The 72,089-nt window shown below is 42.4% G+C and overlaps 3 protein-coding genes across 6 annotated transcripts in view; 1 reads left to right on the forward strand and 2 right to left on the reverse strand.

Annotated features, from left to right (window-relative positions):
- Positions 1–5,706, reverse strand: part of atp6v0cb (ATPase H+ transporting V0 subunit cb) — an 8,787-nt gene extending 3,081 nt beyond the window's left edge. Inside the window, exon 1 of the mRNA XM_033611162.2 lies at positions 5,424–5,706. Within this exon, the coding sequence (XP_033467053.1) occupies positions 5,424–5,496 (73 nt within the window). The 5' untranslated portion in view covers positions 5,497–5,706. The remainder of the gene's footprint in view (positions 1–5,423) is intronic.
- Positions 5,707–10,072: 4,366 nt separating this feature from the next.
- On the reverse strand, positions 10,073–21,800 carry tbc1d24 (TBC1 domain family, member 24). Of its 2 annotated transcripts, none has more exons than XM_033611895.2 (7): positions 21,716–21,800; positions 17,983–19,093; positions 16,291–16,449; positions 15,693–15,756; positions 13,511–13,606; positions 11,390–11,636; positions 10,073–11,268 (listed from the first exon to the last, which is right to left on the reverse strand). In XM_033611895.2, exons 2-7 carry the CDS (start codon positions 18,966–18,968, stop codon positions 11,114–11,116), a joined length of 1,707 nt encoding a protein of 568 aa, XP_033467786.1. In that variant the 5' UTR covers positions 18,969–19,093; positions 21,716–21,800; the 3' UTR covers positions 10,073–11,113. The 2 variants fall into 2 exon arrangements, with proteins under 2 accessions (XP_033467786.1, XP_078019370.1); XM_078163244.1 differs by having other exon boundaries at positions 21,525–21,717.
- Positions 21,801–26,789: 4,989 nt separating this feature from the next.
- Positions 26,790–51,300, forward strand: LOC117247367 (alpha-1,6-mannosylglycoprotein 6-beta-N-acetylglucosaminyltransferase B-like). 3 transcript variants are annotated; one of them, XM_078163465.1, is made up of 19 exons: positions 26,793–26,854; positions 28,127–28,167; positions 28,606–28,661; positions 31,649–31,764; positions 36,401–36,530; positions 36,625–36,773; positions 38,710–38,774; positions 40,721–40,894; positions 41,000–41,167; positions 41,307–41,476; positions 41,653–41,784; positions 42,535–42,668; positions 44,391–44,533; positions 45,589–45,744; positions 45,976–46,122; positions 46,218–46,334; positions 46,443–46,517; positions 46,676–46,836; positions 46,926–51,300. In XM_078163465.1, exons 3-19 carry the CDS (start codon positions 28,636–28,638, stop codon positions 47,122–47,124), a joined length of 2,262 nt encoding a protein of 753 aa, XP_078019591.1. In that variant the 5' UTR covers positions 26,793–26,854; positions 28,127–28,167; positions 28,606–28,635; the 3' UTR covers positions 47,125–51,300. The 3 variants fall into 3 exon arrangements, with proteins under 3 accessions (XP_078019590.1, XP_078019591.1, XP_033467783.2); XM_078163464.1 differs by lacking the exon at positions 28,127–28,167 and having other exon boundaries at positions 26,790–26,854; XM_033611892.2 differs by lacking the exon at positions 26,793–26,854 and having other exon boundaries at positions 27,316–28,167.
- The last annotated feature ends 20,789 nt before the right edge of the window (positions 51,301–72,089 follow it).

Genomic DNA, 72,089 nt, shown 5'->3' on the forward strand with positions numbered 1-72,089 from the left:
ACAGGCTAGTAGACTGACGACAGAAACCAGAAGGCACAGCTGAATACTGAAGTGGAAGTGAAGTAACAGATGGATCAACGATACAACTGTTATTTCTGTTCCTCTCGAACATCCAACGTGGCTCCATCTGGGGAATTTTGCTTATGTTCAAAAGGGAAATAACTCTGCATCTTCGTACTGATGCAGATACTACGCAACCTAAACCTGCTTTGTCACATGTGTCTCATCTCCTCAAACTGCTTCAGCCCTTGTGATTTCAGAATAGCCCCTGCCAGACCTCTGCAGTGGCGTAAATCACTCTGAATGAACAAGTCTCATTAGGCTTAAGTACACAGGGAACTGCTGACATCACAAGAGAAGCAGGATACCACATCTCCATGGACCACACCTGGGGACTAGCAGCACACAGTCACACAACATCTGCTGTGTGTGATCCCCAGTCCTCACCAGTGTCTGGCTAGCATCGCTGTAAAGTGACGGGGAAGGAGGAGAACAAAAGGCTTCATCAGCACATTAGCTCCGTCAGCCTGTGACGCTGAGGAGAAAACATAGTGCCACCTATGTCACGCCCGGCCAAGTCTGACTGCAGGAGGAGAGTCAAAGAGAAAATCAATATCAGCCCGCTCTAAAATTAGAAACCATACATAACCAAATATAGTGTCGAACCATTTATTAGGAACTACTTAAAATTCTGCACGACAGCAAAGATTTGAATCACATCCAGGTGAGATGAATGAGACTCAATCTCACGAATTTGCCTGAGGAGAGGAGGAGAGATCCTTTTTCCAGCATGGACAAACATGTAATAGATGCCGGTGTGCAAAATAAACCGACAAGAGTCTTTTGTAATATCCAGCAAAGCCTGTCAGGCCAAGGCAGTGTGTCATGAATCAGAGACAGGCTGGTTTGACAAGATTTCCCCATGTCAGAGGTGTGCGCGTGCATGTGTGTGTAAATATGAACATGCCTATTTCCCATTTCCTCCTCCACAGCAGAAGCAAAATAAAGTGACAGCTCGGAGACAGCGCTGACCGCAGCATATCATCTGATATATTGGTCTGCACATGCTGTGGCAGTACTTGGAATATATCCTAAAACAATCAAGACATTTTATATTCTCACAGATTTACAGATGCTGCTTTGATGCTAAATATAACCATCTTCCCTTGTGGGTTCTCTGCTGCATTGAAGAAACATGCTAAAGCTGGCTTGTCTGCAATTTGTGAACAGATCCGTCCGTAAAACTTATATAACTGGGTAAAACATCAACTATCTTGCAAGGCAGTATCATAAAAATGAGCAAAAATGCATCCTTCATATTCTGCTCTTCTTATCATTACCATTGGGACATAAACAACGACCTGGCAAAGACGTTTTCTTGCCTAATCACGGCCAGCAAACTGCTGATGACTAAATGTGAAAGGTCTCTTGAGATATAGTCTTGGACAGCCTTGCATAAACAGCCCGAGGTGCCCTGCCCTGTGTTTTCTCATTTCTCGAGACAATATGTCGAGCTAGCCTAAAGCTGGTACTGGTTAACTCCAAGACTAGCTGCGAGGCTTTCTGGCAAACGTATATAGAGGCAGACAGGAAGATGACGTGGGCCAATCCTCAAAATGTGCACATGGCATCTCGCCATGGCCCCAACTACTTGAGTTGACTTGAGTGATTCATCCACAGACTGATGCTATCAATACAAGGTTAAATCACTCATGCCCATCTCCAGAGATGTGTTTCAGTATTAGTGGGGCTGTTTTCGCAAGCCCTGACAAACGCACAGAAAGATTTTGGTTTTGACTTTGTGGGGAAGTACCAGACTGTTTGCTGGCAGACTAAATCCTTCAAAACCAACACAAATTATGTGGTGCATCACATCACACAAACAGACCTGCGTGAGAAAGGACACAAACTACCTCAGCGACACCTAACTATTTTTGCATTTGTTTTTTTGTATTTAGCCATACAAAACATCTTCAGGACAATATTCTGGGAAACATAAGCCAACTCTTCTAGCTATTCAACCGTCCAATAACAACCAGCGTAACATGTCACCGTCAGTAACGCTATCCTCCAACTCCATTCTTCTTCAGTAAGCTTGGCCTCACTGAGGTTTGACAGGTGAGAATTGATAGCAAGACTTCAAACATTGCCACTGTGTCCTGACGATTAAATGTTTGTGTGGCAGGGAGGCTTCTGCAGTGGTGTGGAGGCACAACCTCTGGGTTTTAATCCTAATCCCCTCAGCTTAGGTAGAGAACCCCCCCCCCCCAAATTTCTTTTTTTCCTCCCCTGCAGAATATTTGATGTATGGGATGCCCTTGTGACGTCTTGTGATGTCAGAGCAGGAGGCGCCTCTAGCTAGGGATGATCTTGCATGCAATAAGCCCACGCAATAGATGGCAGACTGGTCTGCTCTCGCTAGCGGGTGAATGGGGAAGCACTAGTTTTAAGGAACAGGCAACAAAATCGGAAAGGTCATAGTTGTAAAAACGTGCTCCTGTCTTAGAAAACCAGAGTACTAGTCTGCGCTATATAAAAAAAAATGTGGAGCTGCATGCAGAAATTCTGACACTTGCTGAGAGGGATGTCTAGAGCATATATGCTGCCCTCACTTCTCCTTTTCAAAAAGTGTTTGTTAAAGACATAGAGAAAGACAATGTGAATGTGGAATAAAGGTCAAACAATTGAAAGCATCACTGATTAAAGACCAAGTAGAAAAATAACTTCCTTGGTGAGAAATGATGTGCTACTAGGCTATTCTACTCCACAACTGCATGAAAAATTGGAAAAGGCAGACACCGTGGCACATGCAGTTTTAAACTGTATAGCAAACATGTATTTTAAGTTGCTGCCAGCACCACTACGAGTAGATTTATCAGTCATGTCAATTCACAGAGACTTAAATCAGCCTTTTAATTTAACTTGGCTGGCAAGGAAAAAGTGAATAATATGGACTGTTTGTTAAGATAGTAATAAGGGGTAGGGGAAACAGAACAACTGCAGCACAGCTATCACGGGAGTGTAGTTTCTAGTCGTATAGTTGATAGCACCTTCTGAGTGTCATCCGTTCTGAAGAAGGCGTCACTAAAGGCTTCCCTCACGACAGGACACCATTGCCAGACTACTAAAACAATGCAACATCACCTGACACCACAGGATCACAGCAACTTACAGCCTATGCCAGAAAATAACTGACTACTGCAAAAGAAGTGCCTTTTATGGTGTTCATATTTGAGCCATCCACTTGGATAATAACTTGTAATGTGAATTTGTCATTCTATTTTATATTCTACAGACTGAATAGCGGATCAACCCAACCTAAAAATAAGATTATGATATAGATTGCAATTAAAGTTCTTCAGCTTGTGTGCATTTAAGTGACTAACATCACAGAAGAACAAGCTGCAATTTATTTCTATCTCTGACTCCACAACACACTGTAAGATCCTGTCCTGTCCATCCGACCACTACCACATCCCTTCTTTGTCCCAGCATGATCCCTTCCTTACGAGCTAATTCCCCAGCTGTCACTCCTTTGCCACCACAGACTAGTACTACTGTCTGCTGCCCTTGCCCATCACCACACATGAGCTATGATGAGATCAGGGCTGGCTTTGGCATCCAGCTGCTTCTCACTTCCTGGTAAGGCTGGACATCAGAAAATCAATAAGTTGGACAGGACTTTGTATCATCATGAATAGCAATGAAGACAGAAGTTAATAGGTTATATTTCTCTCAGATATTTCTAACATACTCTAAATCTCCAGCTGAATGACTTCTGAGATTTCTCACCACCTTGCAACCCAATGTTATTTGTTAAAAATAATGTTCAAACATTCCTTTCACTGACTATTAAACAGGCACGTGGCTATAAAAACATATGATAAGAAAAAACAGGGTCAAAGATTACTTTCAGTTTGAAAGGGTCTTTCTAAAAAAGACTTACAGGGCCTGCACTACAGCCACTCACTGGTGATGTCCCTCACTAAAAACCTATGTGCCATTCACCACCATAAATGAGACAGTTTTGCCAAAAGGCCTCGAGCTATAGCGGGTCAAGCCCTCTGCATCATGGTCAATTAGTAGCTTGTTGATTTCCCATAGAAGCTGCACCCATCACACCAGCCACCCTAGTCACATGTCGACCTTTGATGCAATACAGCATTTCACCAGCATATTATGTAGCTCTTGTCTTAGATAAAGGGAAGACAAATAATAAACTGAAAGAGGACCTATAAAACAAGTATAACCAATATAAAAACAAGGCAGTTCCAAAGTTCACTTTCTGTTCCACTTCTGACCTTCTAACCAAAAACACAGATTGTCAGCAGTCACACCCTACATTTTTTGGGCAAAATTAGCCATATTTCCCTTGAACAGGTTCACAGCTAACTTGTTAGCTTTTCGCTTTCACAGTAACATTTCAAAAGATCAGTAGCCAGATGGCAATTCCAAGTCAGAAGTCTCATCATGTGATTATCATGTGACCTTGTGTCATTCCTTTGAGCAATAAGGAAGTGAACCAGCTGATCCTGGTTTCCAATGGCTGAAGAAGTGTAAGAAATAGAGGGTTTCAGATTAAAATAACTCGCATTAAATTAGATGAGACACCACTGACTTGACAGATGGTGAATTAAAGCAGAACAGCAACCAGTTTACACAGAACAACGTCAACTCGGGTATTAATTGCCACTGGTTAATGATCTCTACTTTAAAACGACATTAAATAATTTCGTATTAAACTCACTGACACATTTAAATCCTGAATGCAGCAGTGTGGCATCTGGCAGAAAATGCGGGATTTAACGTAACCTGTAAACCTCCTGCTAAGTGCAGGAAGCTAACGAGCTGCCAACTGTACGAGGAATAACCTGAAAACACTTTAACATCTTTGTAATGCTAACCAACAAGTACTGCTAATAAAAGACAGTAACATTATCTGATCAGTTAACACCATCCACTGTGTGATCCTTTCCAATCAGATAAGGCATGTAACGTGCATAACTGTAACAAGCTAACGTCAAAGCTAACATATGCATTCGTCATCAGCTAGCTAACTACTAGTTTTGCCTAGTCTTTGCTGTCTAATGTTGAAGCAGAGAGGCCAGCAGCGATCATAGCAGTAGCTAACTATCTACTAACTAAACATTAGCGTGTTAAAGAATAAACCAAAGTCACCAACTGCCCCAGCTAGTTGTTTAATCTACATAAATGACAGCTAGGATTAGCACTGCGACGTTAATGTTAGCAAGGCTAGCGTATGGCTTTTACAAGTAAGCTTCAAGGAACGCACCGTGGTTGACAGTTCAAAGCATCCTGCTGGGAATAATATAAACGCAAAAGGGGTTAGCAGCAAACACACAAAGTGACATTAAGTAGCTGACAAACAGTTTAAATATAAAAGATAATCGTGTGATAATTACCGCTGAACACCATAGCCGCAGAGGCACCCATCACTGCGAAGAACGGAGAGTATTCGGGACCTGAGGCCGACATTCTTTCTCACACAGTATAAAAATAAACTAAATATACAAAATTAATATTTATGTCGACTCAAAAAAATCGCACTTTGCGAAAACTTATCGAAGGCCACAGGCTTGGAGGGAGAAACTGACTACACTAGGAACCGTCTGACCACCTAACTAGCAGTGTAAACGGGATAGTCACGACTCTTGTGATAAATACCCGGCGCAGCAGCACAAAATGGCGAAGCGGAAAATATCACCTGACTGGCCGTACGGATAAAACCTATCATAGACTGGGTGTGGGGGGCGCACTAAAAGAAAGTTCGTTAATGATATACTGTAGTCCATAACGTCTTTGTGAGACAAGAAATGTCTTTTTAAAAACACAAATGACACGTTATGAACAAAAAAAGTGCTTCATATTTTTTGTTTCTTTTTCATATTTTTTGAAGGTCACCCCTATCGGGCATCACTTTGGTGTGCTCCGCTGCAGGCTTCCCCTTTGATATCTACGCATTCACCCTTCAAAAGCAGTAGGATGAAATGATGGGAATGAGCATGAGGGTGTGGAGACACTGCTAGGCTAATAAAAATATGTTTTGTGTTATCCTGGCTATCAATGGGAAAAAACAACAAACACACCATTTATTTTAATTGTCTCAATACATTATGTTCTAAATGAAACTGTGTAATGTGAATGCTATTTGATTACAGTGCCCTCTCCCAATACTGAAATCCCAAATGTTGCACATGTCCAAACACATTTCTGCATTTTGCACCAAGACTCTACCATGCAGCAGAGGGTGGGTTTACAGTCAGCTGCGATATGCAGCAACGTGGAGCGTGAGAGTGAGAGAATTTGAGGCTGTGTGTGTATGGTGAAGTGTGTATGAGGTTGGGGGGAGGGATCCGAGAATCCCCCATTCCACTGTATAGCTCCCAGCAAGAGCAGGCTCAGAGCTCCAGAAAGAGGAGGGGTCGGGAGAGCTAGGACACCATGGGAGTGATGAAGAGCGTGCATCTGTGAGTCAGAGGGAGCGTGTGCCTCCTCTTCCTTCATCCATCCCTCCATTCTGCTCCCTCTCTGCATTGCCTTGTCTAGTCAGCACCAGAGAAGCACGCCTCCCCCCTGTATCACTGTATAGCTCCTTCACTCATGATGCAATTTCTACACCAGCATCTCAGGATTCATTCCTTTCAAAGTCTTTACCAGGCCAACATCTTACGCTGGCTGCCAAATGCAAGGTTGCATTATACGAGAATAAATCATTTTGAGGTGTGGATGATGTGTGTGTGCAGTAATGCATTAATAACAAAAAGGTCACACTGATTGAGATGATTCTCGCTTGGTTTTCTTTCTCTGCTGCCTGACTGAACACTTATTGATCCAGGACAGACTCTTTTAGGTGGATAGTGATGTAGCCTTTCTGTTGAGGTTGGGTTATGATGTTCCTGTCAGGGACATTTGCAACCAGCTCGTTTGACAACATGCAGCGATATAGCCCACGCGCTTACACACTGTTTCTTGTTTTGAGTGGATGGGACTGGGTGGATGCTCTTTCCCTTCAGTGACACCAATCGATAAGCTGTAAGAGGAGAGTACACGGCATATTTAAATGGATGGTCTTTGACATGCTGCTTTGAGGAAGGCAAACAGGGAACTGTGAGAAGTTCTCACGAGGGCATGATTCATGTACTGCAAAGCATTTGCTACCTAATGTTAATGTGCAATATACTGTGATTAGATACAGGCAGCACTGGTGATGTGATTCTAGATCTAGATCCTTCATCTTAACGTGGTTCAGGTACTTTCTTCTACGACCAGAGCAGGTTACCATTCTAAAGAGAGTCATACTTAGACTTGCCTTGGATCTAAATAAAGGAAGTCACTGGGCAAAGCCACTCTCAGGTTTGGCATGATTCCTGTATGGGCTGGTTTCAGTATGACCAAAAGCATAACTAGGTCTTTCATTCTCACAGGGATAAAGAGTCATTTCTCAATCATTTAAAAATGTTAATACTGTGGAAATGGAAAAGCTCCAAGCTCTGGCATTACTGACCAACCCTTTTGCCTTCCTTTAAGACATTGGCCTGGAAAAATAATTGAATATTACATTAAGACTCAAGACACATTTTGCCAGGACCTTCTTCGTCTACCTCTTAATCCCTTGTCCATAGCCTCATGCTATCTCAGAGGCAGGGGGGCTGGTCAAGGAAAGACCCATCTCAGTGTATGGTTAAATACTTAAGCATCTTACACTTGAGGCTGGAAAGCATGGTTTTCAGGGGATGCGCCAGACCAACACCCAAAGGAGCGGCTAAATATAGTAGTGCATGTGCGATTAGTAGAGTGTGAATCCTGAATGAAAAGCACAGCCTTGGCAAGATGGAGTCAATGCCACTGACTGTAGAGAGGGAATTACTCCACCGCTCTAAGATACTACATTCCTACAGATGCATTAGGTTGGGCCGCGCCCTCTGCAAATGAATTGGCCATACATTTTAATAGGGCTTGAGAGATGGAGATGTACAGTATTGACATGGATTAGCATGCAATGCTTCCATGCTGAGTCTGCACTGTGTGTAGCAATATATGGTATCTGTGAGGTGTGGCCTATTTCTTTATCAGGTTTGATTGAAACAATGAGTTCAAGTCAGTGAGTTCTGCATTCTGATATACAGCTGATTGTTAAAAGGAGAAGGCTCTTACAGACGCATTTGTAGGTTTATCTGACTCATCTCTGCTAAATATTTCCCAGTCATGCAGGTCACTGTCAGCTTCCACAAATCAGACACATCCAAACAAAAAATAGACAGCGTGCATCATGAAGTATGAATGAGTGATTTAGTAGTCACACACTGTGTTAGACTCAGACTTCATGTCATTTGCAGCATTCAACATTTTCATGTGTCTGCTTTAACTAGTGCTGAGTTTCCCCTCCACTGTAATATTGAACAGTGCTGGACCTAATATAATGGCCAAAGGAAGCTTCCCCTAGCAACCCCCATATTATTAATAGCATTATCATCATTATTATTGTTATATCTTTATATTTATTGTTTATTACCAACAAGAACACCAGCTAATGAGAAATCTACACATACAATCAATTTAGCTAACAAAGAATAAGAATAAATGAGAGAGAATAAGGCGGCACAGTGGTGCAGTGGTTAGCACTGTAGGTGTGAATGTGAGCGTGAATGGTTTTCTGTCTCTATGTGTCAGCCCTGTGATAGTCTGGCGACCTGTACAGGGTGTACCCCGCCTCTCACCCAATGTCAGCTGGAGCCCAACAGTATAAGCAGTTACGGAATATGAATGAATGAATAAGAGAACAGGGTATGTGCAAATTCTGTCTTCTTCATGTTTTTGTTTTGTGCAAGGATGACCTTTGACTTTTCAGTTCTCTTACTCTAATGCTCTCCACATACACTCCACCATTTTCCTTGTTAGATTTTTTGCATGTTTTTTGAAAAAAAAAAAAAAAAAAGGTGAATTGGCGGCGTCCACCCTCTGGATGATGCCCAAGGTGGCTGCTTATGTCGCCTATAGAAAGATCTGCTACTGAAGTTGCAGCGATATTGTTCTGTTTGGTGATTCTGTGAGTTAATCTTTTGTATCTCCTTTAACTTTGGCTTATAGTGGAGTTATGATATGTAGCGTGTGAAATAGGGTGTGGTGAGTGTTCTAGGAAAGGTAGTATTGGCACGGTCGCTACCTGGAACTCGCATAAACGGAGCCTGGGTATGTTGAAGGTGGCAGTGGTGTTTAGGCTAAGAAAGCCTGTGAGTTTATCTTCTCCATCTCCTTTAACTTTAGCTTATAGTGGAGTTATGATATGTAGCATGTGAAATAGGGTATGGGGAATGTGCTAGGAAAGGTAGTATCGGCACTGCTTCTACCTGGAGCTTGCGTGAACGGAGCCTGGGTTTGTTGAAAGTGGCAGTGCTGTTTGGGCTGAGAAAGCCATGTGTAAAGTAAGGTAAAGGAGGTTATTGGGTTGGTGTGGGGAGCAGTGAGACCTGGCATTAGGGGAGTGTCTCTGGGACACCAGAGATCACTGTCTAGCCTCCTGGAGGTGTCTTGGGACCAATTAGACGAAACACTGGTGAAAAGAGGTTCCCACCTGATGACCCCAAAGACGTGTTAGTTATCACTGCTCACTGGTCTGTATAGTTAAGCCTTGCCATAACAGCTTATCATAGGGCTTAGGAGGTTATTCACTGAGTGCTGACCCTTTCTCTAGAGCACAATTTTCTTGTGTTTATTTGAACTTCCTTACAGAGATGATTTTTTTAAACAATGTAATTTAAGTTTAAAAGGTGCACAAAATTAGTTGTAAATCATTGTATGACAGGTTTTAATATACTATTATAAAAATGTGATGCATGTATAACACAACAGTAATTTGGGGAACAGGCATACTGGCTGTAACTACTAGCAGTGGAGCAAGACTAGGGGGTTGGATGTATGGTCAGCTGACTTTAAAAGGCATCTGGCACACCTCTGTGACAGTCTGAAGAAATGTAACTCTCTTTGCATGTGACAGATTTGGATGGAAAAGTAGTGTTTAGCAAGACAACAAAACAAAAACCAAGTCACTTGCTCTACTGAAAGCATATTGCTGTATTTTCACATGAATGGTACACTTGTAGTTACTCAATTGATATTTCACTGGAGCACGTTTGAACACACAAACACAATCAGGGCGTGTAACCCCGACAACACTTTGCCAACAGGGCACAATTTCGGACTTTTTTGTTACTGCCTTAACACTGGAGAGGACGGAAGTAGCAGGAAAAGGGTAATTAAAAAAAAAAAAAAAAGAGAGAGAGTACTTGTATACCCAAAACACCTCTGAGTTTTTTTTCTGACGAGTTTGTGCTGTTATTCACAAGAATATTCATATACTATACAGAGGAGAAACCACCACTCATTCAAACAAAAGCTTTGACATATGGTGCAAAAATGGCAACACTCAAATTCACCACAGATATTCACAAACATTTACCACAGTAATTCATTAGCAGGTCTCCCACATACATGTATGTACAGCAAATCAAAGGACTTCACCAAAAACTTAGCTGACCTGGAGCTTTGCTACGTCTTAATCTTAATTTTACAACATTCAATAAAACATATCACCAAATTGGCTCTTGACTTCACACATTTTTATCTGAAACCTTATGGCCTGGCTGCAGACATCACTATACAGTAAATTTGGCAGAATGCGCTAAACCACAGGACATACAAGACTGACCTTACATTCAGCATGAACACACTACAGGTGGTGTAAAAAAAAAGAACTCTGAATAAACCTTTTAGTTGAGCCTGACTTTCTTCTTATTACCGGACATATAATTAGTACATCATAATACAAATCTGTAAATACAAAAATAAACAAAAAAACATCACATTTTTGTTCATGTTGAAATTTGGATTAACTGCATTAATAAATAAAAAATAGTAAATCATATATGAATATGCAGGACGGATGTAGTTCTGTTTGCATCCTTGTGCTTTTCACCTTTAACACTTTACTGCACATTTTATATCAACATTTTCTGCTTTATCATGTTTAAGTGCTCAAATTTGCTTGTATGGATCTACATGTATGTATGTGTAGCGTGTGTTTATGTGTACAGCATTATGACGCCATGGCATCCTGGAACCCCCACGTTTCAAGCAGTGCGACCTGGAAGCTCTCAGCGCACAGCGGTGGGTTGTCAAAGGTGGCGCACCTGCCAGCACGGCCATGGTTCAGCTCAGAGTCGATGTAGAGAGCGTTGCCGTCACCTCCCCCTAAACAAGCACATGAGCACAGAGTTTGTGTAACTAAAAAATATCATCAAGAGAACACCACACAAGAAGGAACCAGAAATGCCAAATACACAACAGTAACACACAGTACTAATCCACTCACCCACTATGATGGAGTCAAAGTTCCCGGCCATGAACATAGAAGTATTCTTGGAGTTAAGGTTGAAGTGGCGGGCGGACAGGAAGGGCGACAGGTCTCCAGCAGGTTTCTCGGGCTCCTGTAAGATGTTGTTGTCTGAGTTTTGCCCCTCAGAGGTGGCTGCGTCTTCCTGGACTTCAGGCTTGACGGAGGAGGCTAACTCAGGGTGGCGGATCACCACCCACTCATACCGCTCCATCTCTGGCTTCAGCTAGCAAAGGAAACGGGCATTCATTATCGATGACACACTGGAGCATCGCACATTAAATGGAGTAGTACTGCACATTTATTCCATTAAAATAAACACCTGTTTTCTTAACAGTATCATACATATACAAGGTGATTACATGACTACATATGCACCCACGCACTCCTGTGGACCGTAGTTTGGTTCAGACAGTAACACAAATAGACTACCCAATCGAGTCGGTGGTAGACCAGCAACTCCAGTGTGCAGTGAGGTAAAATTACTGTTTCTATCAATGGAATCTGGTGACCTTGAAGAGGGCGATAGATTGGCTTCAGCTCCCAGTCAGAAAGGGCTGACTTACGGCAGGGTAAAGCGGTCAAAAATCTAAATATAGCTTACACTTCAACTGATATTGATTATTTATAAGTGTGTTTTTTTTTTTGAGAGGGTAAAATATATGTTTTGCTGCTGCCCTTATCCACAGCCACCAGACTCCTCTGACAGAAACACAAATTTTAACTGGCTGGTTTACTGCTGCCTTTGATTGGTTTGTGTATTGTGGCGTCCACAGCAGTAGGCTACATTGCTTAGCTTCTGTGCCCTGGTACTGTGTCTGCGTCTCCTAACTGGGATCCTGCCAACTGTATCTGACCGTAGGTAATACACTGATTATGGATCTATAGCTGATAGTGACACTGATGTGTATTCACCTGGTTAAATAATGATTTAATAGCCCCATGTTCCACCTCCAAGTTCAGCTCTTCCAGGCTAACACTTTTCTCACTCTCTATGTTTACACTGTCAGGGAACAGTGTGTGTGTGGGGTGAGGGGGTTGGAGGGGAGGGCATCGATGCTGTAACCTACGTCACTACTCTTTGATACTCTTTGAGTGGGAGTGTGGGAGTTTCTATTTGAAAAATGAGGAAAAGAATACAGATGGACACACCCTTTAAACAAAAGGAATACTTTATGTAATGACCTCACTACTGTTTCTTCCTCGGTTTCCCCCGACACAAAGGAGTTGTTATGATATTATTTATCATAAGGCTCTATTACAAAAACTGCCTCTTGTCCTCTGCTGTCTGGTCTCATAAACCACAGTATACCATACTCACACTATCAAGTCACGGGATATTGTAACTTGTGTTTGTAACATGTAAATTTTAATGATGCCTTTAAAAAAAATTTTAAAAAAAAAGAAGAAAAATGTGTGAGAAATGTTAAAATATTTGGTGGATATTTGGTAATTTATCTCAATATAAATAGAAGTAAAAAAGAAAGAGAGATCTCAATAGTTTTAAATGAAATAAATAAAAAAACATCTGACAGACAGCAGTCTGTGCTGACGTCTCCATTTTCTCCTGGTGTCAGGTGAGGGCCAAGCCAGATACAACTGGATCCGGTTACAGGAGTTTCCGATCTGTGTGCTTAAGTATCAGTGTGTGAGATGACGGTGTTTTCTGGCTCAGACTGCCCACAGCTGTGCATCAACACATACCCAGTAAATAATTCATACAGAAGGCATCAGAGAGCCAGTCTGGTTTGCTATTTCTAACCCAGGTGTTATTATAACTAGAGATCAAAGCAGAGGTGTGTGATGTGCTGTTGTTTTTACAGATCTGTATATCTGCAGATACAATCCATCCCTACATGCGAGGATGGTGAATTTTGACCTACTAGGCAGGCTTTTCCTCAGGGAGCCTTCATACGTCAACTGCGGTCAGTGACACAGAAATCAGGAACATGTGAAGACAGAGTGGATGGTACCCTCTGGTGGCTACAGCGTGGTACTGCTCAGAATGACAACATTCTCCTTTCTACTGCTAGAAACCTTCGGATTCTCCTAGTCTCCCGAAAGGAAACTAGTAAGTCAAGATACTAGACATAGACTCACCCTGAAGACAAAGCACTCCCCTGTGCCAAAGAAGCTCAATTTGTTTCCTCCTCTCTTGCGCTCCTCCCAGTCTGTGGACAGGTAGGCTCCACATACCTGAGGTGAAAACACAGAATGGGCATCAGCAGGTTTATCTTTTCCATCTGTTCATTTTTAATTACTTTATTATCTATAATACTTCATTAACACTAGTGCAAGACTGCTATTTGTAAGCTGCCAGTGTTCGTGCTGAAATCTGTTTGTAGCGCCATAATCCAATCATATGACACCTGTGTAATCATGACCTCTGACACCAGTTCACACAGCACAGTACAAGGATAAAACCTGAGTTGTTTTTTATATACAAAGCTACTGCGGACCATGTCAGTTAGTACAGAAGTGTCTGTAGTACACACCTCATGCAATACAAGGTTTTGCTGACCAGACATGACTGCAGCTGCATTGCGCAAGACCATTCATAAGCATTTTCCCCATCTGACTAATACCCAAAAGAGTTTGAAATATGAAGTGTCTAAGACAGAAACTAGTTTATACACCAATGCTGTTTGGTTTAGAGATGACTTCTGCTCACTTTGTACCTTAATTGTCAAAGTAAATCAGTCCTAATTTAAGCTGAGATCATAATAAAGGATTTACATAATATTTGGCTACCCATAATCAAGTATTGAAGGAAACACTTCACCCACAAATAGTCATTTGCATGTTAATTACTCACTGTGCGTTACCTTGAATTCGTAGAGAAAACTTTATTTTTCGGGCATGCCTCCACAGTGAACAAAAAATCCAAAAACGATTAACATTCTGAACTGGAGTAAAAGCCACGTTTGATGACAGCAAAACTATATCAAAGCAACTGTTTAAAAACTCTCACAAGACTTGAGCAGTATGATACAAGTCTGATTTATCCAGATGTATGTTCAGTACTTCCCAAACGTATACATTTTTTTGCTAAAACGCTACTATTTAAAACACCTCCACATACGAGTAGTGTAAATAGGCAAGAGTGTGCATTTGTGTGCACTGCTAGTCTGTGTATGAGCCTGTTAATACCAGGGGATGTCCAGAGTTTTCTGATCAGGGGCCAGATTAGATGGTGAGAAAATACCTGGGAGCAAGCTGATTCTTATTAAAAAAACAAAATCCTGTACAAATGAGACGAACATAATTGTTTCATCTTTCCGTGAAAAAGAATTAAATTTCCCACCGCTCCCCAAGTGGCTGTCCATGGCTGTTGACTTCACACTTCTTTGGTGCAAAGCTGGTGTGTTGGCAAGAATCTGGCAATGGATACAATGTATATTCTTATTCTAATTTTAAGGGAAACTGTCATAAAGAACCCTCCACCATATGCATAAAATTTGAGTAGAAAAATTTTACTTTTTTAAAATGCATTCACAACAGTAGGATCTGTATTTGTCACAGGCCCTGTAATACGCTATGTTACGTTGGGGTGGGAGTCATATGTCATTGTTTGCTTGTTTATTGTCTGTTTATGAGAATACCTTAGTTCCGCCTGGTTAGTTCCTGCTTGGTGCATGTCTACAAAGTGTGTAATAGTCCTGCCACTGTGAGGTGAATGGAAAAAAATGCTATGTGATCTTGCTTGATTAACCAATAAGTCCTCAGGCCATAACTTGTCCCCCGGGCCGGACTTTGGATGTGTCTGGTTTATGCAGCAGTGTTTTAAATAGCAAGGTTTTAGCAAAAATGCATGTGTTTGGGAAGTACTGAGCAAAGGACTGGATAAATGAGACTTGGATGATAGTGCAGGAGTTGTTTGAGAGTTTGTGAATATATGTTTCAGTATAATTTCACTGTTATTAAATGCAGTCCACCTAACACTTAAATTCATCAAGAATTTTCTCAGTTTTTGGATTCTTCGTTCATCATGGAGACATGCAAGAAAAATGAAACACAGGTTGGGTAAGTGCTATTCAAATTTTCATTTTGTGGGTGAAGCATTCCTTTAAGATTCTAGATATGTAAATAGTTCTAGATAGAGCTTATCATTATATCAAAAAGTATCTGAATAGTATATTATCAGGATGTCATCATATCCTGTGTACAAAATTTCTATCTTAATAATGTGCATCTTTGATCCCCTCAAATGTGAGGGAAATACAAGAGTTTGCTGTGTGTGTGTGTGTGTGTGTGTGTGTGTGTGTGTGTGTGTGTTGCTTACATCCCCATCTGTTGTCCGGATGAGGAGCAAAGTGGGTTCGTAGCCTTCACAATGGGAATAGAATCTGGAGGAAAATGTGAAAGTTTAATTAATTTCCTCTGACATAATAAACACCCAACAGTGAATCTAAGGACTAAACTTATGGTTTATATATTTACTAAAGCACACGTGCATGTGCGGTTAAGTAAGGCGCTGTTTAAATATAGAACAAAAATGTCAGCTAATTGCTCCTTAATTACTTTATCAAAGACTAATTACTTCTGTCCCACAATGGCTGGCCTGCTACTGACAGCAGCGGTCTGCTCTGTGTGTAGAGCAGATTTAGGCAAAAAAAAAAGCTCACTGACTTTATGTGAGCAGTCTCAGCATCTTCTTTCTTATTTGCAGTTTTTGTTCAAAATGTATGACTTTTGGCTTTTTTGCTTCTGGCAAAGTTTTTTTGGTTTACAGCACTGCTTTCATGTTCCTATTTTATTTAAGCCTTTAGGCCATAAATCAAATTCAAAGACTCAAAGACCCACACATGGCCTGAAATTGAAATTGTGAGCAGCAGCCAAAAGCTGGATTAATATATCGAGGTCAGGACTGCATAGTGTACCTGTTCAGGCTGCAACCATGGGTGGAGGTGGTGAAGAGGAGCTGTGGTTGACACAGAGCAAAGCGCTCAGGGATCCAAGACCAGATGTCCCGCATCTCCTTGGCACTGACGATCTCCGAGGAGAAGGTGTCAGGGTTAAGTGCCAGCTGCACGTTCCGCCTGGAGACACCCAGAAATACGCACACAGGAAGAGATGGAGAGGCACAGAATGTGAGGCAGCGTACGCAGCTGGTGAAGCATAAACCTAAAAGTAAACTTAAAGTAATTTACATCAAATGATAGTCGTAGTCATAGTCTATGAAGACCTAAGTGCCATTCTATCACCACAGCTACTCTGAAGAGTAAGTGAGCATTATTTGAAAGGAACAGAAATGGATCTGGGGAGTGGTGTAGAGGAGAGAACCCACCTAGAGCTGTGAAATAACCAATGTAGTGAACACAGGAGTGAAGTGCAGATGAGACAGAAGACGGTGGATGGAAAGACATGGCAGAAACCAAACATAAAAGAAACAAGAACACAATGTAAGACAAGGATGCAAGAGCAACTTAAACTATTCCCAAGAGCATGCCAAAGTATAAAGCTTTAAAAAGAACAGGGCGTTCTTACCAGCGTCAGTTAGATAGTACAATTATATAAAATATGCAGCGCAGAATAGTAACCAAATGAGATTGTAGCTGTGTCTCAATTCAGGGGCTGCAGCCTTTGAAGGTTGCATTTCAAGACCGTTTGCTTCACATTGGCAATCGGCAACAATCTCTGGGTCCATGATTTAGGGCTGCTAACTAACTTGCTAGCTTCCTCCTTCTTTCGTCAAGGACAGCTGGTTGTTAGCTAATGGCAACGCCAACTGGTTGGGATGAGAATAACTGGTGATGCAACCAGGAAATACTGTGCAGACCACAAAGTCCCATTTCTGAGACCATTCGGTATGGCTGATGCGGTCTTCAAAGGACGTGGCCGATGTAGACCACTAAGGCCCCATCCTTGAAAAGCCGCAGCCCCTGAATTGAGACCTAAAAAACAACACATATTCTGAACATATATCCATAGACTGTATAAAAGAAGTAGAACCCCTGTGATGTCACCCATTGGTTTGCTGACTATTGTTTTGAAGCCTTGAGTTTGGCATTTCGGCCATCGCCATCTTGCTTTTTTGGAGCCAGAAGTGACCATATTTGGACAAGAGGGTGGAGCTGGGGAGAGTATACATTGCTACGCCTCTATCCTGATTGACAGGTAGTTGTGGCAGTGACTTGTCAATCACAAGGTAACTACGCTCTAAAGCACATTCTCTATTTTTCTCTAAATGGGACCATAATTTACCAAACGAACATCTTGCTATATTAAAGAAGACTTGAAAATGTTTACTATGGTAATAAATCAAGTGAGAAGTAGGGTCATTTATACAGATTTTTATACAATTGGACTTAGTTTTGCAAACAGTGGAGTCACCTACTGCTAGCATTAGAAAGAATGCATGTTTTTAGCATCAACCACTAGCCAAATGCTGGTAAAATATGCAAGAGGATAGAAGATATGCTTTACTCACAAGCCAAAACACAAAAATGGTTATCTACTGAGTGACTAGTAAATTTTGAACATTCACTAGCACTTTGTCTGGTGGATAAAAAAAACTCCTCCATTTCTTTTGTACAGTCTATGGTGTATACTAGCAAGATTATTGACTTTACCGCCTCTGTTTGACAGTGATTCCTTTCTGCTGCAGGGACTTTTCATTTGTGAGCTGCAGCAGGGTGATCTCTTTGCGGCTAAACAGACGGATAGAGAAGGCCTTCTCCAGCAGCTTGTCGGGTGTGACGGCGGAGGCAATGCCCTTGACAAAAGCTTGAATGTCCGCCCTAACTTTGCCTGAATCCTGCTGCTGGTTGCCCTGGCCTCCCTGGGTCCCTGCTTTGTGTTTGCGGTAGAACTTGAGCAACGCGATAGCCACACGGAAGAGAACCTTGTAGCCCTCCACTAGGTAGACATCCAGGACCCTCACTACGTGGCTGAAAGGCAGGTCACCCAACACCCAACGTTGCCAGTCTGCGTAGACTTCAAGCACATCCTGGGCTGTGGCCACGATCAGTTTATGGGCGGCTGTACAGTACTTGTTGGCCAGGTCACCAAAAGTCATGCAGCTAGACTCAAAGCCCAGGAAAGTCTGGTCCAGCAGGCGTTTGCCTGGCTCGTTGCAGGCCAGTATGCGGCTCACATGCTCAAAACACTGAGCCTCATCTTTGCTGAAGTGCAGGAGCAATGACGTAACAGCAGGTAGTGACGGGCAGTGGGAGATATCTGGAAACTGTCCAGCCACGCAATTGATAATCTGGTGGGCTGAGGCTACTGCGTCTGCCTTCAGGCAGTACCGTGGCAGAGGGCTTCCATCAACAAACTCTGGAAGTGGGATTTGAGAGGAGGGCTTCTTAGTGGCTGCATTTCCCATAATGTCACGATATACTTCTGCGTCTGGGGTCACTGTACGACAGGGAATGGCTTTGATGAGCTGCTGGTAGACTTGTGCCCGTAGTTTGTGGTTTTTGGCCCAGTAACCCTGCCGAGCCATCTGTTTGAACTCTTTCAGGTCTTTACAGTCTACCTTGGTGGGCCCGCTGCTCTTGGCCAGATCCCCCATCTGGTTCCAGTCCACAAAGCTGCCATAGTCTTCTTCAGCCATGGTGTTGGAAACTTGCCGGACTGCCTGAGTGGGAAGAGAGGAGAGACACTCCGGGGTATTGCTAACCTTCCGTTCTCTGCACAGCAGATAACTAGCCTATTTTTCTTAACTGCCCATGATGGTTACTGGAAGACACAAAGGAAGATAAAGGAAAAATACAAGATTAATTTGCATCATCATTAAAATAGATAACCGATAGACAGCATAATCAAACCTTTTTATACTTGTTTCATAATGAACAGTTAAAATTACATGATAAACATGTTCCAAAATCTTTTGGACATCTTCTGCGAAACATAGTCCTTGGTAAATCCATACTGTTCCTATGTACTTGGCTACCTCCTAGTCTATGATATTAATTAGTTGAGGATAATACATAGACTTGAAATATGTAGGCATGTTATGCATAACTGTTTCATAAGTGGTGATTTGCAACAAGTAAGGAGGGATGTATTACATAACAGCCACAGCAAATCCGTGCTGTAAAACAACATTAGCCAATTTTACTAATCAGGTTATGCACTGGTCAAGATCGTCAGATGGAAAAGAGCATGTACGTCATGCATTTCATCTGAAGGGAAAACAAATCAAGTAAACCCGTAGCCTGAATGGAATGCAGTGCAAGGCTATCTTATGACAGTCACAAAACATCTTCAGATGTCCTGTGATGCAAAAATATATCTCAGACTGATTTAATTGGCCAGACAAAGTTTGATATTAAAGCAATTGAACTGGGTTCTAACCAGTGATATGGGAAATAACATTTTTATGCACACTGTAAGAGCTCCCAGGCAATAGATCTGGAAACTGTCATACAATAATCAGATCATTTCCCGCAATGCTTAGCCACAAGCGACATGAAGATTCATGTCAAAAGATCATTTGGAATATACAGTGTGCTGAGAACGGTTATCACACAATCATCAAATCATGTCGCACTGTTCCTTAACGAGTCACATGGAGATGCGTGTCCAAAGATCACTCGCAATATGCTAAAAATGACAGTCATAAAATCATACGATCACTTCACACTGCCTTACAAGTCACATGGAAGTGCATACCAATACATTACTGCATGTAAAACTGGAAGCATTTATGGTGAGTCTGTAGAGATTAACTGCTCTACTTAGAGAGTATGTTAACCTGAATGTTGCTGTTTTACCACTGACACAGGATGTAATCTGTCAAAGGTAAACTTGAACTAGAGACCCAACTGACTAAAGGCCTCTTTGACATTTTGATTAATTAAATGCATTGTCAGAATCAGGCACATCATCAATTCTGTTTCTACGCCTCATGAGCCTCATACTCATGCCTCCAACATATTCAACCCATCATGAGGAGGCATGGTAGCATTCAGGGTGCAGTAACGTCAAATGCTTATCAGTAGGATGCCAAACCAAACAAGGCTAGCTGCCAATAGGTTCAGCAGGACAGCCTTTAAACCTTAGTGCTGGTCATTTAAACTGGGGTCACTTACCCCATGATGACAAGTAATCTTTGCATACTGTAAAGGACTGTTTGGCATTAATAACAAGGGACCAAAGGGTGTTGGAGCAATGGTCCTGCAGAGTGGTGTAGTATTCTGCCCTTTAATTTGTTAGATACCTGTCTTCATCCTGCAAAGAGGTTAGCCTACTTAACTTAGAAAATGCATATATATTTAGGTCTACACTACAGACTACTATCTGTGCAATAGCTTGGAAATGACAATGAGTCATTTCCAAGCTATTGCACAGCTACGCTATGTGTATTTTGCATTAAATGGGCAGTGACAGCTCCCATTCGTGTTCATGCATTTTTCTCTTACAAAATCTAAAAACATGCAATTTCACACCTCTAATGCGATAAGTTACCTATCTCAAGATGACTTATCTATTGCAAATTCAATTTTAATACTACAGGTACAGCACAGAGACTGAAGCTGCCTACTAGCCCTAAATAAAGCGTACAGGAGCAGACACATTTAACAGTACGATACCTCTGCAGAACTCGATCGACAGTGTTAGGTAACGTTGCTGTAGGCGAATCAAGGAATTCAGTTTTATCTTGGAGGCTCAGCAAATACATAAAGTCACAAGCACAGAAATAGCAAACCTTACAGTGTCGCCCTATTAACATGTTAGTATCCGCAGGTATCATTACACACTGGATTGACAGCTTCAAATGCAAAGCTGCCCAAACTGTATCTTCAGAAGAATAACCCATTAACGTTAGCTGGCAAGCAGAGGTGATAGTAGCCTGCGCACACGGGTCACAGGGTATTTAACATAACCGCTCGGGTAAATCTGATACACCCTTTTCCATTCACTCCTGCCAAGTTAGCATTGCTAGCGTTAGCTAGCCGCAAGCTGCTCCTGTTAGTGCGCGTAAGCAGCTAACGAAACCTCAACCACACACACACACACACACATACACACACACACACACACAGCTAGCAGCCAGACAACATAACACGCAAGACAGACACGAAGCCATGCAAATATGGAGCAAAAAACAACCCAGTTAAATATGTTAGCTAACGCTGCTGCACCAGCTAGCATGAACATTACCGACCACAATTCATTTGGTCCGCAGGCTGTCTTGGAGTTTGTTGATGTGGGGAGATTTCAGCTTCAGTTTGTGGAAAGGCGGTGTATTTAAAACACAAAACCCGCGACGGGAAGGAGAATAACCTCTGCCACACGGGAGCGAAGACTGGTAAGCAAATGACACATAAGTGTCAAGTAAACTGACATTATCCTTACCTGGATGGGAGATGTCTTGAGACGTGAAGCAGTATTCATATTAAGTTGCCTCGCGCATGCGCACTGGCTCCCAACTCGGTCACGCTCAACGTCTGTGCACGTGCTGCTGTAGCTGCAGAGAGGGGTTCAGATGGGCTGGTTAAACTGTTTACAGCTGCTTCACTGTATGCTCTGATTCACAACAAGTTATATTATATAAAAACTAAAGAAATGTGAATGAAGAAAACCAACTAGATCATACTTTAATACTATAGGCTCCTGTATATGTGCTGTACATCAATATCTGCTACTTATATCACATACAAATACCTATACATGTCCATAAAATACTGGAGTATTATAGGAATACCACAAGATATTAAAGCTACCAAACATATGTTCATGTCTTATAGTGCACCAACCACCAATATCATCCTTCTGTGACTCACTCCCAGAAGCCAACATACACTGCTGGGACCATGTAAAGTCTGCACGGTGGATCACACTATCTGATTTTTCTTGTTTACTTGCAGACATGTTCTGTCAAGTAAGTGCTGGTGCTGGAACAGGACATGGCAGGAAGTACCCTAGCAAGGGCAACAAACCCTGCCTTTGTCCCATACTCAAAGTAACCGTCAAAACACAACCGGCAAACACATGACAGTAATTACTGATAATTAAATTGTGGGACCATCACTGCCTTCCAGAACGACTCAGGGTAAGATGTTGTTCGGCCTTGTCTTGTCCCTCCTAAACACAGCTGATGTTTTCTATGCCCTCATTCACTATGACCTTCCTAATACTGAACTAGCAAAGAAAGATTGTGCCTTATACAGGTTTTCTTTCAACTTTAGCCACAGATTTAGTGGCATTTGATTAGAAGATGGTCTCCCACTCAAGATGATACAAGTACATCACAGTATCCATGACACAGCAGACTTCTTCATGATTGTGTTTGTTCCTCAGAGCTCAAACTTTAGAACTAAAGTGAAAAAGAGCAACACATCACATGATAATGATAATCTGCAAAACTCCATATCATTTGATTTTTTTTCCATATCAAACTTGCATACATATCTGCAAAATTATGCTTCTGTGGTGCTCCCAGACAGTGTGTGAGTGTATGCATGTGTGGGTCATGTAAAATGGGTGTATGCATGTACTGTATTTGTGAGTGGAGAGGGAATTTAAAGACAATTGAGGGGAAAAAACAAGTGAACATGAAGGATTGTCAGCATGTGTGCATGTGTGTGTGTTTGTGTTTGTGTGTGTGTGTGAGAGAGAGGCAGACAGATGGGGTGTAAAGCCAGTAAGCCTTTAGGTCCTAGCTTATGGAGGTTTATGCTCATCAAATCCTTCCGCTCCCAAACACTGCGTGACATCACTCCAGTAGCCCCACCCCATCCTCCTTTCTCACATGCACACGCTTGCGCACACATGCACAAAAGCACTGAGACGCACACAGACCTGTTTATACACACACTCTCCATTCACATATGTAAGAAACAAGACAGCACAGATCCAGGACCTGAAACACTTCTTTTATATCAGATCTAACCTGTGAGATTACACTTAGAACTCACATTGGTTAGACCGGTTCAGTCCAGTGTTCTCCTGTAAATTTCCACGATTACAATAAGAACAGGGTTTACTGTAGACACACAGTGATGTTTGTACAATTAAATAGATCTCTGTAGCCTAGAGAGATTAATGTGTGCAGGCAAAGTGAATGTGCAGTTGTATTATCTCTTAGCAATATGCCCTACAAGGCTCTAAATCATCCAGTTGCATTGTGCAGCTGTCACTTGGCTAAATAAAGCCTTAATAAAGGTTTATTCACACAAACTGAATAGATACCTTTGTATTTTATTTTATTTTATTTTATTTTTTTATTGTTGGTCAGACAAATGAGCAAGAAATGATACAGGGGAAACATGATGTGGCTGTAACACTTTTTGTTTCAGCACCTATAACTCACTAAATCTTTGCGTTCAAGCTGTCAAATTTTGGCACAAAGTACCCTCAGAGTTTCCAGCTTCGCCAGCTTTATCACAAAAGTCATCAACTGATGTCAAATAAAAGGAGTTCTATTGGTACAACCTGCCTCTCCACATTACCTGGGGTAAGTTGTATAAATAACAGTGGAGAGTTTAAAATTACACTATTGCAAAAAATACAAATAAAAAAACTGTTTCAAACTCTAATAACTATTTCCTGCTAAGGTCTAACTTGCTAACCTGTCCTGTCAGATGTTTAGTGCCTCACACATCATCTACCACAGTCACTAACCAGTCAAGACATCCTCTTGAAGAAGAAGAGGATATTTTTTAATAATCCCAGAGGGGACATTTAATTTTTTCACTCCGTTGTCACATACACACAGGCCCAAATTACACACATGCACAAACAGGACCTATACATGCATTAAATGGAGTGATGTTAGAGTCAGGGTGCTGTCTTGGACAGGCGCCCCCAAGCAGTTGGGGGTTCAGTGCCTTGCTCAAGTGCACCTCGGCAGTGCCCAAGAGGCAAACTAGCACCTCTCCAGCTACTAGTTCACGCTCCATATTTGGTCTGGACAGGGACTTGAACTGGAACCAAAGTGCCCATTGCTCTTGCTGTGCATTGGATACTCTTTGCCCACACAGAGCAGCTGTGTTGCTCTTCTTTCTCTCGGGTTTTTTTATCGCAGTATCTGCTCGGGGTTACTGTCTTTACCTGTCTCACCTCATCTAACGCAGACTTAAGTACGTATGCAAGCACGCCCCTGTAATGTATTCTTACCAGCTCTCTTGGCATGCTGAAAAGGGAATAAGATAGATACAACTGTGATTAAGGTTAGTTGCAACACTTTATAAAATGCATTAGAATGTTCAAAATCCCCATTTAGCTATGTGCAGCAGCATGGCCCTGAAATAGATGAAGATGAAAAGCCTCACATTTCACCCAAGAGACTACTCTCTAATCTCATGCAAGTTACATACAGTACAGGCCAAAAGTTTGGACACACCTTCTCATTCAATGCGTTTTCTTTATTTTCATGACTATTTACATTGTAGATTCTCACTGAAGGCATCAAAACTATGAATGAACACATGTGGAGTTATGTACTTAACAAAAAAAGGTGAAATAACTGAAAACATGTTTTATATTCTAGTTTCTTCAAAATAGCCACCCTTTGCTCTGATTACTGCTTTGCACACTCTTGGCATTCTCTCCATGAGCTTCAAGAGGTAGTCACCTGAAATGGTTTTCCAACAGTCTTGAAGGAGTTCCCAGAGGTGTTTAGCACTTGTTGGCCCCTTTGCCTTCACTCTGCGGTCCAGCTCACCCCAAACCATCTCGATTGGGTTCAGGTCCGGTGACTGTGGAGGCCAGGTCATCTGCCGCAGCACTCCATCACTCTCCTTCTTGGTCAAATAGCCCTTACACAGCCTGGAGGTGTGTTTGGGGTCATTGTCCTGTTGAAAAATAAATGATCGTCCAACTAAACGCAAACCGGATGGGATGGCATGTCGCTGCAGGATGCTGTGGTAGCCATGCTGGTTCAGTGTGCCTTCAATTTTGAATAAATCCCCAACAGTGTCACCAGCAAAACACCCCCACACCATCACACCTCCTCCTCCTCCATGCTTCACAGTGGGAACCAGGCATGTGGAATCCATCCGTTCACCTTTTCTGCGTCTCACAAAGACACGGCGGTTGGAACCAAAGATCTCAAATTTGGCCTCATCAGACCAAAGCACAGATTTCCACTGGTCTAATGTCCATTCCTTGTGTTTCTTGGCCCAAACAAATCTCTTCTGCTTGTTGCCTCTCCTTAGCAGTGGTTTCCTAGCAGCTATTTGACCATGAAGGCCTGATTGGCGCAGTCTCCTCTTAACAGTTGTTCTAGAGATGGGTCTGCTGCTAGAACTCTGTGTGGCATTCATCTGGTCTCTGATCTGAGCTGCTGTTAACTTGCGATTTCTGAGGCTGGTGACTCGGATGAACTTATCCTCAGAAGCAGAGGTGACTCTTGGTCTTCCTTTCCTGGGTCGGTCCTCATGTGTGCCAGTTTCGTTGTAGCACTTGATGGTTTTTGCGACTCCACTTGGGGACACATTTAAAGTTTTTGCAATTTTCCGGACTGACTGACCTTCATTTCTTAAAGTAATGATGGCCACTCGTTTCTCTTTAGTTAGCTGATTGGTTCTTGCCATAATATGAATTTTAACAGTTGTCCAATAGGGCTGTCGGCTGTGTATTAACCTGACTTCTGCACAACACAACTGATGGTCCCAACCCCATTGATAAAGCAAGAAATTCCACTAATTAACCCTGATAAGGCACACCTGTGAGGTGGAAACCATTTCAGGTGACTACCTCTTGAAGCTCATCGAGAGAATGCCAAGAGTGTGCAAAGCAGTAATCAGAGCAAAGGGTGGCTATTTTGAAGAAACTAGAATATAAAACATGTTTTCAGTTATTTCACCTTTTTTTGGTAAGTACATAACTCCACATGTGTTTATTCATAGTTTTGATGCCTTCAGTGAGAATCTACAATGTAAATAGTCATGAAAATAAAGAAAACGCATTGAATGAGAAGGTGTGTCCAAACTTTTGGCCTGTACTGTAATTCTAAATTCAACAGTATCAGTAATAATCAACACCTACATTTGGGCTGAAACATTACTTTCATGCCTTAAAAATCAGAGTTAAAGCTGAACTACGGAGAAAGTGGCGTTGTTACAACCATAGCCTACCTGGTCTCCCCTAAATAAGCAAAAAATGAGCAAAAATAGGATGGAGGTGGCCTATGTAAGAGTAATTTATCAGTTTATTAACTCAAAGGTCCCTCTCCATAAACAGCATGAGCAGATTCACCTCAGCTGACATGGCTGGTGCTGTCAGTCGATCAGTGTTCAGTGTTCTGGCTACTTACTTGCTGAGGGGACGTAGGTACGGCATCTGGGCCCTTAAGTAGACTGCTAATTGCATTCATGGCCTATTTTGTAAAAGGCTGATAGGCTCCGTGTTTGTAGCATCACTGTACTGTATGTCAGCTGATACAGGTAACATATGTGTTCTATCCATAGACATATTATGAGACAACGGGTCCCTGGGTACAGATATGCAAAAGGCCCACCACTTCTCCTACACAGGAGCAAGACACACAGGGTTTGTGATGGTTTCGCATCTTTTTGTTGTCATTATGTGGTTTTGTGTGTCTTTGTGCGCAGTTTGTCTCTCTTTGATGTAAATTTGTGTCTCCTTGTGGTTGTTTTGTATCTCTGTAGTCATTTTGTGTCATGTTGCAGTTCCCTTGCATCTCTTTGTGGTCTGTTTGTGTGTGTTTGTGATCACTTAGACCCCCTTCCTGGTCAGTGCATGTTAATTTGGGTGACATTTTGCAAGTAAAGGCGAGGAGGGCCCTGACGCTTTTGGGCTCCTGTGCCTCTGCCTGGTAGGCCTGTTCAGTAATCCATTCATGGTCCTATCTATCTCTATCCAATTGGGATGTTCCTAATGACTTAAGCAGTGTGGAAACTTTTGGCTTGTCCTCCTGATTACAGATACATGCTTATTCTCATTATCATCCCTTCCAGGCTAGGTCTGCCAGTACACCTTGGCACTATGGCACCCTCCTCAGGTACCTGGGAGACTGTGATTTGAGTCATGATCAACCTGTGTGGCTTTTCACACTTGTTTCCAATCTTAGTGCCTTTCACCAAAAGTACAAGTTTCATAGTTGTGCATGATGTATAAAAACAGTATTGCGACTAAAATAAAAACCGCTGAGGCTCAGAGACACAAACTTCTCTTTAAAAATGTGAGATGGTTTCTCTCTCATACAAATCCATGGTCCATTCTAGCACTTACAGCTTGAAACCTCCAAAGAAATAACTGCATTAATTCATGTGTGACGGAATTATTTGACGACTGTGTTACAACACAGTAAGTCAGAATTGCAATTTAACTTTGATTGTTATCTATAAAGTTTCCACTGAGCATTTTCCTGGATCTATTATGATGTTTACTATTGTGACTGTCATTAAATTTGTACTGTCTTTTGTCTGTATTGTGCCATTCAGTGCCAAAGGTTTGCACCATTTGAGCTATTTAAATGAGCTCCCTGCTTGAGTATCAATTCAAAACCGAGGCTTAGGTCTAGCCAGCGGGACTGAAAGAAACTGTGTCACCCAATAGCGTGGGCTCCATTGTATCCGTGAAAGGCCTAAGCAGCACTCTGGGTATTGTTTTCTTTAAAGGGGAGTCAGGTTACCTTGACAACCGCAGGATGCCTACCCATAGGCCCTGGGACAGAGAAAAGACACGGCCAGAGAAGGAGGGAAAGAAAGCGAAAAGAAACAAAAAAGGAGGCGAGATAGGCTACTTCCCAGTCCAAACTTTATTTTCTTTTTTTTTTAAGTTTATGTGTTTTGAAAACAGGCCCGATGGTTGCCAGTGGGTTGAGACGGAGACCGGAGGAGGTGAGGATGTGTGTGTGTGTTTGTGTGTGTGGTTGTGCATGTGCAGGTTTGTCTTTTACGCTGAGCCGCTGACATCTCTGTATCTGTCTCACATTGTCACACAGCAGCAGTTTGGTTTTGTTTAGGTTCAGTATTTCTGTCAGTGTAATGAACATGTTCAACACACTCGCAGAGAGACCACAGGCTTAAACGGCTTTCATGACCAGTCATGCTGGCAACAGCATTACTTTGATAATCTATTTATGCTTGCAGACGTTATTGGTTCAATTCATGTGGAAAGTGTGACCGTTCATTTGCAATATAAAGAAACCACAATGGACATTTAAAGCTTTATCCAGAATATGAGTGGAAATAGTGTATGAATTATGTTTTTCTCTGCCCAAGTCATGTCTATACATTTATTACTTACTGGGATTTGCAATGTGCTTGTTTTGACAGTGAGATACAGCATCCTGTAAACAGCAGGCCATGCATGTTGCACTGCGGCCACGCAGGTAAGCCTCATCATCATTAGATCAGTGGCTAATCAGTGGACAGGAAGTAGTAAAGCTGTACAGTAGCAACAGTCCATAATTACATTTTGCTTTACTTACTTAGCTCATTCATTCTCATTTTGACAGCTGATGTCTGAGGTCCACCTCACAGTGACTAATGTGTAACTGATTATATTCATAATCACATCTTCCCTTTACATGGAGCTGGATATCCCCAGCATGTGACATCAACAACAGTAGCTATCAGGCCATCACAAAGTAACCTGTTTTCACATGATTTACAGCTCTGCTACTTTTCCATACCGTATAACCCCTAATTCAAAGACATGTGATGTCGGGATGAGTGCTTTGACAACTTTGATGAAACACAGATTGATAGAATGAAATGGAAATAATTTGTTTGGATCAAAATCTGGAGCTTTATAGGCAGTGGGAGAGCCTTGAAACTGTTTGTGCTTGGCTACGCTGTATTTCTTTGGGTAAGGGTTTGTGGGTTTACTGGCCTGATGAAAGTGAGACCAAAGTGACTGCTCAATCTGCCCCAGTTATACTGACGCTGGGAGCCCATGTGAGCAGTGAGCAGACACATGCTATAATCGATTCACGATTCAGATATTTGTTTTGACACACCAGGGTCCTCACGTGAAGTCATGGAACAGTTTAGTTCTTCACATTCTCTGTGTATTTGACGAAAGACAAAGTCAGGCTGTACGTTTTTATTGCGTCAAATCCGCTCTTAAAATCAAATATATGAAGTTAAAAGGGGATTTAACTGGCTGGTTATGACACAAATTGTTAAAAGGTGGTATTTTATGTCATGTTCCATATATGGCCAATATACTTACAAAGAAAATACACCGATGACATATCTGGAGATGTTACTGTACCTTATAGCCTACCTCTGTGTCTGTGCTTATTAAAAAATATCATGTACAAAACTGGGCATGTGCAAAGATTGTAGCTCAACTTGTTTGAGAAATTTGATTTTGTTTTTTGTTTTTTACCGCTAAAACTAGCACTAGTAAACCTAGTTAGTAAGCTAACAGGGAAGTCTAACCTTAGCTAACAATAACAGATAAATGCTTGAAATTGTTAGCTCAAAGTGATAATATCTTGACACCAATAGCTTGAATTAATGCATAATTACTAAAAATGGTTGGCTTAAAGTATAAATGCTTGAAACTGTTAGCTCCAAGTCATGGATAAATGCTTGAAATGGTTTAAAGCTTAAAGTTAGGGATCATTTCTTCACACGGCTAGCTTAAATCAATGGATAAATCCTAAAAATTGTTATCTCAAAGTACCCTAATGAATAAATGCTTGAAGTGGTTACTAGCACATGAAATTACTAGCTAAAAGTAATGGATAAATGCTTGAAATTGTTAAAGTAATATATGCTTGAAATTGTTAGCGCCAACTAGGCTAAATGATATGTCCTTGAAATTGTTAGCATAAAGCTAATTCTTGATGCTGTAAGCTTAAATTAATGCATAAATCCTAAAAAGTATAATCCTAAAGTAATGAATAAAGAAGGTATCTTAAAGAAGGTATAACACTGTTAGCTTAAAGTAAGGGATAATTACTTTAAATTAATGGACAAACACTTAAAATTCTTAGCTAAAAGTAGTCCAATGGATGAATGCTTGAAATTGTCACTTTAAAGTAATTTAAGGTATAAGTGCTCGAAATTGTTAGCTAGCCTACAAGTGGGTACATGTCATTGGTCCGACATCCCATTAGTCCGATGGTCGGCGGTGCTGAACAGCTCCCGGCGGGCGTATTTCTACCTTGATGGTGCGCCGCGACCAGCTGGGTCAGCTGGGAAAGGCTTGAGGCGAAGCAGGCTCACAGCTTATGTGTTTGTCAGTTTCTTTTTCATTTTAACCCACACCATGATCTTTTCCTAACCCTAACCAAGTGTTTTTTGTGCTTAAACCTAACCAGACCTTGCAGTTCCCCCTACAAGTAACGTTAACTGATATCTTTGAAATTGTTAGCATAAAGTACTGATACGTTCTTGACACTGTTAGCTTAAATTAATGCATACATCCTAAAAATTGTTTTCATAAAGTAATGGATAAGTGCTTGAAATGGTCATTTTAAAGTAGGTATAAATGCTTGACATTGTTAGCTTAAAGTAATGGATAATTGCTTGAAATTGTTAGCTTCAAGTAAGGGATTATTTCTTCACACAGCTAGCTTAAATTAGGCCTAATGGATAAATCCTAAAAATGTTATCTCAAAGTAGCCTAATGAATGAATGAATGCTTGAAGTGGTTAGCTTAAACTAGGTAGGCCTATATGCTTGAAACTGTTAAGGTAATGGATGATTGCTAGAAAATTAGCTAGCTAAACGCAATGGGTAAATGCTAGAAATTGTTAGCTCCAAGTGATCCAAGTGTCCTTGAAATTGTAAGCATAAAGTAATGATAAATTATTGACACTATTAGCTTAAATTAATGCATATACCCTAAAAATAGTTAAAATAATGAGTAGTGGTTGAAATGATTATCTTAAAGTAATGGATTTCAATCAATGGATGGTGAAATTGTCAGTTTAAAGTAAAGGATAATTTCTTGACACTGTTAGCTTAAAGTAAGGGATCATTTCTTGACACCGTTAGCTTAAATATGTGGATAAATCCTAAAAGTTATTATCTTAAAGTAACCTAATGAATTGCTTACAGTGGTTATTTTAAAGTTGGTATATGCATCAAACTGTTAAAATAATGGATAAACTCTTAAAACTTAGTTTCTGCCAGTCCAAGCAAGATGAATGAATAAACTTAATCAAAACCGACCTTAACGCTGACACAGTTCAGTTACATGAAAAAAAAATCGATTCTGTTATGAAATCTGCATATAAACAGTGTTCAATGACATCCAGTTTGAAATAATCACAAAGGTGGTGTCATGCGATTCTTGAGTTGGATGTTCTCTCTTTGCTGTAGCATTTCAAAAGGTTTCTCTGTGTATTGTGCCCTCTAGTTGTTGCCTGGTGCTCTGTCTGTGCCTGTCTTTATCCACCCTGCTGCTACAGAGCCTCTGGGTGCCGATTGAGATGACCAGGGATGAACCTGCTGGCAGGTCACCTGAGGAACAAGGTAACATATACACACACAGCTTAGTTTAGAAGTGGACAGTTAAAAAACAGAAGCCTTAACCTTTTTAATAGTAAAACATGAAACATCCATGTGTTCCTAGACAAACATGGTGTTTGAGCAGCACTGATTATGAATAACGTATAATAAGCACATCATAAAATTATAATCTCATTCAGATGTGATGTCTTCACACCAAGAGCTTATTGTGGAAATAGAGCAGCATTACTCCAGGGGATAGGACCTGACCTGACTGTCTTCCCAGTGTTAGATGAAGCTTTGTACACAATTCGCGGTGGGTCCTCCCATGTTTCTGACAGTTGTGGGTTTGCGGCCAAGATACCCGTGCTCAACTCAATCGTCTGCCTAAACTGTTTCCCTAAAGAAGGGTATTTAAGGGGGCAGGAGACAAAGTTGTTTGGGCAAAAGCTTTTTTCCTGGTTTACAAGGAAGAGACAAATGTTGTCAACATTCTCCTCCAGAGTGTGTGTCTGTTTCTGTAAAATCAGCGTTCTTTCTTTTGCACCCAAGGAATAAATTAGCATATTCTGGTGCCGTGTCTACCCCAGGCTCAGCAAGCTCCACTCTGTGTTTTAAATGGTTTGCTACTTAATGTTCAATTTGTTGTTTTTGTTAGGGATCTTAATTTAACCATTTTGTTTGTATCATTCTGATATTGGTTTAATTTTCAATCAGATCAATTTAGATAAAAAATATAATCTCATACAGATGCTGCACAGTTAGTCAATGTAACCATCTCATGAGGGTTAAAAAACAGACGCACAGATTTAATTCAAGGCATACCAAGACCACATTGTTTTGTGAAAAATTCTGATAAGATCAATCCGATTCAAAATGTAATCACATACGAGGACTTTTTATCTAAACATCCTGATTCGTTTCTTCTCAAATTCAAGGAAATTTATCTTTAGCAGAGAGTAAAAATCACTGGTGCATCTCAGCCAGCCACAGGCCCAAAACTGGTCTGTGCTTTGAGAGACCCACCACGAGTTGTGTACAAAGAGCCAACCAGCCATGGTCAACGGTTGTGTTGGAAAATATGCCACATAGGGGAAGCTGTTGGTCAGCGTGCACAATTAGTCCAGCTCAAATTTAGAGGCTTAGCTTCGATCAGCCACTTTGAAAAATTATCCGTCTGACCAAGTCAGTTGATGTCGTATCCAAACTTAAATTCAACCCTGGCTGCGGCAGACAGGAAGTTTGTATGAGTGGGTTGCTTTTATTTTTTTTGAAACACATTGTTGTTCTTTAAAAGCACATAATAAAGAGCTTTGTACTGCTCATTTTCTGTCTCTCCAAATTTGACACAAACGTTCACTTGGACTCAAGGATGAACTGGTTAGATTTTTGTGGTCATAGCTCAAAGGTTAAGGTCAGGGTGATCTTGCCTTGTCTCGTTCTTGAGAACATGATACCTTAAGAATACCTCGAGGAAATTTCTTTGAATTTGGCACAAACTTTCACTTGGACTCAACGATGAACCAATGAGATTTAGGTAATCAAAGGTCAAGGTCACTGTGACCTTGCATCCATTTCACTCTCATGAACGCAATATCTCAGCAAGACCTCAATAGAGTTCTCTCCAATTCGGTACAAACATCCACTTGGACTCAAGAATTAACTGACTGACTGAATTTGGTGGCCAAAGGTCAAAGCTCAAGGTCACTGTGACCTCACAAAACATGTTTTTGGCCATAACTCAAGAGTTAGTACGCTAATTATGACAAAACTTAACACAAATGTCTAATAGGATAAAATGATGAAGTGATGATGTTTTATATCCAAAAGGTCAAAGATCAACTTCACTGTGACATCATAATGTTCTGCAAAAACACTTTTCTGACCATTACTCAATGTTATATCAGGAACAGAAGGGGAGACATTTGGTCAGACACTGAATCTTGGTGCCCACCTTGAAACTGTGCTGACTGTGTAGATCTTCTGTGCTGCCAGGGGAAAGATGTGTGTAAAGCATTCATGTTTTCACAGACATGGATGTAAACTGTAAGTGAGGTATTTGCGGAGAGTTATGACCGCAAAGCAGTAACAGTTTTACTTGTCATATGACAAGTAAGTAAGGGTTGCACACATGTACCCACACACATTATTGTATTAGCTGCACAAACACACCTTTATAAGTGTTTAAACTGTTTTGTCACACTTATATGTCATAGTAGTTATGTCATACAACTGGCATTAAGATGTTACAGGATCACACCTCTTCTCTCCCATTCATCTGTCATTGCATCTGCCCAAAGGGCCCCTGGGCATGTGAGTAGTGATATTCTGACAGTCAGCTGAACAAATACAGGTGAAATGACATCACCAGTCTGGTGGATTTTACATTTAATCAGAGGTCAAAGCTCTGTCCCCAAGGAGATCCTTACTCTGACCTCAGATCAACCCTAACTCCACCAGCATCCCCCCACCTCACCAAGTAGAAAAAACACAACGTAACTTGTCTTTCCCAACAACTGTTTCCAACCATCCTGAGGCCCCCACTATAACACTTAATATTATTCATACAGTGCCAACACATGCTTCATAGAAATATTTCAATCAAGACAGCTTTGATCTGCCATCTCAAATGGCTCATTTAAGCTCCTCCGGCAGGCTTTTAAAACACAAAGTCGATGTTTTTACGGTTATAGCAGTGGTTCTCAAACTTTTTCTGCCATGCCCCTCTTCAGAAGCCCTGGTTATCCATGCCTCACCTGCAGTGACTCTACGCCCCCGCAAGGAGGCATGCCCCACAGTTTATGAACCACTGAGTTATGGCAAGTTGGTAACTCGAATGCATGGCAACTAGCTATGTAGCTAACAGAGAGCTTAACTGTGAACACTGCTACTTCAGGTCAGTCAAACACTTTACACTGGTCGACCTTTCAGAACAAAAACAAGAGGTACTGTAGTTTGTTAAAAACATTAATAACATATAGACACTGTAACCCACATTTTATGGCCTTAAATGTAAAATGCTTGTTTTTTGGTGTGGGTGTCTTGTAAATGTTGGAATCCTTCTTTGAAGACACTTTATAACTGGTTAAGGCTCTGGTTTCCAAACTGGGGGTCAGGACTCCCTCTGGGTCTCCAAGGTAAACCTTAGGTGTTAAAATGTGATTAAAGAAATATGAACTAAAAAATACATATTTCTATCACACAAGATTATGTTTCATTCTTTTAAAATTTAGTCAGGACCACTTTAGTAAAAGAAAACTTTATTTCCATTTGCAGTATTATATTTGGTGGTATCATTCTGTTCTGGGGCCTCTCTGCCTTTCCTAGGCCTATCCAGAAAGCCTAAGGTGGAGAGAGCACACCTCTCTGCCCTTCCATATGCCTAGATGAAAAGCCTAAGGTGGCGAGAGCACACCTCCCCTCCACATGCCTTCGTGGAAAGCTTAAGGCAGAGAGATCACACATCTGTGCCCTTCCATACGCCTGTGTGGAAAGCCTTAAGGTAGAGAGAGCACACCAATCTGCCCTTTCATGCGCATACGTGGAGAGCCCTAAGGCAGAGAGAGCAAACCTCCCTGCCCTTCAATGTGGCTACATGAAAAGCCTATGGCAGGGAGAGCAGCAGCAAAGGCCCCCCGGGAACAGAACAGAGCAGCATCAATGACAAACAGAAATGACACTGATAAGTCAGACACAGCATGAAAAGGAGGAGCTGGGGTGAAGGCGGGTTGCAGCGCGGCTTGCAGAGGAAGCAGCAACAGTAGGCAGGCCAGAGCAGTTTAAATAGGGTAATTGGTTGGGTAGAAAGGAATCATGTGATCTATCAGCTGGCTCCCTTCCATCAACCAGCTGCTCCATGAGTTGATTGGGCTGTTTGAGATCAACTGATGTAGCTGGGATGTAAGCTGAGCTTGACATTGTGTCCTGCCTGAACTAACACTATGCTCAATTTGTTGTTTTTTCCCTTCTAAAATATTGGACATTTTCATCTCTTTAGGCCTTTAAAAACTAGGAAAAACCAAACTGCTGACTCCTAATTTCTGCATCAAGCTCATTCCCTGTGAGAAGAGGTTGCAAAGAGATGTTGCATTATTTTAAGAGGTCACAAGCCAAAAAGGTTGGGAAGCACTGGGTTAATGAATGCACAGCACATGTATGTAAATATGCTGTTTGTGAATAACTTGAGGTCAGCAATTTGAGCTTAACACTACATTCAACAATGAAGGTGTCTGAGGAAACATTCACAAAACATATACATACAGTATGCCTGTATATATATGAGTGTATGTGCCAGTTTGTGTGTGTGTGAGCCGTCCTTGAAACCACAAAGCTCTAGTTACAATCAGAAATATTATGTTATCAGAAAGTATAACATCTTTATCTGTCATAAAAAAAGTCCTTCAGGAAAAATCACCTTTGTAAAAATGACCAGTTACCCTCTACATGGAACATGGAAAATACACTTAGCCCTAACTGCTGCTTTGTTTGCAGTAGATCAGGTTAAGAAAATAGCATTACATAACCCTGCTGTTTCATGATACACAGAACAAGATTTCCCATGACATAACACACAGTATTACTACTTAAACATTGTGATAGGGGGTAGCATATGATACTGTACATACACGACATGCCATGTTGTATTTACTTTATGTCACAGGTCAGCGTGGTCCTGGCTTTCGCAGGCTGGCTCTCCGCTTGGAGGCTTTGAACACTCAGGTGCAGAGGCTGAGCAGAGAGAGAGATGTAACTCAGCTGACCAAAGATGATCTCAGTCTGTTACTACAGAGGTATTCAACAACATCTCTCGTCTTAACATACAAACAGAATATAGCTTATTGTATTTGTTCATACAGTATGGATACATATGCGCTTGTTGTCCAGCTTTAGACAGGACCAGCAAGGCTTAGCCCGTTTGGTGGAGAAGGAGTTGAAGAGAGTGTCTCAGAGGCTTGACCAGCTCAGCCGTCATCAACACCATCACCATCAGTCTCACACACCGTCTCCACATGATCACCTCAGATTACACACAGGTAAAGCTCAGCCCAGACCTTCATGTTTGTGACCACCCCCAGTGTGGGATTGATAAAGTCTTGTCTCGTCTTGTCTTAACTTATCTTAAATCATCTTATCTGTCTCTTAATAAACACATACCTTTTGTTTTTACTTTCTTGATAATAATAATATACATTTTTAAAGATTTTAGAGTTGTTTCGAAGTGTTTGTAAATCTGAAAAGTCTGAATTTATGACATGATATCATCTAAACTGCACACATCGTATGCACAATGCTCTATGACATTTTTGCTCAAAGTGTGGCCCGCGACATTTGAGGCTTTGCTTCTGTTGGGGGGTCCGGTGGATCCTCTCCTGGCACTTTTTTTTTTGATAAACAAGCTCTGTGTTGATGCTTTTTATGCTCTTTGGGACCTTCTTTATAATCAAAGTACAAAAAAAATCCCAGTGTTGGTCAGTTTATTTTTACTGTGAGTTAGAAAATTGTCGGCGGGCCACCCGGCACCCTAGTATCACTGATCTATGGGGTCTAAATTAGCCTGGCTGAGACCCCACACTCCGATTTAGACTGAAAAGACAGGTGTATTGGGCTATCACATACAAATCTTGCCTAGTCTTGCTGTAATTTTACGATGCACTTTGCTTAAAGCAGCCCATTGTCCAAGCTAAAACAGAGATTTTAGGGTTTGTTCCAGTTATAACATGCTCTAACATTCTGGCTACACCAAATAAATACACTCTCCCCTCCCTGCATGTTGCCAGCTTCAATAATTGCAAGCTTCTCTGTGGTTTACTGCAGTGGTAGCGTGATACTCCGAGCCAAATGCACGGTTCATAGCCTCAATAGAGGTTAACCACACAGTGAAATTAACAAGCTGTGATAATGGAGGGTGTGAATGGGGGGGGTTAAAGGGCAGTGGGTGCAGGTGGTTATGGGGGATGAAGTCCTTGAATAGAAGTTTAACAAGTCCCACAGAGCCAGTGTCGATCAACTGGTTGTGGGGAGCGGAAAAAAAGTTTACATTTACGCTACGACCCTCCTGAGAGGTGTCAGGTGAGAGTCGGGTTACGCACCCTGGTTGGCACGCGAGGGGCTGTGTGTGTGTGTGTGTGTGTATGTGTATGTGTGTGTGTGGGCAGTGGGGATGAGTGGCTGCCTCCTTTCTTGAAAAAGGGAATTCATAAAGCACAGGCCACACAGACACCATACCGTGCGTATGCAATGGTACACACTTGTCGACATGCACAATTATGCAGTATGTACGCACATGCCACCCGCATGCACACAAACACACACTTCCCCATCACCAGCCTGTTCGCCCCTTACCCTTCTCCTCTCACATTACCTCACACTCATAAAATACCACTGAATTACCCAGGAGTCCTTTCACCAACTTGTCTACTCATACTCATGTTTTTGCAGAGGGAGCACTTTTTTCTTTTTTGCCGTGCTCCTATAGCGTATCACTGTTTTTAGGCTTTCACACTTCTGGTTTTCTTATCTTTTTTTCCCTCTCTTTTCCTTTTTACTGTGTTGTTTTACATAGTTAAGGACTGTGTATTTTGGCCGGGGCGAGCATTGTAAAAGGGTATGTTTGGTAGGAGGCAGGTGGGTCAGGTGTGTGTGAGTGTGTGTGTTCATTCCAGTTGATTGACATTGGCTGGAGATGGTGGGGGGGCTTACGGGAAAGGGCCTCTGAGAACACACTGCCTCTACTCTAATGCCTCTTACACGCATGGCAGCACTATACATCGTGCTGATGGCTGCTATTCATTGTGAACATTTCAGCGGAGAGGTTGTATATCAAAGTTATTATCCACTGTTCTTCATTACCCACGTTGAGTCGACTCCACAATGTGCTTTTTGTTACTAAAGCCAGGATTTGGGAATAATGATGCATTCAAAATGGCCACATAAAGAAAAACTGTGTGACAGCTAATATCTTACCCACAGGGCCCAATGAGAGGTGTGAGGTGCCAATGGACCCTGCATATCCGGTGTGTGCGGAGAAAGTGGAGGTGAGAAAGTGGAAATATATGGTAGCATGAAATTAATGGCTCTGTGTGTGCACTGTTTTAGGTGTATCGAAGTGCTTAACTCAACTTAAAGGGACAGTCCACCCCCAATTAAAAAATACACATTTTTCCTCTTACCTGTAGAGCTGCTAATCAGTCTAGATTGTTTTAGTGTGAGTTGCTGAGTGTTGGAGATATCGGCTGAAGAGACGTCTGCCTTCTTTTCAGTATAATGGAACTAGATGGCACTCAGCTTGTGGTGTTCAAAATGCCCCCCAAAAATTGGAAAACTCAACAGCAATGTCTCTTTCTGGAAATCATAACGGGTTTCTCAAGATCAGTGGTTCCCAACTCGTTCAACCCCGGAGGTCCAGTTTTCTCCTTGGTCATTAGTTCAAGGTCCACACAGTTTAATATATTCAGTGTCATATTTGTATTTGGCCATGTTGTCCAGCTAGTTTGCTGCCTCTGTCAAAGAGCTGTCCGTTAGTCACTCACTCTACAGCAGGAAACAGCACTTCATAGCCAAAGCTCTGTGTCGGAAAATCACTGTACTTCAAAATAAAGTGTGTTTTTACAAACTTGACACAATGGCGAGTCACTTGCAGTCCATTAAGAGTGGACCACAACCCACCAGTTTGGCATCACTGGGAGTTTGTTGTGACCTTAGCCCTTTTTAAATAGGAATTGTGCAAATTTGCAGGAAAGCCCAATCAGTCTTTGTTCAGCATTGGCAGTATAAAAACAAAATCAGGGAATGAAGCAAAATGCCGCCTGCCTACTTTTGTTTATACAGAATGCAACTTTTTCGGGGCAATGTTGGGCGTGAGCAAATAACAAAACGTGTAGCTCAGCGTGTGACATAAACAATGACGCGGCTGGTCAGTCCTTCTGCGATTCCCTCATAAGTTGACGGTTAATGGCCTCTTTGTTTGCGAGGGCAAGGAGGGCAAGCAACTCCTTGTCTCCCCAGTGGCTCATCTTTACAGTGTCTGTCAGGTTTGTGTTTCCCTCTTGCTACTAGCTGCTCATTCCTGCTATCAGCCATTTCCTGTTAGTCCACCTCCAGTGGGTCGCACGTGAGGCATCGTCAACAACTCCTCCCACAAGTCATCAACAGCCCCTCCCATGGCGGAAGGGTGTTGTTCTTTTTAAACCAAAAAGGTTCTGCCAATATGTTTACCCCTTTGCGCTGGAAATTGGGCACCTTGGATCAACTCACCAATCCAGCTGCGTGTCTCAATGCTCGCAACATTCGCTGGCAGTGTAAAAGGGGCTATTGTTTTCTTTCTACCGCACTACACCCACCAACTGTACCACTGCACTGTTCTTTCACAATCCACCCTACTGAAGGAAAGAGGATTTCAAGTTACTTAGCTAGTTAGTTAGCTGGTTATAGTTCTGCCGGGGAAGACAACATTAATGTTTACATCTTGTGCTGGTATGACCTTGAGCATGAGTAGATGCACAGTTCCTGTACATTGTTTCTGTACATAGGTGTAGTTTAAAAGAAAATAGTTCCTGCATGAAACTGCTCACAACAAGGTCTGTGGATTATCCTGAGTAACCTGTTCATGATTTCTGGAAAAAGACATTGCTGTTGAGTTTTTCAAATGTATTTTTTGGTGCTTTGAGCACCACAAGCCGAGTGCCATCTAGTTTCATTAAGTTTGAGAGAAATCAGACATCTCTACGGCCGATATCTGCAACAATCAGCAACTAACACCAAAAAAATCTAGGTTTATTAATAGCACTACAGGTAAGATAGCAAAGCTATGTGTTTTTGATTTGGGGTGAACTGTCCCTTTAATGTTGTTTGTATGTAGTTCCCAGTATATGAGCTGGATATGGAAAAAACATTTTAAAATCATGGCTATTACAGTATAGCATGATATCACTAAAAATGCACCTTGTTATTTTGGCTGATTTAACACCCGTCTCTCTGGCAGTTCCTGCGGGCCCATTGGCAGTCAGACCCCTGTTATGCCTTTTATGGAGTGGATGGTACGACATGCTCCATACTGACATACCTTAGCCAAATAGAGGACTTTTGTCCCTCTCGTCTAGGAAGAAACCACTCTGCACTGCCATGGCACCAGAAACCTCCCTCTCATACACAGAAGGTACAAATACTGTATCACTACGATCACTATACTGTAGAATGATTAAGCTCATGATCTACTCCACTAAAACACTACTATTATTTCTGTTTCACGCCATACATACAGGCTGAGATACATACAACTCTGAGCCCACTGTATGAGGTCATCAGCAACAGCAGTGGTCCCGCTGTAAACTTCATCCGATCCAGAGTGGAAAGGATGTCTGAACGGTGGATACAAGCTGCTCTGAGGATGAGGCAGAGCAGCAACAGGACAGTCTCTACCCAAATGAGGGTATAACAACGAGATATTACCCCAACATATGTTTAGAGGTTATCAAAAACACCCCTGTGTGATTATGATGTTTATGTAAAGGGTTTTTAGTATCCATTAAAGTTGGATTTGGATTTTATAACGCACCCACCTCCTCTAGGTGCTGCTGTATCCCGGGGCCCTGGCTGGGAGTGTTGGCCAGCATTTTGAAGCCCTGGTGGAGAGAGGGGGTCCTCTAGGGGAGCTGGTCCAGTGGGCCGACCTCAGCGCCTGTCTCACAATCCTGGGCCACAACTTAACCTTCAGCACCTCACAGCAACAACTCCACAGGTTGGCACCACTGTCATCTACCGTTACTTTCATTATGACACAAAATGTTTATTGGCAAAGTACTGATTACACATATGAACAAAGGTATTTGTAGGTGTCTAGTCTTGGATTACACTGATATGACGATTGATGTTGAATGATGCTGGTGTGATGTGTGTTTATTGTGATTGGTCCAGCCTGGTAGGTGCTGCGCCAGGGCGAGGCAGTTGTCCAATCCAGAGGCCCCTGACCTTTGACCTCATCTACACTGACTACCATGGCCTTGCTCACCTTCAAGGCACCATGGGACTGGCTTTCCTGCATTACCAGTACGACCACAATTTGTTTTTTAATGAACCGGCACTCCTATATTTTCTATGATATTTTACATTTACACAGTTTTTAATCTCTGTAAACAGGAGTATTCATATAAATGCAGAATCTGTTGGTAACAGTATACGATTTAGTGTCAGAAGTGTTTTAGTTTGCATTTGTAGTCCAGGTGACATCGACCAGTTACAAAAGAGGTGGAATGCATCAGCCAAAATGCAATCTCGGAACACATCGGCTATCATTTGATGCGGAGTTAGCTTTTTTCTAATTTATCGGCATTCATATGCGGATATCTGCCTTTATGAGTCAAAATCATTTCTGGACCTGTCCCAAGTTGCTAATTGAACCATAAATAATGCGCAGAAGAGGAGGTCTTCGCCCAGATATCCGCTGGCTTCACTGGATCTCCTAAAATATTGGTCACAGAGGCTACGTTGGCGTCAGTTTATAGCCAGTGGGTTGCAAGATTGCACAGTTATATGCATTTTGCAATGAGCTACAAGTGCATTTAATGGTCCTTTGGATCAACGCCTTTCGTGTAATGGTAGATAAAAGATGTATAAACCCTGACCTCTATTTAATGATTATCATAAATGAAAAAGCCACATTCTTTTAAGCCCTTAAATAAGAGTCATGTGATAGAGGCAGCATTACACACCATAAGTTGTTAATATATTAATAGAAAACGACTGTGTGTTAATGTAAGATACATTTTCTGATCAGCTATTTTCAAAAATTCATTCCAGGTGTCACTTCAGAATCCTGGATTCCTTTGGCACCGAACCAGCCTTTAACTTGGGGAGTTATGCGCATAGTCATGGATATAAAACGCTGTGGGGCAGCTGGGGTCTGCAACCTCTGCAGTATATGACCATGTTCCGTAAGTCTGTGTATGTATTCGTGTGTGTGCGTATGTGTGGACGTGTATGTTGTGGGGACATAAATCTGTTTACACAGTCACATTGTGGGGACTTCTCTTCCTTTCGGGGACACGTCCCCACAATGTAAATCTTTTAAGTTTAGACTGAAGACTTGGGTTACAGTTAGGGAGAGATGGATGGAAACACAACTCTGTGTTTGTGTGTGTGTGTGTGTGTGTGTGTGTGTGTGTGTGTACACACGTCTGTAATCATGCAAACATGTGACTCAACTGTGGCACTGTCTGATGGCAACTCAGTACAGTACATTGATTCAAAATAACAGTACCTATTTCTCAACACACATTTCCAGACATATTTATATCTTGCTGCCGCAGCACTGATCCTTCACATGCACCCCTCTAAGCGTCTTCACAGTGAGAGGATTAATAGCTGAGGTTAAATAAACTCAGTGCCCAGACTGAGCTTTCATTCCAACACCTCTCCCTGTCATCTTCCCCGCCCTGCCGGGAGATGGAGACAAGCTGGACGCCCCGGGCCGAGAGCCGCCTCAGCCTCTAACACTGTTTATTTGTCTTGCTGAGGGGGAGACAGGGATGGATGTTAGCTGACGGTGGGGAAGGTGCAGAAAGAAAGAGACAAAGACACAGGAAGTAGAAAGAAGCCTGAGAAAAGAGCAGGCGGGTCTTTATGCTTCTGTTTTGAAATGGGGAAGAGGAGGACAGTTGACTAAAGGACACTGAACAGACAAGTAATGAAGCAGAAGTGTATACAGGCACTGAAACACTGAAACCAAGAAACTTCATGCATCACAGCTTCCCGTCACACCCCCACATGTTGCATGATTTTGATCGTATCAGTCTGCTGTTGCATATCTCTGCTAATCTGATAAGTGAGCCTATACAGGTGTAAGAGACAAGCAAGGACAAATGAAGCTGAAAAGGAGCCAGGAGGAAATTAAGTGCTGCTGCTGTATGGGTGAATGAGGGGAGATTTGGCTCAAGTCTTTTAAACATGTATCTTGAATGACACACACACACTGACAAATGTTGTAGAAGTCAATGTGATGCTTGCACACAAGTCCACACAATCACACACACACACACACACACACACACACGTACACCTTTGCTGGCACATTCCTATTAAAGTAAATACTCATCTCTCACACCTTCTTTAGTGTGTCGGAGGGCAGCAGGGTGGCAGCTGCCTATCCAAACAGCCAGACGTTCTCATTTCCTTTAACAGCTGATTTATACTGCTCAGCATGTTTTTCCTCTCTCACAGAATTTTAATCTCGACTGTTAAAGGTCCACTGTGTAGGATTTAGGGGCATGTATTGGCAGAAATGGTGTATAATATTCATGACTATGCTTTCATTAGTTTATAATTACCTTAAAATAAGAATCATGTGCCGTTTAAATCTACATACAGAATGGATTCTCTCCCATGGAGTCCACCATGTTGTTTCTATGGTAGCTCATAATAGAAAAAACTAAACACTGGCTCTAGATAGGGCCATTTGCATTTTTTTTGTCTTTTTTGCCACTGTTTCCCTGCACGCTTGGCACATGGGACAAGTTTCAGTTCTGCAACCTCACCACTAGATGCCACTACATCCCACACACTGGACCTTTAACTACAATATTCCTGGCCTGTGCTGTCACTAATGCCTGTCCAAAAGTAACCTCAATTTTAACTGCTCTGTGATCTGCTGTCTCTAGCCCATACCCCTGATAACTCCTTCCTGGGCTTTGTGAGTGAGGAGGCAGTGAGCGAGGAGGTAAGGGAGGATGAGCTGGAGCCGGACACCTTCAGGAAAGACAGGATAGCGGTTGTCTACGGCAAACAGGACTACATGTGGCAGGTATAATGACCAAAAGAGTATAGTGTAGAAAGTTAGCAAGAAAGACAGCTTAGTGTTTTTGTATATTCTTGTCTTAAAGGGATAGTTTGGATTTTTTTGAAGTGGGGTCATATGAGATACTTACCCATGGTCAGTGTATTACCTATAGTAAATGGCGGCCTGCAATGCCATCAGACTGGAGAAGCAGACAGGCATACCACCACGGAAGCTAAGCAATGTACTGCTTTGGATGGGGGCAGCAGCAAAACCATCTTAGCCATCTTAGTCATCTTATAAAAGCCCCACTTAAAAAAAACTAACAGTTTGAATGAGCGTTATAGCTATTTTCACAGCTTTACCTTGCCGTCAATCAGCCCTGTCTGTTGGGGAACTAAAACCGTCATTTCCATCTTTCCATCAAAGTCCACCAGACTCCTTTGACAAAAAGTGATTTTACCTCACAGAACACAAAGAGCTGCTATACTCTAAAAAATGATTCATGAAGTTAGTAGATAATGCTTAAAATACAGAAGTTATTTAGTATAACAGATGACGTTTGTCACATTAAAGTGTTATAGTCAGTTGACAACGTATTTTCAAGAGGTTAACATTTTTGAGTTGGATGGAATTGAAATAGATAAATTAGAATATCATAAATTAAATAATTTGACCACTAAACATAAATATTAAGTTGGTTCAACTTAATTAAGCTTTTTGAAATCAAAGCTAAATATGTTGGTTGTACCAAACTAATTGAGTTTGGTAAATTATAAAAGACTTGTAGGATTTACTCAATAATGGAATTGGCACTACTTAAAAAGATGCATGCAAACTGTTACCTTATTTTTTTCCAAGTTAAACCAATGTATTCTTTTTTAGAGTGTAGTCTGTGTTAATGTATGACTTTGGTGTTTTAAAGGGCTAGATCAGATCCACTGAAGTGCTGACTGCCATCTATTGTATGTAATACACTGACTATGGATCAGTTCCTTATACATCTCCACTTGAAAAAATCCGAACCTTCCTTTACGGTACTCTGAGTCCTGTGTGTTTCTGCATGTTTGTGTAACTATCAGGGTAAATCTGAGTATGTTGAGGTGATCAGTGAAGAGCTGGAGACCCACGCTACAGTCTACCAGCCTCCAGGTCACACCTCCAATCTGCCCAGCTTCGTCAGAAACCACGGCCTGCTGACTCAGGAACGCTTCCTACGACTTCTCCGCAGAGCCAAGGTCAGATAACAGTCAGCGAATCTGAATCTTTAGAGTGCATCTAGTTTGTCTCAAGTACATTTGTAGATTTATTGAGAATTTGTGGCATGATAATGTCGGACTGAATTGAAGCCCAGTATGGATTCCTGTCCTAATATGCTTTTCCTGCTTGTCCTGCCTTGTTTTTAGGTTATGAAAAATCCTCATTAGGATGCAAAATAATGCGTCTTCCTTCTGATGGTTCTCTCTCAGGTGTTTTTAGGTCTTGGGTTCCCCTACGAGGGTCCAGCTCCCATTGAAGCAATAGCCCTGGGCTGTGTCTTCCTTCAGCCACAATTTGACCCCCCACACTCGTCAGACAACAATGATTTCTACAAAGGCAAGCCCACCACAAGAAAGGTAGGTCAAACTGAAAAAAATTACACATTGAATTGAGCATAAATATTGTACACTGATTTGAAGACATAACGACAGTAAATAACTTTGGATGACAGATCTCCTCCCAGCACCCTTATGCTGAAAAATTCATCGGCAAACCCCACGTGTGGACTGTAGATGTGACCAACAAGACTGAAGTACGGGAGGTGGTCAGAGCCATTCAACGCACAGAGGTGGTGACCAGAGAACAAGCAATCATACTGTACATAGACACAAACCTTGTAATCTATTGAATTTAAATAAAAGCAGCTCTGAATAAAAGTGCATGTGTGTTTTTGTAGGTGAAGCCTTTCACTCCCCGAGAGTTCACCTGCGAAGGAATGCTGGAGAGGGTTCACACATATATTGCTCACCAGGTACAAAGTTGAAGCAATGTAGACCTGTTGCAGTATTTCTGGTGCTTCTTCTACTAAATTAGTCTAGTTGAATTTGAAGAGTGAGTTTTTATTCCTTGGATAATGGAGAAATAATTCAGTTGTTGTTTGGTTTCTTTCTTTCTTTTAAATCCCTCCAGAATTTTTGCAGTAAATCCATCCCTACTTGGCCCCCAGAAAGCACTCTAAGGGTGCACTTGGGTCCCCTGGGGCAGTCATGCGTAAGCGTGTGTCGACGGTCCTCCCTTGTGTGTGAGCCTGCTTTGTTTCACCACCTGAACAGTCCTGCTGCGTTTATCAGGTGAAAAATCAACGGGCACAAGCATGCCATTTGTGCTGTGTGCAGCTGAAAGTAAATACGCTTTCATTTCCCTTGTTTTTTTTTTGCAGACTCAAGATCGGCTGCTCCAGCATGGAACAGGAAGTCAACCATCTGTTTCCTTCCTACAGCCCGTGGGGCAGACGCTGCGGCCTTCAGCGGGAGCCTCTGCTGTTCAGTTGTGCCGGCTCTGACCCCTCTCACCGGAGACTGTGTCCCTGCAGAGCTCACGTACCTGGACAGGTGGCACTGTGCCCTGACTGCCTCTGAATGACACTGTGAAAGAACTCAGGAAATAGCAGGAGGAGAAGAGGAAAAATGTGATATGATGAAGGCAGCACCAAAGAGCTATCTGCATACTGTATACATAGGTAAAGATTTGATCTCGACCAAAGAGAGACGGCTGTCCTGCCAATGCTTTTGAAAGCTTTGTTTGTAGATCTCACACCAATGGTGAAAAATAGAGTATCTGCACTCTATTTTATTATCATGTGCACATTGAAATGAGTTGAAAACCAACTGTCAGTGCCCCAGTAACTGAGTGAAGGAGTCATCTCAATCAGCATCCCTGCCATTTAGTTTTTCACAACAATTTTAGTTAATTTATCACAAACACATGAAGGTGTTCGTTCCTATGGGAATGGACCTTAGTGGTCGCTGATTGATAAGTGAATATAAGAGAAGTCGTGCCAAATAGGTAAAGTTAGTTTATATGAAAAGTCAGAATATGACAGGGTGCATCCACTTGTGGATTTATCTTTGTTGGTATTTTTTCGTGACAGTCATTACTCAGGAACCAAAACTGAATGAGTACTTCACCCCTGAAGGACCATTTGTATGTCAGTTACTCACCTCGTATTAAGCTGTATTCATGAACAGTGAACGAAGAATCCAAAAACGTAAAGAAAAATTCTTAATTAACTGAAAGTTTTAGGGGTCCACATTTGACATCTGCAAAATGGCACCAACCATCCATTTACAAACTCTCAGAATGTGTGCAGTTTAATCCAAGTCCAGGGATGGCTGTGGCTCAGAGGTAGAGTGGGTTGTCCACTAATTGGAAGATCAGCGATTCGATCCCTGACTCCTCCAGTCTGCATGTCGAAGTATCTTTGGGCAAGATACTGAACCCCAGTTGCTCCTTATAGCTGTTCTATCAGTGTGTGAGTGCCTGTGTGACTGTGTCTGAATGGGTGAATGTGACATGTAGTGTAAAGAGGGCTTTGATTGGTCGGAAGACTAGAAAAGCTATACAGGTACAGTCCATTTACCATGTATTATTTACCCAGTCATATGTTCAGTACTTCTCAAACACGGATTTGTAAACAGATTGATACTGTATTGTTACTGCTGTTGTTAAACACAAACTCCTGTGACTTCAATTTGTCAGGAAATTTTCAGCTTTTTTGGATTCTTCGTTCACCATGGAGACATGCGAGAAACAAAAAGTTTTCTTACCGAATCCAACGTAACACTGGATGAGTAATTGATATACAAATAGTCATTTGGGTGGTGAAGTATTCCTTTAAAATGTTGAAGGATGATGAATTCAAGGCCTGGTCATGCTGCAGAATAAAATCCCTCTTGTTTTTGTAGCTTTTCCTTGATCCCTTAAGCAAACAGTCTAAATGAAGGCAAGATGCACTTTAGGGAAAAAGTGTTAATGTGTATTTAACTTAATCTAAGTGAGAAGTGGCACTTATGACTCTAAAGCCATTTAATTCTCTTCTCTGGTTCCAGATCATACTCCGTACAGGGCACTTCAATATTATGCTAAATAAGTATCCAATCATTCATTTGCTTACAGTAATGTATCACGCCGGTCAGCGTTGCATGGGATTACCGCTCATGTAACCCCTCGATGCATTACTGGCTGCAAATATTAGCCCGGGTCTCGGAGGAGAGCGGGTGACAGCCTAAGTGATGAGGCTCATTATCTGAGTGAATCATGGATAACCTCTGGATGCCTTTGGGAGGTCACAGTCATATGACCATGATTATACTGTCATATAAGCCATTGGTTCCCAACCGTCTTTGACTAAGGAAACCCCCTCAGCTCTGTTTTAATCCATGCCCCCCGCCAGTATAGGCAGAACCTCATTGTTTGTCTTTCAAACACATATTTTGCGTCATTTAGAGCGGGAAAGAAGTCACTGAAGGCAGGATTAATTATGTTTTCTTGAGTTATTTTACTAGAAATTATGATTTTGATCATAACAGATGACTCACTTTGCCCTGAGTTCTTGCGTTTGCTCCAATATTATTCCTTGACTGCCTCATGACCTATGGATACTTAAAGCCTCCCCAAGGGTGTTTTGCACCCCAGGTTGATATGAGCAAACATGGAAACTTTACATACAGTAAGTGAAGTGATTTGGCTACATGACGCATGCATAGAGACGTTTAAAGCCTGAATGTCTCCATTTCAGAAGCCTCAAATGGTCACACAGACTTATCCCATCATCTTGAAAGAAACAAATGATAACAAGTAAAGGCCAGACTACAGCGTTGTAAGTGATGGGGTGCTGGATTAACATGACGCAGCTGTTACCAAAGATGGCTCCAACAATGGCAACAAGCTGCTATTTTGAACCGGGTCAATGTGAGGTTTTTCTTGGAAACGACGCACTCGTGAATGTTAATTGGCAGAGCAAGAGACCTTTTCCGCCCCGATACACTTTATGTGACCAGAACATATTGTCACTCAGGGATCAGACCGCTCAGGGCTGCGACGACAGGACCGCTCGACAATGTGATTGACCAGTAAATGCCTGTGAAACGGTCCATGAAAACAACACTTGTGATGACTTTGGTGGACTCTGGTGAATTCTTTGGACCTGTCAGATGTGACTTTTGCTTAATTAGCTGAGCGGTCCAAAGATGATGGAAATGAACTTGTGTTCATGTCAGAAGGCTGTTTGGATTAAAGGAAAATAAAATTTGCTTTTGACTCACAGGGACGCCTCTGAAACTAATTTTTGGAAAGTGATGTGTCATTTCTGGATGAGTCATGTTAATTCATATCACTTACATGGGGTATGACGTATAAAAGCTGTCACTCACCTCCCAGGGGGCTGATAGAGGGTTCAAACTAAGGGTTCAAAAACAGCGGCGAGTAGATATGGAGCAAATGTGTAAATGTGAACAAAGGTTTTAGTGTTCCACGCGGCTGCCTACTGGAACAGTACAAAACTGACAAAGTCCTTATGTTTGACACAAACCCATATGATGTTGATATCCAGTGTGATATGCTTTGAGAAGACAGTGATATGTATCATCTAGCTAATTGTTGTCATCTGGGTAATTGTGGTTATGCTGCAAATCAGTTTTATGCTTAAATAATTTGATTACAGTGGGGGTTTCTTGTGAGATCAGAATCTATGTGAATGAAGATAGATAGACAGATAGATAGATAGATAGATAGATAGATCTGTGTACTTTGGCACAGTGGTGCTTTCAGCTAAATGCTAACACTAGCATGGCAACATGCTAACAACAGGACCATTTCGACAGCCCAAAATTCGGACCATCAGTCTGAAAAAAAAAAAGTCCCAGTGGACTGAAAGCCCATTTCTCTGACAGCCCATTATCAGAAAAAAACAAACGGCCATTGCTCTGAAGTCCTGTTTCTCCAAAAATACACACTCCCTGCAGTTAGCTTCAGTTTCCTAGCAGCGTTTGAGCCAACGTTCCCAGTTTTTACCCACTCTTCGCATTTCCTAATAGCATTGTAGCAACTGAACTAAGGTGTTTTTCTGCAACGTGTCCCTGCATTTCCAGTGTCTTTTGTGCCACCAAATGTGAACTATTAAGCCAAAACATAATTTTTTTTTTAACTAATGGGGCTTTGGAATTTTGGGCAGTCGGAAAAATTGGCAGTCCCCTTCACACAGCAATGCTAAAATGCTAATGTTTAGCTGGTATATTGTTTGCCTTGTTCATTCCTGTAATTTAGCATATTAGCATCCTACCTGCATCCTGCTAGCTAGCACTAAATGCAAACACTTGATCCCAAGAGGGATATGAACGCCTGTACAACCATCCAATGGTTGACATATTTCAGTTTGGACCAAAGCGATGGACCAACGGACAGGCTGACATTGCCATCCATAAAGCCATACCACTAGCATGGTTAAATATACTGGACTCTGTACTCATATGCCACCTCTGCCCGTTGAAATAACGATTAGACGGTTAGAAAATAAGAGATGATTGATGGAGGAGAATAAAAAAATCAAAACCCTTGAGAAACCAAGAGAGGAAACATGAACCTGTGTCAGGGTCAGCCAGACATCATGGAACGTTCACGCTCCAGTAGAGGTTCAATAATGTTTGTCTGAGTGCTTTTTAATTTTACATGAGAGACAGGAACTTTTTTGGCCACATAGGGACTCGTTCTCCTTGCTCCTATACCTTTTAACTGTGGAATGTGGTGGCAAATCAAACTTCACTGCCAAGAAAAATGAGAGATCGTGTAGAAGAAAGCAATACGGGAGAGTTTTAAATACATTCAAACCTTTAACCTGTGATGTGTCTGTCTCTTTATTTGAAAGATAGTTTCATTCTGAGAACACCTTGTGCTAAAGAGAAGTGAGATAACACTGTTTTTTCAGACTTCAATGTTATTTTACATGCATGACTAATTTATTTAAGAGTTGGGGATGACAAAGCACAAAAGTAGTTTACATTTAGTCCAAAATGATTGCACTGTATCAGGATCAACTTCAAGTACAGACATAACTCAATCGTGTCTTTTTCTTCCTGAGAGTTACTGGAAAATGTTGTAACCACTCAGATTTGTAGTTATTGCTGTATTATATTTTCATGACTGTTTACTATCAATCACACTGTTTACACTGAGTCATCAAGCGTTTCCCAATGTGCTTCTTGTCTCCAATCAAACACCACTTCAGACTGATTGAATCCCCCTTCTTTTTCTCATTTTATTTGGTCTCCTGCCTGCTTTTTCTTTACTTTAACACTTCTTTTCAGATTTCGTTTCCCTTTTCTTACTGCATCTTTAGCCATGCTATATTCCCATGTCATCATCTATAGCCCTTTTTACACAGAGATCCCACGATAGGGCAGTGACAAAGGCCCCTCATTGCACCAAACAATGCTGGCATAATGCTGCCCCAGTGTGTGATTTTAGATAGCATGCCGGCGTTCCTGAAGCGAAAGAGGCGTGACTGGCATGACATGTAACACAACAGCATCTGCCTCTAATGTGACATACAACCTATGCATCAGGCAGTGCTGTAAAGGCTGTTAAAGGCTTATTGTCTTTTAAAATCTCCATGTGGATGGTTGCACGCATAACATGTCACAACGCCACACCTGATTTGGCACTGTTACTATCTCTGCTGCTGGCTGAAAGGCGAGACACAGACATACGATTGGATTACCTCCAGTTTGCACCACTCTCATTTGTCCACCTCCGTGTGTATGTGTAAAATGGCATGAACCAGCTAAATAAATAATTTTATTGCTTATATATCCTCCTATATTCAGGAACCTCTAGCTCCTCGCCTCTCCAGCTTTATGATTTGCAATAGCAGCTTTCTCCCTTAAGGGGGCAGTGTGGTCAAGCTAAAGCAGCCAGCACCAGAAGTCACAGCATGCCAGTTACAAATCTCAGCAACCTGCTCATGAAGTGACACGAGAGAGATGAAAACAGAGGAAAATTAAAAAATGAGAGAAAAGTGATTTCATGTGCGAGCAGACGGAGACATGAGGGGAAACAGAGGTACGGTAGATGTGCTGGGACAAACAGAGACACTTCCAGTCTTCTCTCCAGGTAGCTTCCAGTTTAAGTTCACCCACCACACTTGCAAAAAGGGGGAGGGAGGAGAGCGGCTTAACTACCATAAGAAAGCAGCTGCTTTTATTGAAACCTGTTATTGGCGTGCCAAGATTACACTGAACAACAACAACCCTCCTCCCTGGAAGCCAATAAAATGCCGACAACAAACACTTGGCTTGCCTACAGCCCTGTTAGAAGCCACAGAGGTTGGCCTTAATGATACTTGGTAACTATTACAGACTATTAAACTGAAGGAATAAAAGAGGAAAAGAACGGGAGAGAGAAAGAGAGAGATGCAAACATTGATTTTGCTCAGAAGTTGTTTCCAGGCATAATGTAGGTAGCTGACTCATAGTTGGGCAGCCGTTGAGAGATGCATTACTTCGGTGTGTGTAGACCCTGTTTTTGTGTCTGCCTAGAGACAGATAAAATAGTTCACTGCCTGACGTGCTGTTACATCCATCAGCAGCACACACCACAGGCAGGAGAGCTCTTGTGTATGCTTGAGTGGTTGGGGGCATGGCACAGGCCGCGCTGTGATTTCCCCCAAACGTCTAGTGTCAGTATTCCAGCAATCTCACCACACCTGAGTAACTCTGAAGCAGACGTGTCTCGTGTGCCTCTATGTGTGTGTGTGCGTGTGTGTTGAGATAGCTGCTAATCCCATTGTCTTTATGTATATATTCAAGTAAAAGCATATTGTGACCTCTAGGGGACAGGAGAGGTCATCCACGCAGAGCGAGAGCTTAGCAACAGCAGCCACAAGAGTGATTTCTAAACATGCTGCAAAATTACAACACAAAATGCAGGTTCCATTTGTGCCTATGCAGCTGAACTATTTAGCAAGGGAAGCCTGGGAGAGGAAGTGCAATCTTCTGTCATCCCTCTTAGCACAAAGGCAACAGAAGGGAAAGTTGTGAGGAAACACAGAGCTACCAGCTAACGCCTGCTAGCCCCAAGAAAGCCCTTGTCATCTTTCATCCTACACCTCTGAATTGCCTTCATTTTCTGGGGGCCCATAAATTGGCTCTTATTGTCCCATAAATGGCTCCTTTTAGGGTGGGATTTATAGTGATGGGTGGCAATGGGGTGTGCGCAGGGGGGAGGAAGGTTTAAAACCCACCTTTTGATGTCCCCTCTGCTTAACAGGCAGTGCAGACGCGCCTGCCCATATGCTGCGCGATGTCTTTGCCACACACTGCTAGCGTGCGACTCTCACACAGACTCTCACACACACAGGCACGTTAAAAGATATTAAACTGCTTTTCTGCTTTCATTCAGAGTCATGGGATGTAACAGCCGAGCAGGGTGGTTCACGTTAAGCTGTGCCACTTCCTCAGCTGTAATTAAAGCTGCCCATGCAGGGGGTCTCTAACAGTCTTGTTTTGCTACACCCCTGATCCTGACCTTTTAAAAACGAGGCAATGCTTTTTTTTCTAACACCAAGCTTGAAATAATCTAATCTGGAGTTTATTTCTGGTTGGTGATGTGGTCTTTGTGTGTTTTTAATAATAAATATCCACCAAGCATTTGACAGATGGTGACCAGATTCATCAACCCAAACTATCGACTTGTTAAAGGAAAACCATATGATAACAGCTTCAGAAATATTTAAACCATTATCTGGAATATATTTAGGTTCTAACGACACAAAATGAAAGTCTCAACTCTCACTTTGGTACTGCAGTTAAAACACTCAACAGAAGTGTGGCAAATTAAAGATTAAACCCACATTAATTGTCTTAAGGTGTAGGTCCACCACATACATCCAAAGTTGTTAGAGCCAATATGGGTGTAAGCTACTCTTACCTTTCTTGCATTTCACACAAGACAAAACTTGAACATCCACAACTCCACCTCCCTCCAAAGGCCTCCTCCCCCCTCCTCCATTACGTCTATGATAGACGTAGGCGTTGGCAAGGTAACGTTAGATACACGGAAGAGGAGATCGAGTGAAGCGTTACAACCAAGACAGTCGAACGCAACCCCAGAGTTTTAAAACTCAACCGGAGTCAGTGATGACTGATGAGTTTTAGAATAAAGTTACAGTGCTAATGTTAGATAGTAGCGTTAACGTTACTAGTAAGTGGAAACGCACAAGGAAGATAACGTTAATGTTTCAGAGGCTACGCTACTACAGTAGGCTAACGTTAGCCGTTAGCAACTGGATGCTGTGTTGTCATATATAACATTATAGCCTATGTTACATTAGAGGGTGTGGGTGGGGTGTTACGCAAGTGGTTACAGAGGCCTCCACGTGGGGAAGACAGACAGGACGCATGGCCAATCACTGCATTCGGATTGGTCGGAGTTTTCTTAGAACCATATGAGAATGGTATAATTCACTTACATTTTATTGTGCCATCAGCTTATTAATAGCATTTTAACCTAAACAAAGAAAAGCGTCAAATTTCCATAAAGGTAAGTGTCGCTTTAACTGTTGATGTTAATATCTGGGCATTTGCATTCCAAGCCAGAAGGGGGCACCAACATGCTAATGGTGGTTTGTGAAGTCAAACCACAGGTCCTGCTTGGTTTAAGCTAGTGTTAGTAACGTAGAGAACAAACACATCGACTATAATGTTAGTAAGTTAGCCCGGTGGTTCCCAACTGGTGGGTCTTGGGTTCATTCTGAATGGACCGCAAGTGACGTGTCAAGTTTGTAAAAAAGCACATTTTAATTTTAAGCAAGGTAAATTTCCAGCACAGAGCTTTTATTTTGAAAAGCTGTTGTAGAGTGACTACTTGACAGCTTAACAGAAACAGCAAACTAGCTCAGCAACATGGCCAAACATAGGTATGACGCTGAATGTAGTGGGTACACACTACATGGGAGTGAAGACAATTAAGAGCCCAACAATGGTCAACCAAGATCATTTTGCCAGATTTTACTGTCGTGAGGGATGTTAAGAGTGTTTTAACATCCCCCGATCTGCTCGCAAGTCCATCCTGGCTACACTGACTTTAAATCCCAGTTACTAAACATATTCAATATTTACAGTCGTGATGTGAGGGGGTAACCCCGAGGTTCACCAGTGCTTCCAGGGAGTGTCACGGCCAATTTCCACCAGATGCGTGTTGGTTGCGCCTCTGCTCCGGCACGGCAGCGGAGCCGATAGGATTCAATTCTATTCAATGTTTGTGTTTCCACCGGCTGCGGCTGTGCTGCGTTCCGGCTCCGTCTCAGCTCTGGCACTCCGGAGCCCTCTGCAACAGATACACAGGACTTCTATTTTTGCCGGACGCTGGAGCACAACGCAGCAATTCAGCACAGAGCAGATCGTGCGGGGCAGGAAGTCGTGCACAGAAACACAATAAAACATCCGGTTAATTTTCAAAATAAAATACACAGTGTTCACGGCGGATCATAATTCCCTGCACTACACCTTAAAAACTACATAATGGGCAGAGGCAGGCCTGAAGTCAACAGGTCAGAGGTTTTCAGACGTCATTTCACCCCATGAACACCATGGACAAGGAGATATTAATCATGGCAGTGCACCGAGATGTCTTCCGCCGGAGCTGCACCGCACCGCACAGCAAACGCAGCCGGTGGGTATTGACGGACGGCGGAGCACGCTGCGGATAACCAGCGCTGCCGTTCCGCAATGGACATGCATCCAGTGGAAATCCGGCGTCAGAGGGTTTTGTTGCAATATCAAATGGGATTCAACTCAGAATTTACTCAACTCCAGTTCATGTTGTAACATGTACAGTTCATGTTCACGCCATCTCCATGACTTCATCCATATTTTTAATTTTCAATTTTTCTCTGAGAAGTATTATAAAAAAAGTGCAAAAAATTAGAGCTAGTTCTTCCTGCCTGTTGAAGTCATACTTGACCGCAATGATTTTTTGATGGTCGGGACTCTGTTTGTGATGGAATGTGTTAGTATGCGGTGCTGTTTTGGCTAAATCACTGCTCTCCACACACTAGGAAAAAAACTGTTAAATTTATGATTAGACTTTGTTATGCATGGGGTCTCTCACATTTTGAGCATCTTTTAGGATCTGACAACGTTTCAGTGATGTTCAGTTGCTACACTGTGCCTCTGCATAGATTCTCCAACACTACACTACGGCCCATCACAATGGTAGAAAATCTGCAACTCAGTAGGTGTTCAGCCAGGTTGAGACCTGATGACTGAAGGCCGTAGCATGTGTTTCCCATCATTTTCATACTGAAACATTGAGTGACCCCCTCTGCCCTGAATAGAAGTGCCTGCATTAGTTGTGTTATTTCACTGATTTATTTTGATTTTGGCTTCAAATTGTTACCAGCCTATTAGGTCTAAAAGCAGACTCGGGCAGAAGAAAGCAGTCAGAGCAGGATAACAGCTGAACACAAAGACAGCACAGACAACCAGTCTGAGTGTGACTGATAGCTGCCCTTCATAAAGTGCATTCAGAAAGTATTAAGAGCTTCACTTTTTTCACATTTTGCTATGTTGCAGCCATATGCTGACATTATTTACTTGTTTTCTCTCAATCTACACGCAATACCCCAAAATGACAAAGTGAAAAAACAGAATTTTAGAAAGGTTTGCAAATTTATTAACAAGAAAAAACAGAAATATCACATTGACACGCACATTCAGGGTCAGACTTAGCCCTTTGGCTGCAGTTACAGCCTTGTGTCTATTTGGGTATGACACAACAAACTTTGCACATCTAGATTTGGGGGTTTTCTGCCATTCTTCCACCCAGGATCTCTGAGCTCACCGAGTTACCATCAAGTTCCTGGTGACCTCTCCTACCATGGCCCTTCTCAGCGAATTGCTCAGCTCAATCGCATGGCTGGCTCGAGGATGAGTCCTTGCTGTTTCCAGACTTCTTCTGTTAAAGAATTACGGAGGCCACTGTGCTCTTGGAAACCTTTAATGCAGCAGAACTTTTTTTGTAGCCTTCCTCATTTCTGTACCCCAACACAATCCTGTCTTTGAGCTCTGCAGGCAGGTCCTTCAACCACATGGCTTGGGTTTTTGCTCTGCAATGCATTGTGAGCTGTGAGGCCTCATATAGACAGGAGTGTGCCTTTCATGCCCAATCAAATGAATTCCCCACAGGTGGACTTAATCAAGATGTAGACACATCCCAAAGACGATCAGGAGAAATGGGAGACACCTGAGCTAAATTACAAGTGCAAAGGGTCTGAATATTCTTGTCAATGTGATATATTTCTCTTTTTTTTTTCTTTTTAATAAACTAATTTCCTGTTTTTGCTTCGTTGTTATGGGGTATTAAGTGTAGACTGGTGAGGGAAGAAATCGTTTAAAGCAGTACTTTAACTACAAAATAACCATCTGTATATCAATTACTCACCTTGTGTTACATTGAAATCTTAAAAGAAAACTTTCTTGCATGCCTTCACGTTGAATGAAAAATCCAAAAAAGGAGAAAATTCTTGATGAATTAGAGTAAAGGGGGGCCCAAGTTTAAAGGGATACTTGCACATTTTCAGTCAGCTTCATATCATAGCATTGTCGTTAGTATGTGTAAATGAACTATATTAAACTTAAAACCTGTACATGGAATGACTTAGGAATACATAGTGTCAAAGATCTATATATAGAAGGTACATTCGCCACCTTTAAACAGCTGCAAAATAAATTCAATCTTGCAAACAATTTTTCAGGCACTTACAGATTAGAGATTACATATTCTTACATAGAGTCTACATAGTGTCTGTGAATTTATTATTTCAAAACTCTTTTCTGTAAAATGAAATGAGCTCCGACACTACAACTTGATATATGCAATTTAATCTTTGGCTCAATAAAAATACTAAAGTGCACCTCCACATTTTCGTATGCCCGCCACCATGGACACAAAGTGTATAGAAGGGTTATGAGAAAGCCCTTCCTCTTTCTCTCTCAAACACAGACCAAACTGAGCTCAAACTGTAAAACTACACAGTGCTGATATAAATATATAAATATAATCCAAGATTATGTTACTGAGATACTAAGATTATATATATATATTTTTGATAAGAACCCACTTAGTTCATAGGATGCAGTCTTGATAGGGCGGAGGGTAATTTGACTATTGTCTTGTATATTTTGATTTTTTTTTTTTTTTTACCTTATGACATTTTGACCGCTTTGTTACATATATTATCAAGTTTCCTATTTGTGTATTGATCAGTCTCCATGTAAACATACCTCTGCAGGTTAATTTTGGTTAAATTTGGAAACATATATTTGCAAGACTTAACAATAAGGACTTAAGCATTTATTCTTAAGAAAGCACTTATGAAATGAAAACTTTTTAGGGTATGTTTATGATTGTTACTAGGCAGTTTTTAATTTTGACTTCTTTATTCCTTTAAGTATAATACTGTTACACAGATTGATGTTTGTTATTTACGCCTTTCCACTGCACATGGGTAATGTGACTAATTGCAAACTCACAGCCACTCCTACTTGATGGCTTCTCTTTGTTACAAGAATGTTTCCCTGATGAAGGTCTAGTCACTGAAACGTTGTAGCATTAAAATCGTTATTTTTGCAAGACAGCGTGCAGGAGTTTTTTCACAAGTTGTAGATTTTCTACCTGTTGAGAAAAAGTGAATGTTACAGGCCCTTTTTCTCCATTTTCTCTGGTCTCATAGCATCAATGTTGAATACATGTCCATGTGAGACTGTGTACATGAATCTGTGGGTCAAATGTTCCTTTAAACAATTTGAGCATGAGGCTGCAACGTGAGAAATGCTTAAAAAATGGGTCTAAATGCTTTCTGAATGCATTGCGAGTTATGGCTATGAAGGAACAGCCAGGTGAGTGGTTGACTGGGTCAAGTGATGAGCTGAGGTTGGAAACTCAGTGGTGACCCAGAGACTGCTGGAATGGCTGAAGCTGGTGAGATGAACTAGAGGTGAGTAAATGTTGGCAACAAAGCATCTATTGAGGGTTTTTTAATTTTGTTTTTACGATAATCCTACCTTCTGTTTCCTAACATTTGTGCCTCTGTTTCCTCCTCTCTGTCTCTCCAAAGTAAGAATCCATTTGTCTTTTCTTTCTCCCCATCTCCCCCTCCTTTATTCCCCTCACAAACACCTTCGCTCTCTTTTCACTCTGCCTTTTCAATCTTTCTTCCCCCTTTCTGCCCACTTCTCTTTCTCTCTTTCAGAGGCAGATGAGCCAGGTGATAGTGACACAGCCAGCTGTATGCCAGTTACCACGGCGATGACAGCTGTCAGCCCAGGTGCACAGGCAGCTGGGAAGGCTAGGAATGTGTGTGTGTGTGTGTGTGAGAGGGAAATGTCTGTGACAGTAGTATCTGTGTGTATGCATGCCTCTGTGTGTGCGACAGAGATATCGGGGGGGAAAGGAACCTGGGTGCTGCTGAGGACACAGGTGTGTTAGTGATGGTGGGAGCGTGGGAGAAGGCTGGGACAGAGGAGAGCAGTGGTGGGGGTATACGCTGACCTTTGACCCTTTTCATCGTCTGGGCAGTTCCCAAGATCCATCTGTGGCGACTCGGATGTGTCTCAACCTCTGCTCTGTGTCTAGACGTTTGTCCGTCACTCGGTGCTTGGCGACCGTGTCCCAGCGAGCGTAATTGAGTCAAGACATGAAATCATAGCAGGAAACACGCAGCGAGCCTATAGTGCTCGGATGACATCAGCTTGTTAAATTGGAGCCTGTCAAATAAAAACGAGGTTATGAGATGAACTAGAAAGATAATGAGTGAAATCCTGTCCATTCCCACACCGTTTGGACGTTTCATTGATGGTTCAAGCGCTATTGAGTCATCACAGCAGAGCACATTCCTCCTGCGGCGCACCTGTGAGACAAGCACAGATGATACAACTGCCATCGCTTCAAACAGCCTCTTTCTTTTTCTCTCCTCTCTTTTCCTCTCTTTCTGTCTCTTCTGGGAACATTCCAGTCCACTCCTCTCGTGCACCTTCTCCTCTTCACCTCCTCCCCCCCTCCCCTCCTAACCCCATTCCCTCTCCTGAGAGCAGGAGGCCGCGGCTCCATCATTCACCACCTGGTGATAACTGGCACAAAGGGGGCCTTGGTGGCCCACAACTGCGGCTGCTCGAGGTGCACCGCCACTGGGGAGAGAGTGGAGGAAAGTCCCCCGCCTCTGCCGATTCCCTCCAGTCCTCCGTCGTCCCCACCTCCTCACATGATGAAAACTCTGTCAGTGCGGATTAGGAAGGAGCAGTGTGCGTTGGCGGAGGGAATAACTGTGATAAAAGCCGTGCCGCCGCACTTCTGTACGTCCATCTCTCTTTCAACTTATTTACTATTTGTCACTTTAGACCAATTTTGGGATTCCAGACCTTTTCATGCTGCGTTCACCTTGCCAAATTGTTGTAAAGCTTCAATTTTTCTATGTGGAGTTTTAATGGGCTCCCATTTAGCCTTGCTAGTGAATTTTGATGATCAAAGGCAAGTTTTTTTTATGATACACCTGAGTGAGTCTTTGAATTTACACTCCACACAAACATGTGGTAGTAAAACAGCATGCTCAAGGTGACAATGAAACATAGTTTTACTGACTCACAGTGTGTGGTCTCAACTGTGTGAGTTACATTTTCATATATTAAGTGGAAACAGACAACTTTTCAACTCCACCCTAACATTTCCAAGCAACACATTCCCACCCTGACCTCGTCACATGGACCTTCCACATCCAGATATGACGTGAAATGTACCCTGGGTGCGTTGGTTGTTGACAAGTTCTGCCTGTTACATGCATTGTCTTCTTTATACACTTCTGTTTTCACAGGAAATTTTCCTTGTCTTTAAAAATAAACGCACTATGTCAGTCCAACAACGCGAATTGACGCGTTTCCCCCCCAACAACTAACACATATGGTTGGGTTTAGGAAAAAAGAACAGGGTTTGTCTTTAGACACAGCGTATGTGTTTGTTGGACCCATCCACCACCACTCTTGCCCACCCCACTCTGACTTTTGCTGCCTTAACTTTCATTCTTGTCCCGCCATGTTTCCCCCTGACGCCATTGAGCTTTGTTAAACTATAAAGGTGACCTGCTGCGTGTCATGCCAACGTCAAAAGATGGCTTTTTTCATCAGTGTCTGACACATAAGCCACTGCCTAAGCATCGGATTTCAACGACTTCAGAGTGAGATCGAGTTGTTCCGAGTAGTTTTACTGTTGGCACTGCTGTCGCAAAGACAACCAAACGCTTTCGGTTTTTCTCAGACTTGCAGCTACACCATTTTCCACACTTCGGGCATGAGATATGGGTGAATGCAGATGAGTGACTAACGCCTGCCATGATATGGTGCTGAATGTGGGCAGGGCTGGGTGTGACGCACATGGAAAGCTAGCTTAAAGCTAATCTTGCTATTAAAAACCACGAAATATTATGTGACTTATCCATTTTCATTCATTCAGTGTCTGTCTCCCGACTCACTGCCAGCAAGGCAGCATCTCTTATGTCTGGCTGTTTGTATTTTTCATGGCCAATATCATACTTTAATGGCTGGTTAATCATGACAACAATCAAGGTTGCCTCCACACTTATATCATAGCTATTTGAAGCTGTGACTTTACCAGTCAAAGTTCACCAAAGTTGAACTCCACATGACGCAAAGTTCGGAATATGCTTTGTCACCAGCAGCAAATATTTTATTCGCCCCTCTGCTTACATTGAAGTGAACAGGAGGCAAATATTCTGCTTCTGGGGGTAGTAACTACAAAGAACTTATTGATACTCTGTGGTAAATGATGATAGATGCCGGGGAAAATAATGCTATCCTCCTGTTTTGGTTGTACATGGTTGACTTCCTTTGCGCTGTAAATCAAACCTTTATGTTTTTAGGAGATCTTACCCATAGGCAGACAGAATTGCATAATGAAAGGATTATAGACAACCAATATAAAAGCCAGTAATTTGCTTCATAATGATCAGTTAAAACAAAAACTTGTCTTTTTCCACCATCATATTACATGCACACACCAAAATTTGGGATATATATAGCTGAAAGTTAGGGGCTCTACAGCCACTGTGACTACTGTGTGATAGTAAGGAAGGAAAGGAGACAGTGTGACGACGGCGGGCACCACCACAGGGGCACACCACTGAAGGATTCTGGGACAGGGATGGGGGCATTAAGTTGGGAGGGGGGGAGTATTCTCAGGCTGGCACAGCAACGGTCTCGCTTCATGGTGAGAGAAAATGGGCGCTGAAGAAGGGTGGTGGGAGGGTGCAGGCTCCGAAATTGATTTCATGCCGGAGTCAGACACAGCCCCAAGGAAGGAATAATATGTGTGTGTGTGTCTGTGAGTGTGTGTGTGTGTGTGTGTGTGTGTGTTTGTGAGGAAGAGTAAGAGAGTCCAGTGTGAATTCACAATGGCAGATGCAGAGACGGAGAGACAGGAAAAGAGAGGGGCCGACCTGTATCAAAGAGACTGGATCTGCATGAGAAAAAGCATGTTGCTATTTTGCTGTTGACATCGGCAGGAGGCAGAGCCACAAAAAGTGGCTGTTTGTTGTTTGCCGATTATCCCAGTTCCGCAGATTCCCAAACTACACGTCCAGCGAACCACATTTTCAATGACATTACATCCATTATTTTCACTCACTGTGTCAGTTGGTATCAAACAGATCTAAGATGGGATTTGGGGAAACCACAAATGATAAAAGTTTTCCATGAGCACTAACAAACTCCCTGACCAAAAACTGAACTGAAACAAAGTTGAACTAAATAAGAATCTATATTTATCCTTAGGACTCTGACACACTAAGCCAATGGTCGGCTGTTGGTCAATGTCAGGCCTTTGATGATCGCCTAGTTTTTGCGGTGTGTCCCACATTGTTGGCACCAGCCAGCTATTGTTGGCTTTTTCCAGCCAGTTCGTCATGTTGAATTGGTGTCAGAGACAGCACGGAGTCTGTTGGTAAATTAAATCCCTCTGATTGGAAGTTCAGCTCAACGTATGAGAAGAGAAATTGAAGTGAGGAACGTAAATAAACTGTTAAAGTCAAGAGGGTGTGAGATTGAAACAAACCTTAACTAGCATCTTGAATCTGCTCTGTTGGTCTGTGTGTGCTAGTTGACTGTTGACTGGAGTCTTTGCGGTGTGGTCAAGTGCAATTTTTTGGCCAAGACACAGGCAATGTGAGGCAACACAGCAGTCGGCCTTCATTGCCCCTACTTCTTTGATGTCTGTTTAGTATGTCTGGGCCTTTTAAGGACATTTAATGTCACTTTGTCATATTCAACCTGTATCGCCAGCTGAAAGGCACCCACAATATTGCACAAAAGAAATCTCTTCAGTGCACATTGCTGTTTATGTAAAACATATGCAGCAGTGATCTCCACACACTGCAAAATAGTGAGACCTTGAGGAATGGATTAGAAAATTGGGAGATCCTGCCATGGAACAGTCATTTGAAATTCAGGCTGTTTCCTTCTTCTAGTGTCTCCCCCCCTACACACACATTCATGTGCACAATTGCACGCTCAGAATCCATCTCTTTTAAGTGTTCTCGCACACGCATAACATGCATGTACACAGACTTGCTCACATAGCGCATACCTTTGAAGAGTGTTCTGAATAGGTCTGCTCCACAGACCGCAGACCTGCACGGATGCCTTTATTCGTACCCATTACACCTATCATGAACCCAACCGCCTTCTTCCGCTCTTCCCTTCCTGCTTGAAGTTTTGTCCTCCTTGCCCTCACTTTCTGTCACCCTCTTACTTTTAGTCCATCTTTCCCTTGATCTCTCCTTCCTTCCTCCTCCCTCAGCCTCCCTCCATTCTCTCTCTCTCCTCTCTGTCCTTTCCCCCCGTCTTGGCATCGGCGGCAGCATCTCTTTTAAGGCACATGTCAAGGGAACTGTCTGCCGCTTTCAAAGGCCTTTGTGTCCGGCTTTTCTTCCCCTTAATTTGGTTTCCCTAAAACACTTTCCCATAGCATGGCCGTCTCGCCCCCCTGTTCTCCCAGCTACCCCTCTCCTCTCATCTCTCCCTCCCTAGTCTTCCAACTGTCCTAAATACATTTTACTGAAGATGATAACCATTGAAGTCGGGGTATCTCAGACTTTTCTGTCATCTGACATCATTGATGAGCATGCATGCTAACATATGTAGAGGTAATCACGAAATAACTTATCTAAAATATATTAAAATGCAAAACTTTCTTGAATCTCAAATCAATCAGTTCTTCGAAAGACCAATTTTGATTCAAGTAATTTCAGGAGAGAATAAGGAGATGAAGAACATATGATCAAAGTAATCAAAAAATCTTGCGCAAGAAATTTCCACAGCATGATAAATATATTTCGTGGTACCAGGCCCTCCAGTGCATCCCGGGCATCCGGTTTCCCCGCTGCCCTCTTCCCATGACTTCTCTGACCGCATAGGTTTCTTCAGGGAGCTTCTTGTCATGGCAACGCTCACCAAAGCATTGTTCTGTTAGCAGGCCAAGTAAGAGGGAAGATGACCTTGGAACAAGAGAGTGTATTTATTTATTTGCTTTGCGAAAGAGATGAAAGACACGGTGGAGATGACACGTTAAAAGTTTTTTTTTGTTGCAAGCAGCAGAAAGTTGGCAGGAGAAATAAATTCTGGAAACAAGCGTGCGGTGCCCCTGGTGTGTGCAAGTGACGGCATTCTTCCTCGCATGTGTGTGCAGCGTTGCGGTGTCCTCACCTCAGGCAGACACATGTGGTTTTAATCCACCGTATGCGGACAGACTCCTTCACTCTATCTGCATCTCTTTCTCCCCCGACAAACCTCTCTTGTGGCTCTTCATCTATCCCATCAGTTCTGCCTTTGCTCCCATTCCTGCTTCTTTGACAGCACTCTTCCTTTTCTTTCACAATATATATTTCCTTTTCATATGTCTCATATCCCTTGCCAACATCTTTTCTACATTGTTTCACCTTTTTGCTGAAGCCCTTTCTTCCCTTTTCCCCCCTTTGTCTCTCCTGAACACATCGGCTATCTGTGTACCTGTCATTCACTCTACTGTGAAGTCTTTGAAATATTTTCCTACAGGAGCGTCGCAACTGTGTCACTGCAGGATGTATTACTTACCTCTCACATCCCACTGCTTTGAGAGCCAAAAACATCTCTCTTCTCCAGAGATGTGTGATTGTGTGTGTGTTTCATCAATGGTTGGAGTTGTATCCTAAACCACGAGGGGTCAGAGAAACGCACTGTATGTTTTTATAACCGTCCAGGGACTTAAAAAGTCCAAATCTGGAGTAGATAATCTTTGCTTTGAGCCGTGTGTGTGTGTGTGTGTGTGTGTGTGTGTGTGGGCGTAAGTTACTGCTTTTCCAAGACAGTTTTATAAGCATAATTGTGTCCAAGTGTGAAGGAGACGTGGTCTCTCGGTGCTGAGAGCTCCAACATGATAAAAGGACACGGTTGAAAAGGAGATGTCTGTATTGACTCGTCCACATCACGGAACTTATTTCATCCCCCGCTGGAGTCTTGAACTGCTGTTTACAGTAATGCCGGATGTTTCCACAGCTCTGAAGGAAAACAATGAAAAATCACATCTTAAAGTCTACCCGTTTTTGAAAGTGGTTTCAATTTTGACAAGCCATGAGAGGGCCAACGCAAACCATCTTCATACTTCTTTAAAATGATGGGGGGCCATGGGTTGAGTTGGACTCTATCGCAGAATCAACAATGGGATTGCATTACTGAGACTATAGGACCTTTGTGAAAGCAATGAGACATAAGATGCTTTTAAAAAATGGTTTGCCCAGCTTTAAGGCCTTTTTCAGATGGATGACGGTTATTGAGAGTGATATGGACTGAGAGCGATACGGCCAGGGTCAGATCAAGTCCTCCTGTGCACAACAAAACACGAGAGAGGCGGACTACAATGGAGCGATCATGATGGAGGACATTTGCTTCTAATTGACCTCCACCCTCTCGACTGGGCCCCCCAGTCAGGCGTGGCTCGTTGCCCTGAGTAACCCCCTCGCAGCATCTCCACATCCCAGAGTGGTGAATAGGAGTACTCTCCCTCCTTCCATTGACACACACAGCCTTGTACCTTTGGCCTGAGAAGCAGGGGAGAGGTTGTTTTCGCTGTCTGAACTCAACCAACCATCAAACCGCTCACAGCTGGGACCCAGAACCATGACCTGGGACCAGAACTCTGAGGAAACTTTCCCCTGATTTACTTCCTCCAGAGTGACGTCACGTTTGTCAGCGGTGGTGGCGATAAGTGTGATGTAGAGTTTCACTTGAGGTTACTAAAATGTGCTGAAAAGTTTCCTCTTCCGTCAAAGTTTTGGGTGCGGCATTACCGGCATCGACAGCTCAGATAACTACGCAGAAAACAAGGAGAGGCACTTGATTTGATATGATATGACATAAAAAGTTAAAAATCATGGTTCTGCTTTCCACAATCAGTTAACCTGATGTCAAACATCTCAGTGAAATTGGCCATTTATTTGGTTTCCAAATGAGACAGGCCACCACTTCAAAGAGATTGATTACCGCTGCCAAGCATGCATGAAATCACGAGACATATTTTCAGTTGTGCCGAAATTATTCCAAGCACTGCATTTTAGAGGTTAGACCTTTCCTGATGGCTCGAGAACAAGGCTGCACACGCACATGCATGCATACACAACAATACAGGCTGCAACACACACACACACACACACACACCACAGCTCAGACAGCCAGACTGCCCCCACACCCCCCCTTTCTTTCTCTGACTGTTTGTGTAAGCGAAGACTCAAAGTGGAGACAGAACGGAGGGTTGTGTGTGTGTGTGTGTGTGTGTGTGTGTGATGGGTGCCGGTGGGGGGAATAAGAGGGAGAGAAGACACTGAGAGCGAGCGGGTGATCTGACAGCGTTTTGATGGCCACAGGCTGGAAACAATTTTGAGGGGGGTGAATTTAATACAAATTCCTCCCAGCGCAGCCATGTGTCCCGGTCGACCTGAGCTGCCCCAGCACACCTCCCGAGAAACTCACACCCTGTGCCCGTCTCCCTCCTCGCCCACCTCCAAGCTCTCTCCGGCATATGCTTAGCTGTCACTCACAGCCGCCTGTCACATTCTCCTCACGCTTGATGTGTCCGTGTTTGTGTGCATAAGAAATGCGATGTTTGAAGAGAAAAGTATTCTGGGAGTCAATCATCTCACGGCCCAGAGTGACAGTCGATGGCCCCGCTGGAGGAGTTTAGTTTCGCAGTACCTGAAAGTGTTTTGTCTCAGCAGACCTCACCATGTAGGTCCGAGAATGTAATCCTGTAGGCTCAGCTCCTGTCATGAGGCGCTGCGACTGATCAAATGATACATTGACTTTAAGCAGATGGAGTTGGATTGTGGAGTTAAAATAAAACAAGACGGGCCTCATACTGTTTCAACCTGTCTGCCATTAGTGCATCGTTTGTTCTCCTTTTGATCAAATAGGTCATTTATGGTGAGGATTAGACAAAGATTATACTTAGCAATCACTGTTCCGAAGCAGAGCGGCCTGCGCCAACTTTATCATCCACTCTTCTTGTAAAAGGATAGCCTACACTTTTCTGCACCATTGGCAAGCATGATTGACCACAATTAGGCCAATTACAGCCAATTTTAATGACTGGGACAAATTGATGACAGGGTTTATGCGAGCAGCTGTCCTTATTTTCACCGTATTACTCTCATCAGCATGGACATCACTGAATGAACCGGAGAGGTGCTTTGAAAGGTGGGGGAAGTACTAAGTGGAATGTAACGTACATGTGTGGAAGTGAGTGCTGGAGTACTTCTTCTGTGTGAATGCAAGTGTTAGGATGTGTGTGTGTGCGTCTGTGTGTTCAGGCCGGTGTTGAGTCACGTCCAGGGTTGATCTGTAGTCACCGCTGCGCCAGAGCTGCAGGTGTCCCTGTGCCCTGTCGATTGCGAGCCGCCTCTTTTTCCCAGGAAAATGCTTTCAACTGGAGTTGGGTTACCGCAAAGCAGCGCAGACATCTGAGAGATGCCTGGAATGTCCCTCCCCATCAAAGGGGCAGCATTTGGCCATTTTTATATCTGCAATTAAAAAGGGAACAATAAGAGGGAAGAGAGGGAGCGAGTGCGCGGATAGGCTGAGGAGAGAGTGAAAGAGTGTTGGAAGAGAGGGAAGAAGTGGAGAAGGAATGTCAGCACCTGCTAGGGCTGCATGCGCTGCCAAAGAAAAAAATAGCCACAAAGAGAATGATGAAGTATGATTCTAGCCCTGCCCCTGTATTATTTTTAATAAACCCTTTAATAAAAGGGAAATGACCCCTCTTGACCTCCACTTTGCATCTGGTTGTAATTGTTGCCAGGTTCAGACAGAAAAAGCACTATAGACCTGTGAAGGTACCTGTTCTGTCTCAGTTTCTTCTGTAGCTTGAGAAAGCCACAATGCTACAATCATTCACTTTGTTTGGTAATCATAGCACTGATTTGGAGTCAAATGTAGTTATTAAAGACACGAAAATGTTCAACTGCGACAGAAGTACCTTCCTTTTTCCGCATGCCCCCACCCTTGTAGCCTCTTTCAGCTAATTGTGTTGGTTTTCGGGCCAAAACTTTTGTCGATTCACTCTTACCACTTTCATCAGCATCTTTTTTGCTGCAACAAGCAGCTGTTAAAAACTAAAAAAATGCAACCTGTTGTGCACCAAACAGCAGTGCCAGGAAGTAAACTAATGTATCCAGATTTTCCACCAAAATTAGTGCACATTTTGGAAACATGGAAAAACACGACAGAAAAAGGCAACAGACTTTCTTCCCATTGCCAGCAGATGAGTATGCCCTTCTGTTTTTTTTTCTGGTGCGTCACGTTCAACATCACGAACATGCTGGAAAAAAGAGGTGGACTAAATTTGTGTCTGAGATGACAAAAGAGTCGCAGAAATTAGTGATGGTCAAGTCAGAAAAGTGGCGAAAATGACCGTGTCTGTGATGTTTGCATCACAGCTGATCGGAGCTGTAGCCAATAAATACCCTTGACTACTGCAGAGTTATTTGTTCTGGCAGTGAATGCAGATTGTAACCTTTCTCACTAAAGACAAGAGCCAGTTCAATCAGAAAAAACAGAAGAATGACGTAAAGAAAATATTTAATACGGAATATAAGTGTACGGATTAACAGATGATTTGTGCTGATTAAGATTTAACAGAAGTCTTTGGTGCTTGGACACCAGAGGGAGATATTTTGCGATTGAGGGACATTTGAGGAGCAGGAAGATAAATCCCCCCATGGAGTCCAGACACTGGTGGTGGTGGCTGCTGATTCTGAGGCTGCTGACTGCTGACCCTTAAAACCAGGACCCTTAAAGTGGTACCGAAACCAATAGAGTACATAATTTGATACCTTTTTTTGATACCCATCATTGAAAAAAATGTTCAGACGTCACAGGTGTGTGGTATAACCATAGATCTTGCTGGACAGAACTGCCAACTTTACTTCATTGCACCACAGGCTGTTTTGGTTGTAGGTGCTGCGGTAGAAGGCTAATCACATGCATTAAATCAAAGAATGCTTGTGGTTATTAGCTACAAGCAAAAGCATACAACTAATATTTTGTTGATGTGGGTACAAAAAGGATCTAAAGTAGGCACTATATTAATGCGAAAAGTAATAACATGTCAGTGTTGTGTTCACTGCTTGTTGCTGCTGCCCCCAAGTGGCCAAGAAAAAGGGCAATTGCAGGTTTAAGCTTTACCCTTTTCCTTAAAAGATGAAAGAAGGCCAGCTCCCTCCTCAGTGTGCCAACAACTCTGTTCATTCCCTTAAGGTCAACAACGATCATCGTAAAGAAGATGACCCAAATTGTTCTCACTTTGAATTGAGGAAACCATCACAAGTTTAATGGAGTTTCATTTATAAAAGTGCTGCAGTGCCTTTAAAATCTCTGTGCTTCACATATTTCCCTTGAAATATGCTTGTTTTTACGGGCCAGGAAAAACAGTCCAAACACAACCCAGAAAGAGGCACACAACACACACCTTGGGGGTTTTGAGGCTCGTAAAAATGGGTGTTCATTGCATTTTCTTTCTCTGAGCCACCTGTGCACACTGGCTTTGCTTTAATCTTTCAGTTTGTGAAATACAAGCTGCGAGTTTTGAACAAAACAGAACAGAGTTCTAACAAAATGTTCTCTTGGATTTCTCCCTTGAATGGGGATTTCAATTTTGATCCATGAAATTAATTCTTGTGGTTGGCAGTGGACAAATGGTGGAACTTAGCTGATCCTTTGAGTTGGGTGTGACTGTGTTTGGCAAAGCTACGACTCACTTAATGGTCTTTTTTTTCATACTCTCATACTCTATGTCTAAATCCTGTGCATGCTCCCTCAGTTGCTCCCCTCCCACTTTGGCTTCCCCTCTCTCTCTGTGACTTGGGGAGCTTTCAGTCGGCACATTGCGTGCGACAGCGGTGCTACAGGCTGTAAAGGCACAGTCCAGGAGCAATAACATAGCTGGTGCAAAATGTAGGTGTGTATCTGTGTGTGTTTTACTGTGTTACCTAGACAGTGGATGCACCTGTAGTAAGCTTGGAGTGTTTTTAAATCTGTCAGTCTATATACACATGTGTGCTTAAAAGACTTAACCATCTGGCTAACGCCACTATAGATCCAGCAGCTTGCAGCTTCGCCTGTGACATGAACTTCCATCGCCAGCTCCAACAGGCAGCTGTGTTCTGGCGCCCCATAAACAGAATTCCTGCCTGATTTTACAGTTCTTTCCTTTTCCTTGTTCCCCTCAACAAAATGTGGATTAGGAGTTGTGCCTCGTAGGGTTTGAGCTGGAAAGCGTCCCGAGACATCTAGCGACTTGATCAGTGCCACTATTCAAATAAAAGATTGACCAACAGCGAAACTGTTCCAGTAACCTGTTCAATCCAGGTGGCAAGTGAGCTACACAAGACGTATTCCAGCTGTGAGCACGCTGCTCGTGAAAACATCCATGTCGTGAGAGCAGGTGGTTGAAATACGCCAACTTCTCAGTTTACACTGACTGAACCACCATCTTTGAATCCTGGCGTGAGTAATCTGACAGGCACTATGACTCTCTCTTATATATATTCTTAACATATAAATGAGTCCACATGACCTGAATGTCCTTTAAAAATCCACTTGCTAAACATGGGGTTGTGAGGAAAGACACTGATTGGCTGGTGCCCTGCTGTGATGCTACAGAGGTGGGTTTTTATTGGAGGGTTTTTTGGGGGGGAGAGCAGGAAGTCCCTTCGGACGCTATAAAGCTTGCTCATATAAAGGGGTAATCCCCAGATAATTACAGATGGGGTGCTCCATATACAGACTCAGACTGAGGGTGAGGCACCACTCCCCAAGGTCAGCCCCCTCTCCACAACCATACTCCCCCACCTCAAACCATGGATGATAAAACACTAATAGGCTGAGGCCAGAAACTGAGCCTTAACAGGTGGATTCAAAGTGTTTCCACCAACTGGTTCTGATTAAACATCATCTTAGCATCA

This window comes from Epinephelus lanceolatus, chromosome 21, assembly GCF_041903045.1.
Source record: "Epinephelus lanceolatus isolate andai-2023 chromosome 21, ASM4190304v1, whole genome shotgun sequence".
Lineage (NCBI taxonomy): Eukaryota > Metazoa > Chordata > Actinopteri > Perciformes > Serranidae > Epinephelus > Epinephelus lanceolatus.

What these genes read in the sequence shown, in the direction of transcription:
- tbc1d24 (XM_033611895.2), bottom strand. Translation starts at nt 18,968, where the DNA reads ATGGCTGAAGAAGACTATGGCAGCTTTGTGGACTGGAACCAGATGGGG. An exon ending in ATCACTGTCAAACAGAGGCG is followed by an intron (nt 16,450 to 17,982) that starts GTAAAGTCAATA and finishes GGGTGTCTCCAG; the next exon opens with GCGGAACGTGCAGCTGGCAC. An exon ending in CTTTGACTCCATCATAGTGG is followed by an intron (nt 11,269 to 11,389) that starts GTGAGTGGATTA and finishes GTGCTTGTTTAG; the next exon opens with GGGGAGGTGACGGCAACGCT.
- LOC117247367 (XM_078163464.1), top strand. Translation starts at nt 28,636, where the DNA reads ATGCATGTTGCACTGCGGCCACGCAG. An exon ending in CAGGTCACCTGAGGAACAAG is followed by an intron (nt 31,765 to 36,400) that starts GTAACATATACA and finishes TTTATGTCACAG; the next exon opens with GTCAGCGTGGTCCTGGCTTT. An exon ending in CTCCCTCTCATACACAGAAG is followed by an intron (nt 40,895 to 40,999) that starts GTACAAATACTG and finishes CCATACATACAG; the next exon opens with GCTGAGATACATACAACTCT.